Raw genomic sequence first — 72,089 nt, forward strand, 5'->3', positions numbered from 1 at the left:
TTGGTTAATTAGAGAAAAAAAACATGACATCATGATTATTTGTTTCTGTAGATCTTTTAGTTTTCTTCAGAGAAATAACAACAGTGAATAACTTTTAAATATTCCAGAATCATCCATTAGGATCCAGACTCATAAAAATGTAACTGTAACATAACTTTATATCAACACTCACAGATGTTTAATTAGGTGCACCTTGGTAGTATCAGGTTGGACCCCCTCTTTCCGTCAGATCTGCTTTAATTCTTCATGACACAGATTCAACTAGTGCTGGAAACATTCCTCAGAGATTTTGGTCGATGCTGATGTGACAACATCACACAAATGTTGCAGATTTGTCGGCTGCACATCCATCTGTTCCACCAAATCCTAGAGGTGCTCTATTGGATTGAGATCTGGTGACTGTGGAGGCCATTTGAGTACAGTGAACTCTTTGCCATGTTGAAGAAACCAGTTTGAGATGACATGGTGAGTTATCCTGCTGCAAGCAGCCATCAGATAATGCCATCAGATATTGGTACACTGTGGTCATAAAGGAATGGACATGGCCGGTGAAAACAGAGAACTGCTCAAACGCAGCCTCAGTGGCCTAATGGATAAGGCACTGGCCTTCTAAGCCAGGGATTGTGGGTTCGAGTCCCACCTGGGGTGTCCCAATGCATTACAGCCACTATCTGTTAGATCTTTTAGATAGCCACTTGTAATTGCAGGTTAAGAGTTTAAATTTCAGCTTGTCCAGCTAGCTTTAAAGCACTGCTCCAGTATGTGAGGAGTTCGCACAGGTCTAGAATCTGGTTGGTGACAAATGTGTTTTCAGGTGCTGGTTGTGAAAGTAGTTGTAGAAAGTTGCTTGCTGTGGATATTTGAAACTAGTTACAAAGAAACATATAGTGCTGCACCAAAAACATCCTTGCAAGTGATTCGGTCACTAGCAGAGTGGGTCACAGTTGACTGTAGTTTCTACAGAAAGCACCAAGTTTTTGCAAACTCTTACCGATCACTTGCTAAACAATTGTGAAGCTATGATGGAGGCAAACAAAACCAGAAATGGAAACCATTCACCTTCAGTTTAAAAGCTGCAGCTTTTCAAATGTGTTGGTTTCAATGGTAAGGCAAAACTTTTACTTTGAAGTGTAGAATGACATCAGTTTCAGTCAAACATTGCTATACCACCATTTGTCACTCTGTGATCCTATAATTTAATATTGGCATTTAGATGTCTTCAGACCAGGACTGTTATCAAATAGAGGTTGGAGCAGATTGGACAATGTTTTTTCGTGTCACATCAAAACACTGAAGTTGGCTTTGGCACCACCATCGTGTTGTTCAATGAAAACTCAAACTTTCAGAATACTTTGGTCACCCAGACTAAATGAGATGTTTTGATGATGGCATGAATTACAATAGAACTTGAAGAGAAGAACTTAGCAAAAAACTGATTAAATCCAAAGTGCCAGTACCACTGACAAATATGTATTAAATTTTGGTATCACCAACATAAGTAAGCAGCTTTTTTTTTTTAAACTGACACCATCTAAACAATTTGTTCAAATTAATCCAGTTAATTAATAAAGTTTGCAGAAGTCGTAAGAGTTCATTTAACTCACAGTTTTAATGTGGTTCAGGAACTTTTGAGTGTTTATTAGCTCCTTCTTGGCTTCTTTTGTGATTAGTTTGTGCCCTTTCTGCAGTCACGTTGTTAAAGTCAGCTCTTCTACTGCATCAAACTCCCACTGCTGAGTCACCAACTGACAGCTTTCAAGTCGGACTGTCACTGGGATTTAAACCATGTTGGTACTAATCCGGGTAATCCATGAATCTTCTTCTCTCTGTTTTGACCCTCCGCCTCTTTCATAACAGCATCTCTTTCCACTTTTTAAGTTCATAAATCTGAAAAGGGATGGTTTGACAGGCAATTTAGCTCTTCTGGGGTAACAGGGAGATGCTTGTAGACACTCATTCATATCATTGAGAAAAACAATTGTACCATATTTTAGTGTTTTGTTTTTGTTCTTTTTACTGTAAATGATTTTAAATACTGTTTTCATTGTTCCGTGATATTGTTAGTGAGGAACATGTTGCAAAATTTCCTCAACTACAAATGAATTAATTTTAGTCTGGACCACTACAGTCAACATTCATTCCTATTAATGGGTTGCAAAGTGGCTTGCAGAGGCAGCAGCAATCATGGGGAGACTAAAGCAGCCTAAATAACCAGTCTTAAATTAGACCTGCACATTGGATGTGTAGAAGGGTGTCAGTGGAGCTTTCAGATAAGATGATCTGCCACGACTGTCTTGAGCTGGACTTCACAGCCTGACTGAACTAACATTGTAGTGTGAGAGCAGATGTTGATTACATGATGATCTCACGCACAGAAGCTCTGGCTCCGAGCACAGAAGCCACACCCACTTAGTGTTCCAACCTTTAGAGATGCAACCAATCAGAAGAAAGTTGGCTTCAGGGACGTGTGGGTTTGTAGGGGGAGGAGCTACAATGACTTTAAATAGACAGTAGATGACTGATGACTGAGGGTAAAGGCCCAGTATAAGATTTTTTTAAAAGGGTCATTTTAAACTGTGAACCATCCAAACCTGCTCTAGCATACGATTTGATCCCAAGTGACTTGAATACCTTTGTCACTCTTCCAAGGTAGAAGCATTATTTCATGTGAACATTAAATTTCATGACCTTTATCAACTTCTCGGACTTTGTCAGGGTAGCTCATGGTTTGGAAAACTTTCTCGGCATATGCTGAGCAGCGTTCAAATCAGGTGCCAACATGTAAATCAACATCCACGGGGCCTCTTGTCCTTAATGCATCCGTGGCATTTTAACGTAGTCAGTGATATTTACAGAAACAAGTTCAAACATCTGCTGCGGACGCGTACAAACAGGATTTTAATGCCAGCTGTGATTTATACCTGCACAATATCAACAGAATTAAAATGTCACAGGTGCTGAAACCAACAGAGGTCACTGACGTACGTTCCTGTCTCACGTTCAGCTGGAAACTATCAGGTACTGAAGCCTTCAAATCACATTTACTTTCTGTGCAGTTTGAACGGCTGAATTGATCTAAAATTAACTGACTCATAAGCTTGGCTGACTCAGATTAATTCCCACCTTACACTAATGGAGTAAAGAACTGTGTGGTTATGAACATAAATTATGGATTACAATTAGGAGCTCATCACTCCCCCATTAACTCTTTTATCTTTACTTCTTCCCAGCCTCTTAAACTCTCAAGTGATACAGTTGGAAAGCTTTGGTTGCCATGGGAAGCCTGTGGACAGAGAGGGTTGTGGGTAATTGGTGTTGAACTCAAGTGGACACCGCTGAGGTTTCGGAGATAATGAGTTTACAAAGGAGGCCCCACAGAGAGGAGATGTGAGCGGGTCCAGCTCTATAGTGCTGATTTACATTACCGAGGTGGACTCTCTGGCCGAGCTCTGATTGATCGCAGAGTGAAGCCCCACATGAGATTTAGCCCCCAGCTGTAAAGTGTCTGCTTTTGCACTGAGGTAAGCGCCTCAGACCGCAGAGGAGCACACAGTCGAAGACAAATATTACCTTTTAAAAAGAAATGCAATCTTTAAAGCTGCAGTCATTTTCCCTTTGACATTTTTCAGCCCAGAATCTTCACATAAAGACTCACAAATCAATTTGAAACTTCATTTGGCGGCTGCTGGTAAAGAGAGTTTTATGTCTGTATTAAGTTAAACATGTATTTCATCTTTGAAAGCTAAAAGCAGAAATATTTGCTGGGTTATTATTTTGATCTGAATAGATGGGTAACTGTTTTTAATACTTGGATTAAGTCCTTGATTGCCTGAAGTCGAGAACCCATGAACATCACCACACCTCTCTTTAGATCCTCATCCATTCCTTTACCACAGCTGCCTTCAGTTGCTATTAACCCTCTATATTTCTATTCATGAAGCCATCTCTTGTAGACCTTGGCAATGATACCCTTTTCTCGTCCAGAGTGGCTTGGTTAGATGGGAAGTTCTCAATCATGGAGATAATTCTGTCATCATCAATTTTAGGTTTCTTCTCCGGACTTTCCTTCATTTTGCACCAACATGTGAGAGTTCCAGTGAAAAACTATGAAATGCATATTCAACACTTGGAATGAACTCCTGAATCAACCAAGATTAATTTAACAAATAAATCTAAAATGTTAGCAGTTATATAACGAGGTTCATTGACTATCCACTTGTTAAGTGATGACATATAAACCGTGCATCCGGTTCCAAATTACACTGTGTTCATTAAGGCTGTTGCCTTTTTAACATGTTTAATGCTTTGATTTGAACAAGCCCCTAAAAATAGTATATTTTACTACATATACACTATATATACAGTATATTAATGACTAACCTCATGTCGGGGATGGATTATCTCAGGTGTTCTCCTCACTGAAGTTATGTTTGTTTTCAGCATCTTGTTCCTGCCATGCAATTGCATGTGTCCCTGACCATTGGGAACCCTCATGTTAACTTTTATTGCAGGTGGGAAAAGTTAGTATTCATCCTCCAACTTTACTATGCTAATGTAAGTATATGTTTTTTTAATATACTTTAATATACTTTAATGTACTTATATACTTATAATATAGTTATATTTCATGTAACTCTAGAGTAAGCATATAACACAAGTAGTCAATATAAAAGTATTTTTCTATTAATGGAATCAGTTATATCCATGCAGTCCTTACTCTCTGTGACGAGATTCAGTCCCATGTGTCTTTAAGATTAGATTACAAAAATAAATGGATTTATTGGAACTTGTTAGGAACATGTAGCACTGGCAAAGGAAAAAGAAAGTAGGAAATACGTCTAGTGTAAGTGCATGTACTTATAAAGTTATGGCCTTTCTGAGCTAAAGTGATAGGACATGTAAAGGTTGATTTAGCGTCCAAATAATCAGCAGCACCTAATGAATTGATTAAAATGAAAGACAGGAACAGTTTTTATCCTTGAAACATTGAAAAGGTTGTTTATAAAGCATAAATAGCACCTCACCAGTCTGAGCCACAGTCTGTGTAAACCTCATCACACACGGACTCTATTCAGACCTATTTAAACTTTAAAATATCAAAATAGACACATTTTCTTCGGTTTTACAGAAATCTGCTAGTGTTATTTTGTCGGTCAGCTGATATGAAGAAAGGTGTTTCTTGAGCCCAAACAACTTTAGCAAGCCTTTCTTACAGCCTCTTAACCTTTAAATGAAACAAACAGGAATTAATCTGAATCTTCACTCGACTGCAGGAACATTGATAAATCTGTCAAACAAATACTTAAACATAGCTCTCTCTTATAAATGGGCATTTACAAGGTTATTCTATCTATTTACAGGGGATGCTTCAAAATGAATGGTGAGCTTTAGCTTGAACTGAGCAAGCTGCAAATGATCTGACACATTCAATAACAGCCATCCCTCATTTTCATTTTCCGAGATGAATCTGCATCTCTTGAAGCTGCTGCCAAAGGAGTATGCATCCATTTATGTGGGAAAAACATCATTACCCTCTGTTGCTCATGTTGCATCTTGACTGAGTGTCCTTGAGCGAAAATCCAAATCCCTTCCTGCTCGCTCTCTTTGTAAGTTCCTCTGCATAACAGCACCACAAAATGTGAAACGTGGTTGATGCAGAGGATCTAGGGAGAGAAATGGTAATCATTTACTAACCAGGGATTTGTGGATTTAAAGATTCAAAGGCTTCCCTTTCAACGTGGCATCATTTCATCATGTTGACAGAGTGGGTTTTGTCTGTATTTAAAATTGCAGATGGAGCTTTCAGTTTGCAATTGGATCAAAAGCAGGAGCACTTAAAAAAACTGAAAAACAATAGATATTTGTGGGGGGAGGAGGGGTTTCCAAATCTGGGTAGTGTCCAAACCTCAAAGGGATTGTTGAAATGCTTTATGGTTTGCTTAAATGCAAATTTACTACCGAGGAATTATTAGTAAATCCTGAAAAATGCTGCCTAAGGACAGAAGAAGCTACATCCACATTTCAGGTGTGTATTTATGTGTTTGCCTGAAGATACAGGCCTTTAATCCACGGCCTTTCCATAGCTTCAACGGAGGAAATGATGAATAAGTAATTTCCTGTGAACAGGTTGTGCAGCCTCAAGTGTGGAGTCATCGTAAACGGACAGCTGGAAGCAAGAGAAACAGAAATGGGTTGTGAAAAAGAAGAAAGGAAGGGAACGTAATAGAACGAAGACAGCCGGAAGATGAATTATCTTGATGTCTCTGCAAAAAGTTTTATACAGCTGTAAAGAATTCCAGTGCATTTACAAGGCATCTGTTTGCATAGATAATAGAGTTTACTTTGTCTTTATTGTACCATGTGTCTACTATCGCCTCCTCTCAGGAATAATTAAACAACTTCTACAAACTAAACAAGGAAGCTTAACTGACCTCCAGACCTTATTTTTTCAAATGGCAATAGTTAACTTTATCATGAAGGGAAATTAGTTGGGATTGAATATTTCATATAAAAACTGTGAATTTTGCAGACCAATCTATCAACCAAGATCTCCTCCAAGAGATGTTGAGTCTTTTCCATTCAGAGATCTGAGTATAATTGTAGGGAGCACAGAGATCTGCACAATATGAGGAAACCCAGCCAACACACAGTGGAGAGCTAAGAGAGGAAGTGAGGAACACAAAGACGGGACTCCGGCCACGAGCTAAAACGTAGCTAAAACGTAGCTAAAATGTAGCTAATGTGCAAGTTCAAAAAAGAAAACCAGTAATCAGTCATCTGCCTGTTTTTCTGTTCTCTTCCTCACTACCTTTTCCTCACGCTGTCAATCTCAATACTGTCATCATTACTCTAGTCCAACTATCTTCTTGCCTGCCTTCTTTGGACAAATCAGCCTCCACTTTGCATCGTTTAAATCTGTGGTCTCTCTCCCTTTCAGACTCTCCTTTGTGCAACCCACCTCCTCCCCATCTCCACCTCACAGACACCTCAGTCAGAGCTACATCTTTAGTGTCTAGATTCTGGGGGGGCTGTCCTAAATCCTATCTGGTTCCATTTAGCTAAAAAGGGTCATCAGAGTCTAATCACCAAATACCAAATACATTAATTTCTCTATCTTATTCTCAAGGAATAAGACTGGATATTTCAATGTCCATGATGGAAAGTCACAAATTCATTAGTTTTGTACCAAAATGACCTGCAGTGCAAAAGCACTAAGATTAAATTTTTTTATAACAACTGATAAACCCTGCTTATTAACTACCTAAATAACAAATAAACATCCACCGCAGACTGTTTTGTGGTTTTATGTTTATTATGTAGTTTATTCGCGCACCGGGAACTGTTGAGTCATATTAGTGAACCGACACAAAGTGAGTCCAGACACTCCATTTACATTTAACCAAACCACAAGACTTCGTTACAATAACCAAAGCAGTGCTTGCTGCCTAAAACAGAAGCAGGAGCTTGGTTCTGTGAGCCCTCCATCGACCCCGACCACCAAGTCCAATGCAGTTCATAGATGTTGAACTTAGCAATTATGTAATTGCGTAAAGGAAATGCAAAAAAAATATTTTAGCTGGATGTCCATTAAAGAGAGCTAAAGTCGTGGAACAACATCTTGCATGTACTCTTTTCCACGAGCTTCTGTAGCTTGATTTAATCACTAATTCAGTGATTGTTATTTGTCATGCTGTGGGAAAAGTAAGCCTGTGTCCAGGGGTTTTCCACAGTCCATTCATTTTCATGACCCTATATATGCTCATTCATTCATAAAATTAGCTAGGTATATTTCCCTATGATTCTAATGTTGTAGTATTTTTTCATCCATCAGAGTATGAATGAATTTGAATGTTAGATAGGAAGCATGTAGAAAAAAAAGTGCTGGCTTGAATGTATAAAGTGCTTTGAGTGCTCAGAGTAGGAAAGAACCAGCTATATAAGAACCAGTCCATTTTACATTTTAAAAATTTTCAGTAATTAAAAAAAAAAACTATTTTTCTATATTTATACATACAGAATTACAACATCTCTGACTATTTGGGAACACAACTAATCTTAAGAGAAGCTCTGCTGCCTTTTCTTTTTCTACTTTAAGCTCCTGCTTACTACATTTTTTCCAGGCATTCCTGTTTTTGCATGTGGCATGTGAAAAAACCAAATTCCTGGTGTTCCTTCCCATAACCAACCTGGCTGACAAGCAAACGCTCAGTTATTCTGATGCAAAGTGAGCCATGCTGATAGTGAAGCTCCTCGATAAAGCCATGAATAGAAGCCTCCTTTTCACGTCCCACAGTTCCCATTCAACCCACATGAATAGACGCGTCCAATCCAGCCTCGGTCTCTAATAAGTGCTGAACTACAGGGCAGCAACGGCTGCTCTGAGCGTGTCGTGTCCAGAAAACATTTACCTCTTCATGCAACTCCCAGCGTTCAGGGCCAGATTTCTCAGGGGTCGTCTCCTGTGTGGGAAAAAAACCCTCAGTGTTTAATTTTTGCCTTTAATGTTCTTGAAATGTGCAAAACAAACTGCGCTTTTAAAATTCCATTAAATAATATCTTGCACTGCAATCAGCAACCTTTGCAGAAAAACATGAGGTGCTTTTACTGCCTCCCAAGACAGAAAATAATCTTCAAGAGAAATATTTACCCTGCTGCAATATATTTATACAAATTAAACGATAGACATCAGCAGACCTCATGGTTGCCTGTTGTTTTTTGTTTTGCTTTTTATTTTTGCTGAGGAGTTTTACCTTTATCTATATTTAACATCCCTGCTGGAAAAATTTGCTTCTAGTCATGACTACAATGATTGCAAAGGTAGATTATCCATCCATCCATCCATCCATCCATCCATCTATTCTTATCCAGTTCAGGGTCACGGATCCTCTAGTGCAAGGGTGGGGAACTCCAGGCCTCAAGAGCTGGTGTCCTGCAGGATTTAGATCAGGAGTGGGAAACTCCAGGCCTCGAGGGCCGGTGTCCCTGCAGGTTTTAGATGTGTCCTTGAACCAACACAGCTGATTTAAATGGCTAAATTACCTCCTCAACGGCTGTGTCCCAATTCAGGGTCTGCAGCCTTAAAGGCCGCATTTTAAGGCCGATTACGTCACCGCGACGCGACGAAGGCTGTCCCAATTCGAAGGCTGCTCGAAATGCGGCCCTCAAATGCGTCCTTAATTCCCCTGAATTTTAAGAACGTGGCGGTGTAGACTTCATGGCCCAACATATCCCAGAATGCATAGCGCGGCGGTGGGTGTGGATAATTTTGCCGAAAAAAAACGGCGGATGAGGGGCGCCCGAAGAGTAAACTTTAAATACTGAATATTATGTCACTTATTTATGTGCAAATGTTTAATAACGAAGAACATTAAAACATTACTGTTGGCCACATGTCGGCAAAGTTATGTGACATTAGTGACGTTTGTACTAACTTGGTTTTAAAGCCTTTACTTTAAAATATACGCCGTTCAATAGCTGAGCTTAATCTTACAGAGAATGATCAAAGCTCATGTAGAAAGAAACCAACAAATGAACAAAAGATTTTCTCCTTCATTTCTGTCAAACAAAGCTGTATGACACGTTTCCAGCTGTTAGTATCATGGTTGCTAGGCAACCTTTGCAGCGCAACGGAGGCTAGACCGTCCCATTTCACAAGCCTCGCACTTCCAGCCTTAGCGGTCTTTAAGTACGCGGCCCTTGAGGATCGTTGAGGCTGCGTACTTTAAGGCTGAAGACCCTGAATTGGGATACAGCCAACATGTCTTGAGGTTCTCCAGAGGCCTGGTAATGAACTAATCATTTGATTCAGGTGTGTTGACCCATGGTTATATGTAAAACCTGCAGGAAACTGGCCCTTGAGACCTGGAGTTCCCCAGAGCATCTCCCAGTTTTCACAGGGTGAGAAGCGACATATACCTTGGGCAGGTCAAAAGTCTATCACAGGGCTAAAACAGAGAGACAGAAAATCATTAAGATCTACAACCAATTTAAAATCACCATTTGACCTAACGTGAATGGTTTGGATGATAGCAGGAAGCCGCAGTACCCGGAGAGAACCCAGATAGACACAGGGAGAACACAGAATTCCACACAGAAAGGTCCCAGTCTGTATTCAAACCCAGATTACAGCGTTTTATTGGTAGAGGCTTCTACTTAAGTGAAGCAAATTACTATCATTTATTTTTTAAAGTTTTTCTACTGTAATTTTTCCCCAGGAAAATACTGTAAAAATCTCATGATGTTGTTTTTATTTTTACAGTATTTTTACAGTAATAGTGCAATTTTCCTCTATATAACCAGTAATTTGTGTCGTTTCTTTTGTGAAGAAAAATACTTCATCATATCTAAGAGATGACTGCCAATTGCACGAAACACTTCTAGTTAGCTGAAATCCTACAATGCATTGGTAAATTTGACATTTACACTATAGTACATTTGATCTAATTAGCTGATGTGGGCTCCCAGAATAAATTGCTGTTAAAAGAACTTGCAAAGAATATACAACCAACACCATGTGATTTTTACAGCGATGAGTTACAGCACATGCATGTTGGTAAAACGGCCATAGGTCTGAATAGTTGCTGTCTCTCTCTCTCTTTGTCTTAGCCCTGCAACAGAGACTGTCTGCAGGGTGTACCCTCTCCCCTCTTGCTCGAACAAGCTCCATTACCACCACATGGCCTGTTCTCATGCTGTCCTACCATGGAAGCATAGCATGAGTAGGGGTCTCTTTTTTTCCTCTTGTACTTTCCCCATTGTAGTGTACATTTCAATGTTTTTTCTCTGATTCTACCAATCTCCGACCTGTATCCCCATGTAATGTTTGTGCTATATGTGTAAGGGGGGGGGGGGGGGGGGGGGTCCCATTTCACTGCAGGGCAACCTGCATGTGACGAATAAAGCTTTGATTGGTATTGGTATTGATTGGATGGATGGTCCTTGGTGCTTCCTTGATGACATGCAATTCAATGAAACACCAAAAGCTATGATTGGCCAAGGAGTTTGTCCAAGTCACTGCAAAAATCTTAGGAATCCAATCCAACATCTCTTACTGTACAAAAACTCTGTGTAGTTCAACTTCTATGTATGTTAGGACCCAAAAGAAACAAGCAACCAAAATAAGATCAATGTCGATCTGATTTATTCCATGTAAATAGCTAAAGTGTGTTTGCTTTGAAATAGATAGATCTGTGCCGCCATTTAAAGTGTTTCCCAAGGTGATGCACATGGAGAAAGTTTGCCTGGTCAATGTCAAAACTAGTACATAAAAAGAAACAAAACAGAAACATAACTCTAAATTCAAGGTCATCTTTCAATGCAAATTTCTCACTTTCTAAATCTTTTGGAGCATACATTTAAATAAAAAAGAAAACACACACACACAAACAAAGATAAATGTGAATAATTCATTGTTCAAAAAACAGTTCAGATTCAGTTTCCTGTAGTGCATCATGTGTTTTGTCATGTGGAAAAAAATGAAAACTTCAGCCTGTATGATTTAACTGCAGTCTGAGACACTGAAAATGTTTTTTAGAAATGCTTTTTGAAATGTGAGGGTCCAAGGTGACTTCAGCCCGCTTTATGGATATCAGCATTGCATTGATCTCCAGTCACTTCATAGCTCGCCTTACAGATATCCATCGCACCCCCGTCGGCCCCTGACAGAGCAGAGTGAGAAAGCATGCGATGTTTGGTCAGATAAATCACAGCGCTTTCATGTTTCTGAAGCTGCTGCAGCATTCATCATGCACAGAGCGATGCTTTCTAAAGTCCTGCCGGTTGTTTCTTTTTCTTTTTTGGGGGGATGTGACCAAACTGTGAAATAAGACGTGAATGCGAGAACTGAATAAGATAAAGAACTCGTGAATAAAACGTAATGATTCATCCTATCTTCGTGTTCACATGTGAAATGGATTCACACAATTAGCATGGCGTGCAAAGGTACAAATATGACGCTTTGAGGTTTGAGTGATAAACTAAAGGCAGTGGATACAAATCTGATGGGGGTTTTTTCTGAGATTAATTGGGGCATTGCATTTTAATTTCCTCCCTTTCTCCTTCTCCAGCTGTTGATCTAATTAGCGGGCTTGTTGGAGACTTTGGGTGCTGCCTTTAAAAGCTCCCTCAGGCATGACTGCAGGGGGAGCAGAGAGGCAACAGGATACCTCACTGCAGCATGTGGGCGTTTATCTCTTCCACTCATCTCCTCTGTTCATAAAGAGCTCTGAGAGTCCAGTTTGCTCAGCTTTTTGATCAAAGTCAGATCTTTTTGTGTTTTTTTCCTCAGTCCACTTTATATTCAGACTGGTAAAGGTGTTTGATTTGATCTTTTGTGTGTGATGGTGGACTTAGTCTTAAAAGTAGTCAGTCAGTGGGCTTTGGAATAGTTTAATTTATGACTGGTTAATTTGCTTGCTGGCTGACTAGCTAACAGTATCTCAACTACTGAGGTTTGGGATACAGAATAAATGCTATATATCACTATATAGCATTTATTCTGAACTAACTAAAGCACAGTTCATTTTTTTCTGACTTTTCTGAATGTTGATCGCAATGTCATCCAGACCCCAGCAGCCACAGAGGGATTTTAGCTCGCTTACAATATTCAGTCACCAAACCATCTATGAATCGTGGCTCATTAGCAGAGGACCATCCTGCTCTATGAGTCATTAACCCATCAGCTTTATTTATAGACAGCCTCAGTCAGTGCTGATCATTACTGACTCCTGGGACAGTTTTATTGTGTTTATTGACATTTTATTCTCTATTTATGGAAATAACAACAGGTTCATTTTGTTTACTGAAAATTGAAACATGTGTTGGAACTAAATAGATGAAACTTGGCTTCCTTTTATGTCACATGTATCATGGACATGGTAAGGGTTAGTCAAGTGGCATGCCACATTTATTTATATATTTATATTTAATAATTCTGATTCATTTCATGATTATATTTATTATACTTTTTTTTAAAATGTTTTTAAATTTTATTCATTCTATTACTAATTTTCTTTTTTGCATTTTCTTTGGAATTTCTGTTTAATAAGATAAACTTTTTATTTATTATTTTTTAAAACATATTATGTTTTATTTTCTTTGTGCTTTATCATTTCTCTTCATCAGTTCTGTTTATCTTCTATTTTTTACAATTTAGAATTCATTTTACTACATTTAAGCTTTTTGAGGGTTTTATTATCACAAATTTGCCTCTTTTTCTTTTGATTCATTTTATCTAATAATTTATGTGTTTTGTTCCTTTTTACCTCTTAATTTTTTACTTTTGCCTAATTTTGATTAATTTCATTTTATGTTTAGTATACACTCTGCACATTCTAACTTTAAAGTTAAATGTAACTTTTTATTTAATAATATTTACTTTTTTAATTTCTAAATGTAATATTTATTTGTAGTTTATAGTTTATAATTTATAATTATTTATAAATATTAGCTTTTATTTAAGATTTTTCCATTATATTTAAGTTTTTACTTTGTATTTTATTATTTTACTTTTTTTATTTTTAACTATTATTGATACTTTGATTACTTTATTCTATTTCTTCTACTATTGTTTGACAGTTGTTATTTTCATAATCTATTTTTTAATTCAATTTCTTAATTTTTGTTTCAAACTTTTACCTTGTATTTTTTATTCCATTTTTAATTTCATTTTAGTTGTGAACTTTACATTTCTGTTTGAATATGTGACAAATCAGACGAAAACAATTTTCATAAGACTGCTTCAGTAAAGTAATAGATTACTTTAGTGTAGCCATCCAATGTGCGCATGTATGTGCATGTGTTATGGCCCCGCCCCTCGTCCTGACGTCACCACTCCTCTCCAGCGTCTGTCCCCAGTCCTCCGGCAGAGCGGAGCAGAGACGGACGGTTCAAGGGAGTTGAGATCGCCTGTAATCGTTAAAAACTTCTCGGACTAGAAACAAGCTCTTACTTTTTCTTCTCACTAATTTACCGTTTATAAAAACAAAAAATTGTTTTTTTTAAGGCAAATGTCGCTGGAAAAAAGGGGGAAAAGCAGAAGAAGAACCGTCGCGCGGCTCTCCATCAGCTCCACTCTTCACCTTCACTCGGACCGTTCTCTGAGCGCACGGGAATTCCAGCCAGCCGGGAGGTCAGTTCACATTACAACCAATTTTAGAATTACAGCCTCTGACTCTGTTTCAAAGTACTTAACCGCTCAGTTTAGTGGCTACCTCAGCAGAACTGTGCATGGAGACAAATTCGGCTTTACTCACATGATGATACACGTTATATATATTTATTCAGTTGCGCTGCTTCACACTGACTTTTTATCCCCCATAATGACTTTCTATAGTGTTTTACTAATATTTAATAGCATTTTCTCTGATAAGTTGTTTTAATGGTGTATAGTGTATATTGTTATTTTATTTCCTCCAACATTTTCATGTTTTCCTTCGTGACCTTTTTGTCTTATTATTTTATATACTGTCTTTAAAGCGGTGGTTCAAAAGGAGAAGTTCAGCAGCAGCACAGTAAAAAGTGACTGGAAATGGCAATTTGGCGATTAGAGCTTATTGTCACGCGTGCACACGCTGTTATGCGCGTGCACGGCCCTCTCCAGCACCTCTTTAGCCCTGCAAGTAAGGTCATCTGATAAGCTCAAAATCCTCTCCCTCTCAGCTTCAAGGTTTAACAGGAGTGTTTTCCATGTTAAACACTTCTGCAAGAGACCTTTTGTCCTGTTTTCACCTATTCCTCTTCATCTGCTTGTCCTCCTCCTCTCTTTTTGCCTCAGCATCCTTCTGACACATCTTCCTCCTTTTGCACTTTTTCCCTGACTCTTCTCTTGCTGCATTCTCCCTTTTCCCCCTTTCTTTTCCCTCTGGTATTCTCCCCCTCCTGTTCCTTCCCAGTCCTGCTGCATCCTTTTTCCCTGCTCTCTTCTCCCACTTGATTTTGACTGCCTACTCTTGATCCATCTCTTTACTCCCTCAAGTCCTCTTTCTCTTCTCCTCCCTATCCTCTTTTGTCCTTTTATTCACCTCTGTCTTATAAACCTTCACTCCCCCTTTGTATCCTCCTCCTCTGTCCTTTCCCTTTCCTTCATTATTTCCTGTCTTTTCCTCCCTCTCATTTTCCTCCTCTTCCCAGCCTCCTCCACTGAATCTCAGTTAACACACCTTGCCACACGAACCAATCACAATTAAACTGACATCACGTTCATGCTTCCCACACCATAAAACATGGCATACTTAGTTTTTATAGTCTGCAAATTGGTCATCATGACCTCGTGGAACGGGTTGCTGCCTTGAAGTTAGATAATCGCGTTTTTACACCTGAAGCTCTTCGGGTTGGTGAGGAAAAAAGTCCAAAAGCAACCAATTATATTCTCATTATCTCCTTCCTTTTAAAAATGGAGCTCTGTCACATTAGCACATCCTCTATTATCACTTTAAAATGAGCTAAACTCCTTCATGGAATTATAAATGCTGCTAATGTCACCATTAGCTCCTTTTGCATTTTCCCTGAATAATAACTTTTCCCCATCACTCAACTCTTAATGCTTTGTAAAGCACCGCTTGGCTGTTTTCCTGCTGGAAATCGAGACATCGGAAGTGAGTTATAGCAATCAAAACACAAATTTAAGCGATTTGCCGCCCCGAAGCTGACCGGTTGACGTGTGCAAAGTGCCACTTCTTCTTAAACAGCCGTTTGCTGAAGAACCTCCTTCAGCGCGGAGGAGGAAGTGACACTAAAACTGAACACTTAGCGGGCCTCGTTTACCTGGAAATTCATCCCGAGGGGGCGAGAGAGTGGCGATTGTAATATTTTATGGATGAATTTCTCCGGTGATGAACGGCGGCATTTGAGGGCAGAGCATTTCTGCAGACTAATGTACTTGACCACATGCCAAGAGGAAGGCTTTTTTATTTATTACTTTATTTCTGCGGGGCAGAAATGAGCAGGTTGGCGGAACGTGGTGCTTCTCTGTGTGCAGACTTAAAGAAAAGACATTTTAAATGTTTTCTACAAAACAGAAGAAGTCCCAGTATTATGGTTGCCCATAATACTCCTTTATTTGCCTCGTCATCATATTATTTGGAGATTTTTCAATAAAGAGTTGAGCCTTTAATTTGATCATTGATGTTGTGCTGGCTCATTTTAAGCTAAGAGAAGATTAATTTAGGTAAATAAAAGATCCCTTTAATGTATTTAGCACACCGTGATATAACAATCAACTGTAGCCGTCGGTCTCATTGGTAGTTCAATCACTCGCCTTGAAGTTCAGAAAAGCTTACATTGGGATCCGCCCACTTTGCTTAAGGTTGCTGAAGATCATTGACTTATTTTCCTGTGTGGATGCCCCCTGATCCATCTAGGGTTAGGGGTAGATTTAGCATTGTCATGTTTGGGAAAAAATTGATTATTTAAAATGTGGTTAAATTACAAGATAATCCTACTCTTAAACAGGTGGTTAGAAGTGACTCAGGTAGATGGACAGGTAGGTAAGAAGACTGTTTGGCAGACAGGCTGATAGACCGATAGGTGGGTAGATAGTCAGATGGATAGGCAGGTAGGTATGCAGAAAGAGTGATAAACAGGTAACTAGGCAGTTAGGTAGACAGATGAACATACAGATAGGTTTGCATATAGGTAGGTAGGTTGGTCGACAGATTGATAGATGGGTAGGTAGGTAGAAAAATCACACACATACCATAAAAAGTAAACAGATTAAATACGCAATTAGTTGCATATATATATATATATATATATATATATATATACAGGATCGAGGGATTACTGTAAATGGACTGACAGGGACATTTCCACTTACACTGGTGGATCAACAACTCAGCATCCAGAGTATCTTAATTATTCCCAGTAATAGAATCAGAATCAGTAAAAACAGAAAATAAATGGATGCCTTGCAAGTGTGATTCACTTCCACATTGGCTTCACTTTATACAGTCTTTACGATCAGCATGTTTTGGGGGCAGTTTAATTCCCTGTCCTTTCAGGCTCCTAGAAACATCTACGGTGGCCCACAGAGACCAATCATTAAACTCCTGTCCAATCAAACCAACTGAAAGAGAAGGTGAAACCACTAATTAGTGGTGACCGTTATCCTCATTCATTTTTAATTTCATTTGGCAGCATGCAAACTTCCAAGGACATCTTTGCCCCGGAGTTCTTGCTTCATTTCGACCACATCGCAGGTGTAAACACACGTCCCCTGGTGCATGCTGGGGGCAAAGCTGCATCGCCTCGGGCAGGCCTGGTCGCCACTTGACTCAACTCGACCTAATGTGTTTGCGTCTCGAGGTTGGCACTGAATTAAACCCGAGAGCCTGTTCTCAGTTTCCTGCAGAACAGATGAAAGAGCTGACATTTAGTGGAGCTTAAAGTCGAATCAGACTGGCTTTTTGATGGCTCCAGCTTCACTCTTTTGCCGAAAGAGGTGTTTATTTTTCACATTAATGGAATGTGGAGGTTTTATCTCATGTTTACTGTTTGAAGATTTAGCTAACAAGCCTATAAAGGTGTTTTTATTTCATCTTACTAAACTGATCTCCGAGAATTACAGCACAAGAGGAAGTGAGGAGCTTTCTTTGGGGTGCTTGATCTTGATTTAGGAGACTTTTAGTCCTGCATTGATCTGACATTGCTGCCTACAAAAGATATTGTAGGTTAAGTTTAAGGCTTTGTTTTCCTGCCAGCAGATGTGTGCTGCCCATCAGAAACACCGATGATGGAAAAATGATAAAGTCTCCATGAGCATATGGCTGCTGGAAATAGTCATTACAGTTACATTCATCCACAGGGATTTGGACCGGCCCACTCTCGGCTAATTAAACTTTCGACTCCCCGATGTGCTCGCCGCTCCTGCGCTCCATCAGCCTGACCGAAATGTGTGGATAACTCGTAAACATTTTGACAACTCGCATGTGAATGCAATGCAAAGGCTGGCCAAGAAGCGCGCCGGCAGCTCACTGCAAAGCCTCTAAAAGATGCTGTTTTGGCATTTTCACTGCCTCTGAATTGGAAATTTATCTGCAAACATGAAGTAGAACACAAGTGGGAGAGATCATTTTGCTCTCTGTAGTTGGAGTTATTATTTCTGTATCTCCTCGGTTCTCAGAGGCGATCAAACAAGCTTGTTTCTCTCTTGTCCTTTTAATGACTTGTGTCATTTTCCTCATCAGATCCTAGATGGGGGTTTTTCTTCCCTGACAAAAGTTTGAGCTTCTAGCACTCCATTTTTCTCAGAGCTGAACCTCCTGCAGTGAACTCCCCCTCCCTCACCTGTATCTGTCAGAGCCATCCTCACCTCCCGCAGCATTTAGCACTGATCGTCGTGGCATTATATCAAAGAGAGGACACGGTATTTTTGTCTGCTGGCTTGTTATTGATAGCAGCCGAGCCGGCTCGCTGAGTGCTCATTTTTGAACAGGAAGGAGGGGTTTTATCGATGAGCCGCACGCTCAGGAAAATTAAATGTCACCTCAAAGGAGTTTGACCGGCTTTCAGCGGGAGCTTCCAGGTGAACATTTGCAGCCATTAAGCAATTCCCCCACTTTCTCTTCCCTGCACACTCCACATCTGAGAGTCCACCTCCGCTGCAGTTTTGTTTAATCTCCAGAGAGGCAGATGTGAAAATATCAGCAGGTTTGCAACGGAGCAGCTGAAAAACTCAAGGATAATAAACACACGCATGAACCAAAAGACTAGAGGAAGTTTTGGGTTTTTTTTTTTCAGCTTTAATGGAGATAAAATAATTGTTCATTAAGGTAGAGTACTTAGTGTTTGAGCCACTGTAGTAGAGCTGAGCACAAAAAGAATAACCAGAGAACATTTCAACCTTGACAGTGGCGAGGATGCAAGAAGCCCTGCTGCTCAATATGCTACTGCCCAGATAGATAGGAGACAATATGCACCCCCCTCCCTCCATCACCACCTTCAGAAACCATGGTGGGTATTGGCAGCCTCAAAGAATACAATAGGACGATCAGACTATTGAAATCACCCAACCCTACACTGCAATATCTTTTGTTCGCTCGTTCCTCTCCTTACATTCATCCTTCTTACTGGCACTAATCACTGACTTGGTTTCATCAGTTTATACTGTACTCTAGTATTCAATTGGGTTTTTGTCCCTTATTCCCAGTGAAATGCTGGCGTGTCTTAGTCCACCCCAAGAGTTTAGCTTTGTTTTCTCTCCTGAGAATCAGGCTAGAGATGCTTTTTTATCCTCTGAGATTACTAGGCAGTCTTCTTCTTGTTATAGTTTTGCTTTTCTGTCTTAGTGCAGAGTTTTTAAAACTTTTTTGTGCCTAAGGCCCATTTTCACAATTTCAAGACTTGCTTGTATTCATATCTGCACAAAATATCCTCAGATCACATCAGGTTTCAGGGAGAATACTGGAGCCTCTTTTTCACTGGAACCTATTCAGTTCGGCTCAACTCGACTTGGTTTCAGTCATTTTCCATTACAATTGTGTGTGATGTTTGATGATTGAGAGTCTGGCAGATCCTATGTGAAAAAGGTAGGTTATTCAAAACATTAGGAGCCGCACCTGTAAAACCTCTGTCATCTCTGCTTTTGAGCCTGGATCTTCTGTTGTCTTATGAAGGCATCTTTGACTGCCCTTTTGCCAGATCTGGATCCAGCAAGATGCCTTGTCGCCAGTCTACTAGCATTTACCTTGCCTCCATCACCTTATCCAACACTTTCGCACTGTTCGCAAATGGCATATCTGCCTCTGGAGTGGGATCTAGCGCTCTTTAAAATACATTTTTCCACACGGGGATTTTTACTTTGCAAGTGCCTTTTCAGCTTGTTTGGCGACTTCCTCCATGGTCTGAGAGCTGCTGATGTCACGAGACAGAAGTTGCATCGCCCTCTGCTACCAGTTTTTCTCCTTGCTTTAGGTGGTGGGACTTGTGCACTGGTGGTTAGTCGTGGTTTACTCCACAGAAGTGTTCATTACTCCTCACTGTCAATCAGCGGCATTGATGTGTCACACTTTAATAAGTCCTACCATGCTGTAACTGCAAACAGTCTGGGTTTAGCTGGACTTCCCCTAGAAAGGATTTTTAAAATACTAGAAACTGGTTGCTTCCTTGCCTTTTTTTGCAGTGTTATATCAAAATTGGTTGAGGCAGGACACTCAGACACAGCTGCATTTGGCTCAAAGCACACCATTTGGGAGATCCTTATCATAGGGTGTAGTTGGTAATGGCTGGTTCCCCCCTTGTGCTTTAGAGCGCCTCACAGTCCCTGATTTAGAAACTAGTCATAATCTGAGGCTGAAAACACCCCTCTTTGCTTAGAATAATATTCTGAATTCTGACTCATTCTCTTAATTCTGATGCTTCCTGCTATCAAATTACTGCTTAGTCAGCAGTGTTCGGCGAAAAACTGACACACAGCCATGTTTCTGACAGGTGAACAATGGCTGTAGGTTGATTTAGTCGAACAAGCCCCTGATGAGTCCATCAAATCCACCTCAGCTTCATCTGAATACTTCCTCAGTGGAAGGTTATACAATAACGGCATGTAACAATAATCGTCAATGCCAGACATTGTTCAAAGAGAGCTGAGATTTTCACATAGTTGAAAATACAATAATTTCAAAAGGAGTAGGGACCTTAGACAAAGTACTCAGTGTGCACAGATACACTGAAGTTGTGAATATCACAATTTTACACTGAGGATTAACCTCCAACCCAGATGAAGCTCAGTTTTTGATGCTTTGCTTTTGGTTTTCTTTCAGTTTGCAAGCTTTGATGCTGCGTGATGAGAGGGAAGACAGTTTTTAGAAGAAGTTTTATGTTTTAAACCAACAATTTTGTCCTCCAAAACTAGTATTGAGCCCTCTCAGGAACCTCTTCCAATAGTCTTTTTGGTTGAGCAGCTGCTCAGAGGAAGCAAAAAGCTGGTGTACTCTCAATAATGCATGTCAGTAGCTACTAATAATACTGCAGCTAATTTGCTGTGTTGTCTTTAGTTGTGCGTGAAAGCTGCAAAGCATTACTTTATGAAAATGAGCTGCATGGAAATCCACCTGCACACATTACAGCTCTAATAATGACAATCAGTGAAAGGCATTTTCATGGCGCCTCCTGCAGTCTGTGTTGCTTTAATCAGATTAAAATGGCATCATTAGTGTGCAAATGCAAATGTCCCCACTGTCGCCGCTCGCCACGTCCTGCCGGAATAATAAAGTCTCGTGGGACGTTTTTGCTGCAAAACAATTTCTTGCCGCCCCTCTAATCAGATTATAGTCCTCTGTTGCCTGTGTGTGTTTTTCAAATTTAATCACAGCTCATTTCTGACAAGGAAGTTGGTAACTTGCTTGATGTGGTCTGAGATATAAAATAAGCACTGTGTGCAAACAGCCTCTGAGATTGGCCCGCAATTTTTTGCATTTCTGTATGTGTATGTTCAAAAATGCTACATGTCCTGAAGTATGTGAACAGAACTGTCCAAATATTTGATAATTAAATCAGTCGTTGTAGTTTTTCTGCATTTTTGTGGTTTTGTCTCAGAACAGGATTGAATGCAGGTATATTTTAGATATTCTCAATACTAAATGATGCCACCAGTACATAACAGACGCTTCAGTTTACAATTTTGTTTTGTTATCATCCATCCATTCTGTACCGCTTATGCATTTAAAGGTCGCGGGGGGTCGCATCGATTTAATCAGAGGTTTTGTAATGTTGGATTGCAATGTGAATATGGACCTGAAGCTGCATTAGTTTGGTGTAGAAAAACTCAACCACTACCTTTAGCCCACTCACACAACATAAGCTGTAGTTTCTGGCTAGTGTGATGACTACAGTTTCTTGGACGCTGAGTACTAGCTAGTTGTGAAACTCTTCCATCCATATTCTACCACTTATTGATGTCCAGGTCACGTGGGTAGCTGTCTAAGCAAAGAGGCCCAGCCTTTCCTCTCCCTGGCCTCCTTTAGTCCAATACACTTTTTAGTGTATTGGAGTAAGGACTCTACTCTGAGCCCTCTCAAACGGTTGAGCTCCTCACCGTATCTCTGAGGGAAAGCTTGAAGGAAGCTAATATTGCCACTTATATCTGTGAAGTATCATTGAGCTCATTCTTTTGATTGTGGCTGTATGACCGGTCAGCAAGACTCCTGATATACAGTAACAGATCGATTTAATTTTTTTCCGTAAATCCTACGTCTAAAGGACTCCAGATGAAATTATACACATGCACACTTGGTATTAGTATTCTCTATAGTCATTTCAATTGTATAAATGTGCATTACACCATTTCAGTTTTTTAGATTACTTGTTCTTTTTGTGCGTGTGTTATTTTTAAGAGACTCCTTATTTCTTTAAATGTATTTAACTCTCTGTTAAATGAATATGTTACAACACTACAACGCTTCATGAAGCACTTCAGTCAGTCCACACTAAGTTTCCTCTTTTACCAGCTCACTGAGCTCATCCATGTTATTGTCCAAACACCTCCCATTCCGCATGATGATCGCTGGAACAGCTCCAACTCTGAAACCTTGTTGTTTCCTTCTTAGCTTTTGAGGATTGTGTCTCATTTCATTTAATAAAGATGGGCAGGGGAAACATATCTCCAAGCTAGTCAGTGAGCCTGTTGAGTTAGTTGCTAAGGGGACAATAAGTTTGCAGTGTCTTTTCAAAATGTTGCGCCATCTGTTTGTGTCTTGTAAAGGGTCTAGATTTAAATCTGGGTTGGAAAAGGTTTTTACATCCATGGTTTTGAGCAATCAGCTATCACATAAAGGATATCTAAATACTCTTTGTCTTTGGATTTGTGTGTTCTTTTTGTAGTTTGACTCGCTTTTTAGAAATATCTACTGTTTCATGCTGCAAAGTTTTGAGGATTTGGAAGCGATAGAGGTGGTATAGCATGCAAAGAGTTTTCTACACTCTGTTATTCCTGCGAAGAAATAAAAGTGAGGTTCCCTTGTTCTTTACAATATGTTCCTGACCTTCCTCACTGCCACTGTGACTCAGAACTTAAATCTGTTTTGGATTTATTTCTTTATTGCTTTTCAATTGTTCTCATGAATCACATCTCTTTTTCTCCCCGACTTCAACACACTTGCTCTTTGCATTGATTCAGAAAAACACTCCCTGTTCATGCTGGGGCTCATTTCTTTGCCAGCCTTATTTTCTGCTCCTGCAGCTTTGACCTTTGACTATGCTACTGATGTAGAAAATTAGCATTGCTTCTGGAAGTTGCACCAGATTTACTTGAATGCCTAAGTGAGTGTTCTTGAATGTTTATAATTGGCTGGGTGCTCCCATCCAGTCCCTAAATCCTTTATGTTTGTTTCCCATTCAGTTGAAAAGCTGCCGATGAGCCAACATTTTTTTTAAGTACCGGCCATGGCTGCCCATCGAATCATCAGAGTGACTAACAACAACCACATCCTGCCTCGATGTAAGTCTGAGGGGACGCTCATCGACCTCAGTGAAGGGGTGTCCGGGGCCAGTCTCAGCGATGTCAAAGGTCAGTGTCCAACTGCAGCCACGCCACTTTTGTGCAGTTGCAACGCGTTTGTTGCCCTTTGAGGTCCAAACCCATGATTCGTTTAAAAAAACGTTTCATTAAATTTCACTTGAAATCTGGAATTTAAATAATTTGTTTTAATTTTTATGCTTTTCATCTTTTTGCAGTTAAATTATTCAGCTAAAAATAGGTTTATTCATTTCCGAGTTCTTTCACTTCACTGGTTTCATCTCATTACAGCTTTGTTTACATGCTCCATATACGCTAATGAGGTGATCTAAATATAGTAAATTATGCAGTAAATTATGCGCTTCATCTGATCATACACACCTGAGAAAATATAGTTGGATTCAGATTATTAGAGACAAGCTTTTGGTTGTTCTGTGGGTACTGTGGCTATCTTATGATCTGTTTTTACTGAACCACTGACCCATTTGGATACAAGTCTCTCAGGGAGATCCAAAGTACGACTACCTAATTAGCTCAACTGGTTCATTATATCTGTCTCTGATTATGAGACAAGCACTGTTAACTACAGCACAGTGATTAAGTGCACTTACCTAAAGTAGGGCCAAACCAGTTACAAAACTCTTTGCAATCAGGACAACTACAGTGTAATCTCTTTTCCTTTTCAGTGCCTTCTCCGAGTGCCTTAAGGCTGGACACTTCAGCCTCCTATGGAGCTGCACAGGAAGTTGTTGCCATAAAGGATTATTGCCCGAGCAGCTTTACCACTCTCAAATTCTCCAAAGGTGATCGTCTGTATGTGCTGGACACATCAGGGGGAGAATGGTGGTATGCCCACAACAACACAGAAATGGGATACATCCCAGCCGCATATGTCCAGCCGGTCAGCTTCAGGAACTCTTCGCTGAGCGACAGTGGGATGATTGACAGTGCTGGGGAGGGGTATGAGGATGGACTAAAGGAATCTGGAGGTCTCGGAGAGTGGACAGCAGTGAGCCTAAGGCCCTCTCCAATTTACAACAACAGCCACTTTTCTGCAAACCCCTTTATCTGTCCCTTAGATCAAAACTGCAAAGAGGCAGATGTGAGACACTCCGCAGATCTCAATTTCTTTGATGCTCTGGCATCACCATCGACATGCTCCACCTTTAGTACTAGTACAATCGTGAACAATGGGTTTCACAGCTATAATTTTAACGGTACTAACCCTATCAGCCCCATCCAAGAGATTACACCTAACCTCCACAGGGATAATCCATTTTTCAGGAGTAAGCGTTCCCACAGTCTGTCTGAACTGTCCGTGCTACAAGCACAATCAAATGCAACCTTACCTTCTTCTGGATTCTTCACGGGCCTTAAGGCTCCGTCACCGGAGCAGTTTCAGAGCAGGGAGGACTTCAGGACTGCATGGCTAAACCACAGAAAACTAGCCAGGTCTTGCCATGACCTTGACTCTCTTGGTCAGAGTCCAGGATGGGGGCAGACACAGCCGGTGGAGACCAACATAGTGTGCAGGTTGGACTGTAATGGAGGGGTTGTTCAGCTTCCAGACACCCACATAAGCGTGCACATTCCAGAGGGACACGTTAGCCATGGAGACCACCAGCAGATCTCCTTGAAAGCCTTACTAGACCCTCCTCTGGAACTAAATAATGATCACTGCTCTACCATAAGCCCTGTGGTGGAACTCAAGCTCAGCAACATGGAGACCAAGTCTTTCATCACGCTGGAGATGAAGGTATCAGTAACTGTGAAGAGAGAGAGCTGTCACACTGCTGAAGTGGTTTGTGTTCGTAGTGATTTTAAAGAAGGGCCTTATACACCAATCCCTAATGCTTACATATACAAGGATACAGTGCAGGTACAGCTGGATAGTCTCGAGCCCTGCATATACGTGGCTGTTGTGGTTCAGTCACAGTACCTCAGCCACAATACAACTGTTTGGGACCACGTGCAGAAGAAGGTAACTTTGGGTGTATATGGACCCAAGCACATTCACCCATCCTTCAAGACAGTTGTGGCCATGTTTGGGCATGACTGTGCTCCTAAAACCTTGCTGGTAAATGAAGTCGGCCGGCAGTCTAGCTCAACTCCGCCAGTGGCCCTCCAGCTGTGGGGGAAGCACCAGTTTGTTTTGGGATACCCTCAGGACCTCAAGGTTGGTTTGTACTCCAACATGTCCAACTACCAGGTAAAGGCAAGCGAGGGCGCTGGCATGATTCGTGGATTTCAGGTAAAACTGGGGAAAGTGAGCAGACTCCTGTACATGATCACATCGCACAACCCCAGCAGTATCTCAGACTTTACTCTCAGGGTCCAAGTCAAAGATGCCCTCGATTGTATCCTGACTCAGTTCTGCGTCCAAACCCCACAGCCACCGCCAAAGACAGGCGCAAGGATTACAGGCCAGAGGAGGTTCTTGAAAAAAAAAGAGGTGGATAAGATTGTCCTCTCACCTTTAGCTGTCACCTCAAAATACCCCAAATTTCAGGAGCGGTGCATTACAAACCTGAAATTTGGGAAACTGATAAAAACAGTTATCAGACAGCACAAAAGTACCTATTTGTTGGAGTACAAGAAGGGGGATGTTATTGCCTTGCTCAGTGAGGAGAAAATCAAACTACGAGGGCAGCTGCGGACCAAAGAATGGTACATTGGATACTATCAGGGGAAGGTGGGGCTTGTCCACGCCAAAAACGTTTTGGTTCTGGGTAAGGTCAAGCCCATTTATTGGTGTGGACCGGACTTAACGACCACAATGCTGCTGGAGCAGATCCTGAAGCCTTGCAAATTTCTTACTTATATTTATGCGACTGTGAGGACGGTTTTAATGGAGAACGTTGGTAGCTGGAGGGCATTTGTGGATGCACTTGGATATGGGAATTTGCCATTGAATTATTTTTGTCGGACTGAGTTGGACAATGAACCAGAGAAGGTGGCATCAGTTCTGGAGAAACTCAAAGAGGAATGTACCAATATGGAGAATAAGGAGAGGAAGTCCTTCCAAAGGGAACTCATGATGGTAAGACAGAGTCATGGAAGTTTTGGTATTAATGTTACAGTATAACGATATAATGGATGATATTCTTGTTTGTCTATTGATAGATGGCTTAGACCAATCTTGGTGAAGCTAAATAGCTTAAAGGATTTTGTGACAGTTGGTGGAATATAACTTTATTTCTTTGTTTTCTGTAAACTGATTGAAACCTGAAATTTCCATAACTTACGTTGTTTTTGTAGTCCTTTATGTGTTGCATTTTTCAAGAACACAGACCGGTCATTTCCCACTCATAAACCTAGCTTGATTGATCTGCCTCACATAAGTATATCTGATTTTTATTGGCTTCATAATATAGACATTTGCATAATAAGCAAAAGATCCCTGATTTAATGCCAGGAGAAGACAAAGATTGTGGCTATCAGGGTGCTATTAAGGGTATCCAGTTTTTTAAAAATCTGCTAACCTGATAACCAGCTAACGAAAGCCCTTCCTGTCTCATGAATTACTACTTTTGTGGCAGTCCTCATTAGGGCTGCTGAATTATGGCAAAAATGCTAATCACGATTATTTTCACTGAAATTGAGATCTCGATTATTTGACGATATTTATTTAACAATAACAATGTATTGAATAATGACTTTAAAGATTGTCAAAAAATAATATAAAATAGTGTGCAAATACCGATAACAGTGCAAATGTTTGCAATATAAATGAAATGAAAAATGTAAACATTAATGTTTAGTGAACTTTGCAGTGTTGCTCTGTGGTGCAGCTACGACACTGTAGCTTACACACTATGTCTAATTGATCCACGTCTGACTCCCCCAACCCATAATGTTTCCACACCACTGAAGGTTTTTTTACCTCTCTTTTCAACAACGGCAGTCACTCTCCTCTCCAAATAACTTCTGCTTAGCTTTCCGAGCTTCCCTCGGGTCCTCTTAATCAACGGTTCCCAACCCCCGGGCCTCGGACCAGTACCGGTCCGTGAGTTGTTTGGTACCGGGCCGCGAGAGTTAAGGCTCAGGTGTGAAATGTATAGTTTTCAGGGTTTTTATCGGTTTTCAGCGTTATTTTGTTATCGTTTTGATCGTTAACTCGGTTTTCCTGGGTCTTTTCACGTGTGTTATGAATAAATTTCATTTTTTTCGGTACCGGTACTAGTTTTATTTTGTTGCATTTATCCGCGACACCTTAAAGGCCGGTGCATGAAAATATTGTCGGGCATAAACTGGTCCGTGGCGCAAAAAAGGTTGGGGACCGCTGCTCTTAATTGTTGTGACACGTGTTCGAAATGCAAAGAGGTGCGCTCGATTTGCCACACGGAGCAGCGTGAGAGTAAAGCACGAGGGAGGGGCTAATAATCGGCTCAGTCATTTTTAATGATCGTTGAAAGCCCAGATCGTAATCGTGATTAAAATTCGATTAATTGAGCAGCCCTAGTCCTCATCCTGCTGCTTCTCCAGTGAGTCTGTCATCCAGTTTCACATCCAGTTTCACTATCTTGCTAGTGTTGGTCCTTGTTGGTCTGGAGATCTTGAGGAACCTCCAGCAGATGGAGGACTGGTTCATAGTCAGCTACTTCAAGTTTACTGAGGCTGCAGAGCAAAAACAGGATGTCCAACTGCAACAACAGTGCTAATGGATTTGGAGTTTTGGACACTTGAATACCTGCCTAGGTATTCTGTTTGGCCAAAAAAAAAAAAGACTTGCAGGGAATGTTTGAAAATGCTCTTTTCTCAGGCACTGCCTTTGAGTGCAAGACATTTAAACTTGAGTGCCTCCCATTTTCACCAACGTACCATGGCCTCATTCTCCAGGACTGTGCACTCAACAGTTGTGAAACTCCATCCTTTTTGTCTACAAAAGGTGAGCTTAAAAAACAAAAATCTTACACTGTCTATTAGAGAATGAGGTCTTGTCCACAATGGGAAAGTCATTTAGCTACAAACGTATTCAGAAATAGTAATAATGCTGATGACAAGTTTTGGAGCTCAAGGTGACATCTTGAAAAAAAAGCAGCAAATTCTCACATTTAAGTTGGAGGAAAAATGGACACTTCGCTGCATAATCCCTTTGGAATAATGCAAGTTCACAATCGATACATTTTCCGTTATCAGAGCTATAACATAAAGGCGTGAAATGAGTGCCATTCCTCTAATCCTCCAACAGTTATAGACTATTGAAGAATATATTCAAGCTCAGCAATTCATGCACTTCATTAACATATCAATAAGTATGGGCTTTTATTCTGAAATGTGGCATATTACAAAGTGTGAGAGGGCTGTCAGTTGATTGCTGCATCATTAGGTTTGTCCCTCTTCCCCGCTGTTTTTCTTTCCCTTTCTTTCTCCCCTTTCTTTCCCCAGTCAAGTCTGTCCCGTATTTAACAAGTGAAAATAAAATAAAATAAACAATAAAAGGTGAATCAAATAGACCATTACGGCAAGGCTGGGGTGGTCCATTTGGTAAAGTAAATCCGTAAGCCAAACGGGACAGGCAAAAAAAAAAAAAAAGGTTTGCTCTGTGGTGGCAAAAAGAATCATGTCTCTCAGCCAATCAGAAGAAGTCGCCATTTGATTTATTGCTTCTTTGCTGGAACAGCCATCAACATTATGTCTATGCACTACTGTAGTAGCCCACAGTGTGACACAGTCTTGGTGTGAACTGGAAGGATTTGAGAGTGCGTGCTCACGCACATGAATGGTAAACAACTCATCTTAGAGCCTGAGGTGGGCTCACAGTGGAAACGGCCATCACATGAAAAATGAAGGCGAAAATAAGGAAGAAAATCCTGTAAAGGGAAAGCACTGAAATGAACCTTAACATCTGCAGTTTGGGGTAGGAACGGCTCTGTGATGCACATGCAGGGCGGCCTTGATGTGTTTTTCTTCTCCAACATTGCTGGCACCCTGGGGGAAGCAAAAGTAGTCCTGAGACATTTCCATCACCAAACGGCATTATTCTGAAAGTACTTCTGCGACTGCTGCTTATCTGAGCAGAGTTGATGAAGCGTGCACGCGCTGTTGCTACAGCTCGGTGCGACTGCAGGTCACGGCCGCCAGAGCAGGTTGAGGTGAAACGCCTTCCTAAATGGGATTTAGAAGTGTAGCTGTTGCTCATTTTCTCCTGATGCATTCTCCCTCACTGTTTTGTTTTGGGTTTTTTTTCCAGGGTAACTTGATTGTAGCTGTATGGCTGTAAGTCATATCATCAGCCCCATAATCAGCCATCCTGCAGAGGAGGAGCGCTCTTTTATGTTTCATAAAAGGCTTTTATTCTGGTGAATACCTTCAGCCCCTGTTTAGAGCTGGGCGATATAAGATTTTTTCATATCACGATATGTTTTTTTTTTCATTTCAGGCGATAACGATATCTATCACGATATAAGCCAAATAACTATATTTGTAAGATTTAAATGTGCCGTTGCTCACAAGTAAAATGTGAAATAATCAGCAGCTTGTTTTTATTTAAATATTTATTTCCCATAATAAGTTCAACAGGGTAGATGTACTTAAGGAACATGAGACTTTTTCAGATAAATAAAGGCAAATATTGCAAACTACACAAAAGGCAGCCGCTAAAGCGTTTAAGTTTCAAAATAGAACAAACAAATGGTAAATGGCCTGTATTTATATAGCGCTTTACTAGTCCCTAAGGACCCCAAAGCGCTTTACATATCCAGTCATCCACCCATTCACACACACATTCACACACTGGTGATGGCAAGCTACATTGTAGCCACAGCCACCCTGGGGCACACTGACAGAGGCGAGGCTGCCGGACACTGGCGCCACCGGGCCCTCTGACCACCACCAGTAGGCAACGGGTGAAGTGTCTTGCCCAAGGACACAACGACCGAGACTGTCCAAGCCGGGGCTCAAACCGGCAACCTTCCGATTACAAGGCGAACTCCCAACTCTTGAGCCACGATCGCCCCACAGACTAAATTGTCAATTCCACTTAGAAACAAAATATTAATTCTAAAAATAAATCTTAGTTTGTTTTACAGAAGAACAGACAAAACTGACTAACTTTTGTCAATATCAAATAAACTGAGAACTAAAAGGAAATTCTCAATCTCTCCTTGTTGTATAGCTGAGCTTTTCAAACAGTTTTAACAGTTACTTTAGTCTGACAAAAGCCGAATGACGAATTAGCGCTTCCAGTCAGAGACTGAGGCTACGTCCACACGTACACGGGTATTTTTGAAAACTGAGATTTTCCGTTTTCGTTTTAAAAAATAATCCCGTCCACACATAAAGGCAGAAATGAAGGAAAACGCTGCTATGAACATGCCAAAGCAGCAGGTGGAGCTAGATTCCTAACCGTGAAGAAATGTTGGCCAATCAGAAGTCTAGAAGCCTCGGTGGGAAAAAGTAAACAAAGCTGGGGCATAGAAGCAGAACCGAGTCGTATGTGTGGACGGACAGTAACTGTGTGTATATGTAAGCATTTAAACACTGCAGAGAGTAGAATTAACAGTAACAGTATTGTAGAAATTCATTTCACCGAAACAATAACGTGGCGCACAGTGTGACGCATGCACCAGTTTATTGTATTTCCAGACTTGCTTTCGGCACAATTTACAGTGCACGCTACTCTGTTTTTTGTCAGACTTGAAATAGCCGAAATACCTTCACACTACGGAACTTCTATGGCTCTTCCGTTCGACAATCTCTCCGGCGTTGGAACCATCATCTGTTTTCTCTTCGGTCACACTCGGTTGATTTTTCTCACACTCATTTCCTCCATTACCCGGGTGGTACGGTGGCTGGCTGCTTCCCAAACAAATACACATGTGCGGCTTGGCACTTGTGCTGTACGTAACAAGTCACGTGACGTGAAGCTGCAGCTGTGATTGGTTCGGCTCTGCGCTACGTAATTTGGATTGGCTGGGTTTTTTTTTTTTGGTTTGGTTTTTTTTAAGAGGACAAGAGCGGCGAGGTCTATCGCGATAGTTTAATTTTTCTATCGAGAAAAGGTTATATCGCGATACATATCGTTATCGTTCTATCGCCCAGCTCTACCCCTGTTGAAGCTTTCCAGTTTGCTGTGTGGACAAAGTGTGTCTTGGCTTTCTTATCTCTGAGCCAGACTTCATCCTTGACTCCACTAAACTTTTTTTTTTTTTTTTTTTTTAAATCTTCGCAGAAAAATGAAACAAATACACGCACGTCTGTCACTGAAGTCCAGCAATTTCCTTTCATCACCAAGGACAGTTAGAAATGTGTCCCGCTGACCTCAATAGAAAGATTTGTCCACATGGTTTACAGAGTTAGACTGATGTATTATAAGGGTTGTTTTGTTTTTTCTGTGTGATCTAGCTGAATGCTGCTGCAGAAAAACAGCCTTTGACCTGTTTTGACCAACAACAACCTAAAAATGTCTGATTGCTAAGCTCTTTGAACTGAATTACACTTAAAGTCTCTTTGAAAACTGAAATCTCATAAAACTAGCCTGTGTCTCAGGCCTAAAAGCTCACTTTAAAAACATATTTAAAGATTTAAATAATACACTACCGTGCAAAAGTATTGAGCCAGCCTTGAGCTATTGTCTTGAGCAATAGTTTTTGGCTTTCTGAAGGTGTTTCAAGGTTTTTTGGGGACATTGGTTACTTTTTCACTAATTTCCAGTCCAGTCGTTGTACTTGCACATTGTTTGTTTAAGCCACTTAACAATTTAAAAAAAATATGACAGGGGTGACATAGTGTTGTGTTTACACATAAAAGACAACTTGGCAAAGAACCTTTTTTAAAATTGTATCTTTAGGCACTTTGTCAATAGCAGCCTGTCACAAAAGCACAATTTTCACGTTTCCCAAGTAGCTGTTACTAAACAAGGCAAACAGGGGGGAGCTGAGGTATCCCAAATTACACAAGAACTGGAGTGAAAATCTGTGGCAACAGGTCTGATGGAGTGATGAATAAACATTTGATGTTTTTGGTACAGATCATCTTCAATATGTACAGAGGAGGTGAGGATCTAAAAACAGTGATCCCAAACACACTGCCAATGCAGTAAAATCATACCTGGATAGAAAAACACACAGTGGAGCACTATCAGTCATGGATCGGCCTCCCTGAGCCCGGACCTCAACATTATTGAAGCAGTGTTGGGTCATCTTGAACAGAACAAAAGGCAGAAACATCCAAAGAAGAGCTCTGAATGCCCGTCAAGAAGCCTGCAGAACTATTCCTGAAGACGACTTAAAGACGTGACAAGAAAGCTGCCTAAGAGAGTTTATGATGGTGCAAAGAAATTTAAAGAACATTTATACCTTTTAAGTACTCATTCATACTCTAGGTCAGTCTGATATTTAAATTTTGACTGTAACTTTTTGTGTTCCTCACTAGAAGAGGTTAAAGTCTTTAAGTTTCAATTTTCCTCTCTGTAAATTTTACTGCCTCTTTTTGCCCTCCACAGTGGATTTAAAGCATGGGCTTCTTTATAGTTTGATAATTCACAGGGAGCTGGTTGATGTTAATATGAGGTTAAGTATTGCTGAAAACAGCTGGCGGCAGTTGCAGCAGCTGGTGATGAACTGTGAAAACCAGGATAAATTAGGTTTATGTGGCAGAGAAACAGAAAACCCATCTCACAGATCCAAAATAATAGTAAATATTCCTCGTTTACATGCTTCAAATAATTTGTGTTTATGTATCAAAGAGTTTTTTTCTTCTCCTCTCGCTTAAACCAAAACATGTTGTTGACTAACTCTGCATTTGGATGATGGTAGCGTTGAAAAACACGAGTCTGATCTCAGTCCAAGCATAGAAACTGCAGATCGTCTTAGTGCCGGTGTTGGTATGCTTGACACCCTCATCTTTCATCAAATAAATAACCAAAGAGATACTTTATCTGAGTGAATACAACTTTGAAAGTTTAAAAATTTACAGATGATAAAAGGTGATGAAGTCAAAATATATGTTATTGCAGTACTCATCATATCACAAAATGCTAAAAACTACAGTAATATCGTATCGTGGGTGAAATATTGCGATAGTATTGTATTGTGGTGTGCCTGGTGATTTCTGCTTCTATTGCCATCAGTGATTCCAGTGAGGAAAACATTAGATGGGCTACACAATATGGAAGATAACCTGGAAGTTTGAATCTTTCTTGGCAGGCAGGTTTTTATATATATATCAATGAATGGACAGATTTCCAATATCCAAAATGTCTTTTCTTGTTTTGGACTTCAGGTAATCATAGCTTCTGTGGGTTTGGATAAGGTTTGGCTGCACAACAAGATGGCTCAATGAGTAGATATTTCAGTATTTAACCAGCTGCCTGAAGTGGTGCTTAATTTTTTATGTGCATTATACCGCTAGTCATTATCTTTTATCTTCCAGAACAAAGGCGTTTGACTTTGGTACTAAATTTACATCTTTTATGGTTTTGCCTCATAGCATTGGTTTTTTTTATTGGACAAATGAGACTGAGTATTATGATGCTGTCACCATTTGTTTGCCTAATTTGTCTGTTCAGTTGATGAGGTTTTATGGTGTATTTGTCATCATACCCTGAACACAGCTCATGGACTCCTTAAAACTATCTCTGGGCTTTATGTCCAGACTCATCTGGACCTTATTGCCTCCTGTTGTGAAAAATTCCTGCTGCAAGGTTTTCCCCAGAGAGCGGTGAATTGTGTTAATCAAGCTGCAGGAACAAAAGACCTGAGGCTTGAATTACCAGATCTTCTCCTCAAAGGAAAAAATTGCTCGTCTTATGTAATTGTTACTCAACAAAACACTGAATGAGAACCAGCGGCTTCAAAATCCTCGATTAACAAACAAGGCATTCATTGTTTTCTCTGGCTTTTACTTTAGCTGGACGAGATCTGCAGGAAAGAATGCCAGATCCACAGTAATCGGTGTGTCCGAATCAGGATACAACCAGCAACACAGGGATTATATGACTAAATATGTTGTGGGTTTCCTATAATCAAATTTAGGTCATACTAAAGGTCACTTGTGTATGTTAATGACTTCCTTGGACAGATGTGTGAGGAAAGCAGGATGAACAAAGACGGGTTAAAGATTGATGATCGATGATGGGTACAAACTCTGGAAGTAAGTATCTACATCTTGATGGGATGTCATTGGTTCATTGTGCTGCCCTGTGGTTTCTGTTATAAGAGAGGAGGATGGAAATTATCCTTTGAGGGAACAGTGTGAGAGCTGATAAAGTGAAGAAGAAGAATTTTAGACATGAGTTGGTAAGAACAGGTTCCTTAAGTGGAACAAGTAAATTTAAAGTTCCAAATGATCTGATTTTTGATAATAGCATTTGAAATAACCCTTCTGAAATGTCACATTAACATGATTCCTCTTTATAACTGAAAAAGAAAAACACTCCACGTAGCTGGTACGAGGGGTAGTGGAGGCTCAAAAAAAACACCTGACAGTTTGGAAAAAAGTACATCTTTTTACTCTGTGGTTGGTTAGGCATCAAAAGCATTGCGGTTAGGGTTATATTTCAGCGTAAAAAAGAAGATTCTCCTCGACATCAAATGTTTATTAAAAGTTCTAACTCGTGTAAAGGTGACAATACTGGTGCACGTTTTACATACCCTAAAGCTTGCTTGACTTTGAAATGTAACTATAGGCTGCAACAGCTTGCACAAACAAGTGGGACTGCTTTCTGCTTCACTGATTGATGCCTCTCGTGTCTGTCAGTAGATAAGTGGTGAGGCTTTTAGCTTAACCTTTAAAGAGCCAGCCTGGCAAATTATAGCACACAGGTATTCCAAGTCCTTTTATAAAATTAAACATAAGCAGCAGCCAGGTGCTGCTAATCAAATGCACTTGATTAAGTGTGAGCACCTCTATGAAAGCAGAAGGTTTGGCAGTTTGCTGGTCTGAAGCATCCAGGAATGGACGTCCCAGCAGACCGTCAGACTGTGCAGTGCCCAGAGAAAGTGCAAAAATACAAGAGCTACATCTTAGACTCTACAGACCTCAGTTAGCATGTTAAATGTTAAAGTTCACGACAGCTTGTTTAGGAAAAAGACTGAACAAGTATGACTTGTTTGGAAGGAGAAAGGTTCATCTTGGTAAAAAGAACATGGGAGCACAGCTTAGGTTTGCAAAGTACAGACAGAAAACAAAGTGGAGATGTTTGGCTACAGTACACAAACCCAACTCAGCTTATCAGCACAAACACCTCATACCAGCTGTCAGCACGGTGGTGGAGGGGTCATGATTTGCGTCAGACTATGAAGTCCTCTGTATACCAAAGTATTCTAGGATCATATGCGAGGCCATGTGTCTGAATGCCCAGACCAAAATGGGTCACGCAACAGGATAATGATCCAAAGCACAGCACCAAATATACAACAAAATGAATGAAAAAGAAAATAATCAGAGTGCCTCAGTGCCCCAGGCAAAGTCCAGACCTCAACCAGATTGAAAGGCTGTTGCGGCACATACAGCACCTCTCATCCTGTGACAGCTTGTATAGGCTTCAGTCTAAATGCAAACCTAACCAGGAAGTGAAAGACAAACTAAAAAATCTATTTGTCTGAAAACAAAGTGCCAAACAAAACTACTGAATCATGGAGTCCAAATCACAGACTCCAGGCTGTTGCTAATTTGAATTAATGCCATTAAACACAGTGTTCATTTTGTAAATTATATTCCCTTTTAAGGTGAATACCTAGTGACTGACTATTAGGCATGTAGCTTTTCTTCAGTTTGTGACTCATCATGCCTGGTTTCAAAAATCAAAATGCAGAAATTCAAGATGAGAATTTGCTAAGCAATGTTTAATGTCACACTGGCTGGAATTATCTTTTAAATTAAGTCACAAGATTGTTCAAAGAAAGAGCGTGTGCTTAGCTCCCATAATTCTCCTCTCACTCCTAATTAAGGTGCCATAATTGTTCCACCAACATTTTCTTTTAATCCATTTTTTTGGATCTATTACTACTTATTTCTCTTCCTGGCTCCCTCACTCTCTTTATTTTCTTTGTGAGCCCACACAGCAGCAGAGTTGAAAAGATTTCTCAGGATTTTTTTTCCCTTTTCGCTCTTATTTCTGTTGCTTTTTCTCCACAGCAGCAGTCATTACAGGAGGTCTGAGATGCAGCAGGAGGTCGAAACAAGAAAGAAAGAGTGAGGGGGGCAAAATATAAAAGGAGGAACAGAAAAAAGTAGTAGTTTATGAACTATCCCCCAAACTCCCTTTGCGTTAAATTGCTCAGACCGCTGCGCAGTTTATCATTTTAGCCATGTGCACTGGAACAACTTTTCATTTCTCTATGGCATTGTGTGAACGTAGAAGGTTCCCCCCCCTTTTTTTTTCTCCAACTGCTGTGTCCAGGGTATGTTGCCAAATAAACGCATCATAATGCACTTCTCAGTCACAGGGGCACATTTGCACCAAGGCAAGACATAAGCAGTTTCAGGCGTGCTGGCACAGCTGGATTTTTTTTCCTGTATGACACGATCACAGTAAAAATCTTTTGATGATGTGCACAAACTGCAGTAAGAGCCTCCTACTACTGCTCTGCAAATATCCCGCTGTCTGCAGCTTTCTCTTGAGTTCCTGCTCTGCAATACTTAAAGCTGAACTGCTTATGTAATCGCTTAAAATATATCCAAATCTTTTTATTATCTTAGACAGTTTTCATTGAACAATAGCTGCACAAACAAAGCCCCGCTAATCTTGCCGTCTTTAGTCTCCAGCATGACCGCACATGTGTTCAAGTAATCAGTTTAATGCAAGACAGGGAGAAAATTACACCAGAGAAGCAACAAGCTGCAAACTAAAAGGGGGGAATATGGCAAAAAAACACTAGAACTTTTTGTCTTTAAGAAAGTCAGAGATTTCTGCTCTAATTTCCCAGCTCCCTAAAAAGGGAGAATATTCCTGCAGAATAAGCACTCTTGGTTCAGGATTTACAGCAGCCCTCTCCTCCACTGGCCGACAGGTGTTCCCATGTGAAATGCGAGCACAGGCATTGATCAGGATGGAGCTGGAGGGCTTGGGAGCACCTGACACCAACCCGGCAGATCTTTTTAACGCCCTGTATCGAGTTGCAAAGGCAAAGGACGATATGAGAAAGCCGCCCCTTATTCTTGTCAGCAGGGCAGAGTAGCTCAAAGGCCAGGAGGCCGTCTTTTAATAATAGATCCGTGCATGGAGGCGGGGAGAATCACTCCAGAAGGGGACGTAATCAATCCTCCGAACTGAAACCAAGGCCATTAAACTAAAGAGCAATGGCACCACAGCTCAGAAAAATTAGGCTTCTTCATACATGCACATTCTCTTCCTTCCCCTGTGACAGCCAGTAAAAATCAGCATGTTAATTAAGCGATGAATATTTGAACAGACTGATTAACCAGAACAGGCTGCAGCAGGTTTGTTGGACCTCAAAAGAGAAATGTGTTTGAGAAACCTTAGATCCTCTGCAGCTAAGAACCTCACCTCCACACAAACAAAGAGTGTTTTTTTCCAAATAAATCCTGGCCAGTTTGTGCTAAGAACCCTGCAAAGAGAAAAGATCCAAGTTCTTGATGAGTCTAATAAAGTAACTTTAATTCCTGTTGGGGAATCAGCTAGAGGCTTCTTCTTCAACCTCTTAACACCCACAGGGTTTCTTGAGAACTACGCAGAGGTAGCCAAGCTTTAGGACTCAGTGGCACAATCCCAGGGATTGGTCATTCATCCCCTGGCAAGTTGCCAGGTGATAGCAATTGCTGGTATTTCATTTGTTTTAATTTGCCATTTTATCTCTCACACAAGGTGTGCTTTGTCAGTGTTAGATCTTACGATATAATGGTCTGTTTTTTTCGTTTTGAGCCCACATTAATAGGTTGAAGGGTTGGTACTGTATGTAGTAGACCAAGTGAACTTTGTAAGTTAGGATACCTCAGTTCATGTCTCGGTTAGGAGCTTCTTGTTTTACTTTCAGGTTTGGCACCAAGAGCTGTTCACCTAACTTTAAGAAAAGATTGTGATTTGGGTTAATTTGAAACCTCTTAATCACATCAGCCCTGTATATAAAAAATTACTCATTGATTTAAAGTATGATGCCCAGGGGGCCTCATCTGTAATGTTGATAAGAGTTAGGCCAGCCACTTTGACATACTGGGATTATATGACCAAAGTGATAAATTAAAATATATAAAATATTGAGAAATGTCATGAAACAAGTTTATCAGTTCAGTTTTAATTTTTGTGTTTTAAACAGAAACTAATTTCTCAGTTCACATTTAAAAATTAAACCTAACCTTCTATTCAGGGTAAAGCTCACTATTGATCATAAAGTAATCTTTGTGTTGGCAAAAGCTGCTTTTGCTCTTTTAATATGAGGACATTTAATGGTTTTGGCTGAATGTTTATTAAATTTAATGTCATTTTATGATAAAAATGACAAAATTGGGCAAAAAACAACATTTGTCTGTTTGCTCATCTGTCTGAGATACTGTTGTCCTTCAGCTTTTTCTGTTTGTATTTCTGTTCTCATCTGCCTGCCTTGTATTCATTTTCTCTGTCTGGCTCTCTTTGCTACCTGTCAGTATTATCATCCGCCCTGCTCGTGCTCACCCCCTCTTTCCCTGCCGCTCTCCTGTCAAAGCTTTTGGAAGTGGAGCTCATTTATCTGACAGCCGCTCGGTCAGCTGTCAGCTCCGTCTGTCCGTCTGCTCCGGGGTCTTCCTGCAGCCCGCTACCATCTCCTACAGTTTTAGTGCTTCAGTCACTCGTGGAGCAGAACGTTTTCTATTTTTGGTTCATAAACACGTTGTTAGTTAATAAGCTGGAAAAACCAAGCTCGACATTGGAATTGGATGAAGGAATGATGCATCAGTTATTTTGTAGCTTTGTAGACTTTGCTGCTGTTTTGCTATCAGTAGTGGAGTTCCTCAAGGATCCAGTCGTGGTCCTCTAATTTTTATGTTATCAGTACCATGAAATGGTACAATTCCTCAGATGTAATTTTACCAAAATGTTTAAACTTAATATTGGTATTGTGCATATTTTAGTTTGTAAACGTCATACAAGGTAGGTGTTGGGTCTAAACTCAGACCCCGCTGTATCCAAGACTTATTCCCATGAAAGAAAAACAAGGCAACAGTGTTCAATCGTTTTCTTGCGCAAGGGAGGCCCCCTCATCTGTGTCCAGCACGACAATGAACCCCGATGATGGCCTCCTCTCGCTGCCTTTTATTGACAAACTTCAAACAATAGTTTACAAAACACCTCCCCCTGCAACCCCCTTTGGTTACAAAGACAAGGCACTGTATGTAAGTGTGTGTGTGTGGGTGTTATGTGAGAATGTGTGTGTGTGTGTGTGTGTGTGTGTGTTGATCAAAAGGGTCATAAAACCTAAAAGCAGGAACAACATCCTTGGTCATAAAGAGGGTAGTCTTCCCCCACACCCAATGTATGGTTTACCAAAGATAACACAGTGAAACCATACAAAGGGTAGGAAGCTCTACCAAACATCAAACAGATCTTCAAAAGGACGTCCCTGTGATAAAACACTTCAACCTCCCACCCAGAACCTCGAGAATCTGGGGATGGGAGGAAAGAAAGAATTCCTTTCACAGAGTTAAAAACAATGGACAAATGGTACATATAAAAATGACAAATGTTTAACTATTTAATCTAACAGTAGGCTCTTTAAATACTGTATGACTTCCTTCCTGCTTTTATGATTTTAGTTGTTTTTATTAACTGACATAGCTGTATCAGTCAAAGTAGTACATTAAAACTGATGTTTTTCTTTATTATAGGCATTTTTATTAGCGATAAAATAAAAATACAAAGCAGCATTATTTAGTAGAATTAAGTCCAGAAAACAAAAAATGTCCCCAAAGACAAAATAGAGAAGGTAGTGAAATGTAAATGACTCCAGCTGGTGCTGAAACAACAGCTGACAGTGTCCTTGAGCAAGACACTGACCCCTCACCTCCATCTGGTGCACACTGAGCATGTGGTACATATCTGAGAGTTGGATGACTATTATCTCTTTCCAGAAACCAAAAAAATCCAGGACTGCCTAATTCCTTTTAAGATGCCTGTTGCACTCACTGGTTTCCCAGTTTTCTTATGATCTCATGAACCACCAGGTCCTTCCTGCTTTAATCCTTTCTGGCTTAAAATAACACACCTCTCCTACATTTGTAGGAGCTCCAGCCTTGCATTCAAACACATCATGCCATTTCTAGACAGCACCTGACATGTTTGGATAGCCTGGCCTGACCGGCACTATATTTAGGCTGAGACCTGCGTGAAGCCTGAGTCAGCAGATGGAGGATGTCACAGTGAAAGGCCAAAGTACTCATCAGGCAGGTGTTAGAGAGAAAATAAATTAACATCTCAGTTTGGTTTGAAAAGACTGACCTGAACATTGTAGGTGATTCAGGTTAATTAATCTTATGGCAGGCCTGTAATCTGCATTAGGAAAGACGGAGGAGGTAAAGAAGTTTAACCTCCTAGGACCTGACGTCCACATATGTGGACATCACATTTTGGGATGTCTAGACGAAAATACTTAATTTTTCTCTACAAAGGCCACTTACGAGGACATTATACTGCCACCGTTCTATCAAAATTTAAAAACAATGTCCTCATACGTGGATCTCCTTTGACTCCGAAACAAAAATTAGGTAAAAAGAAAAAATTTGGTAATTCTTTGTTTTTACATTCCTCAGGTCCCAATCAACCCAAATAGCAAAGAAAAATTTAAAATGCATGCCATGAAAGAGTTCAGGTCTTAGGAGGTTAAACTAGGTTATTGTAATTACTGGAAGTTACATGGTTCTGGAATTATAAGGTTAAAGGATTAAGTATTTTGGTTTTGCACAAGCTGTAAAATAAATCAGATGGATTATTATAGTAAACAAAAACAAGGCTTTTTCTGGGTTCACCAAATTAAATCAAGGACTTTGGTATTTGTTATATTTAACTGCTTTCTTAAAGGTTAAACCAGCAGGGAGAATTAGACCTGCAGTTATTTCTAAAGGGCATGAATTTTATTAACCTTTATGCTCACATTTTTGCAGCTGTTTACAACAATAATTTCCAACAAGAACAATAATAGTGGCTCAATAGTGGCTCAAGAGTTGGGAGTTCGCCTTGTAATTAGAAGGTTACCGGTTCGAGCCCCGGCTTGGACAGTCTCGGTGGTTGTGTCCTTGGGCAAGACACTTCACCCGTTGCCTACTGGTGGTGGTCAGAGGGCCCGGTGGCGCCAGTGTCCGGCAGCCTCACCTCTGTCAGTGCGCCCCAGGGTGGCTGTGGTTACAATGTAGCTTGCCATCACCAGTGTGTGAATGGGTGGATGACATGTTGTGTATAGCGCTTTGGGGTCCTTAGGGACTAGAAAAGCGCTATACAAATACAGGCAACCTCTGTAGAGTCCAAGTATGACATCATGTTACAAGTAGTGACACTGACCCTACACTGCTATAGGCTCAGTGTCGCTGCTATAAAGTGTTCCTTTTATTTATTTAATTTTTGAGCAGTGCATTTATATGGAAACTTTATTGTCCATCAAAGCTAAACCACATCTAAGTGTAATATTTCAAATATCTTTCTCTCAGCAACAATTTATTGATGTGTTCACTGGGAAGCTGAGATGTGTAATAAGCTGTTGGTATATATCTTATGCACAAGGACTCGTTTGTTGGAAGTGATCATAACCCCAAACTGTCATTTATCAATACGGATGGTTATTCAGTTATATTTTAACCTAAACAATCATCTTTTTCTAAACACAATGAAGCACCTTTTAGTTCCAAAATTTAACCAAGTAGTTGTTGCTGCAGTCAATTAGTTTTAGTAGCTGTTGCCTAAACCTGTCATAGAGTGTAGATAATGGACCCAAATGGAGACTCTTGAGACTAACAAAGCAAAAGAATCTTTATTTTGGTATAGAGGAAATCCAAAAAAGCTAAATAAAACAAAGCCCACCAACATAAATAGAAGTTATACTGTGGATAAAAACAGGAAGAGTTAAAGACATCACAATAAAAGACAAGGCGAAAACTGAGGCCAGACATACAGCCAAGTTGATAAGGGAAATTAGGAGCAGGTGGGTAAACAAGCAAGCATAACTCAAGTGACACAAGGTACAGGAAGTAAAACTAAACACAAAGCATAAGCGACAAAAGACTATCAAAATAAAACAGGAAGTAACAAAACAGCCCAGGTCCACAAACAGAAATTTGACAATAAGATGCAGGGAACACAGGGAAGAGATGATAACTATAACCTATAACTGTCAACAGGAAAAACACTTCCCAAGTAGTTTATCGTACCTAAACTTCACTGGGGTGTTTTTAGAGCCCAACCCTGACCCTGACCAAGAGCTTGTTACCACCTAAACCTAACTGAGGCTTTTCAGTGGCTAAACCCAATCGATTCATTGTTGGTCCTTAATGTTAAACAGTGGGTGAAAGCAAACATAAAAGCGAAAACTAAACTAAACAGTGAGTGAAAAGGTTAAACAAAGTGCAAAACACAGAGGTCCAAATGGAAAATGAACCATGGCTGAAGAAGCTCATTTTGGCTGCTGGTATTCCCAGTCTCATTCTTTCGGTCATTACCCAGAGCTCATGACCATCGGGGTGAGATGGAGTGTGCCACAACCAGTAGAGCTGACTCTTGTTGCACCATGAAGTAGTAGGAAGTGCACAAATAAAAACTGTTTATATATCTATAGTAAAAAACATCTCGTCTTTCATGTTAGCTCCGTATCATTAAATGTCAGAAATTGCAGAAAGCTATAAGACCTGTAAAATGAAGCCTCTGGGCTGTCTTCTAGCATTTGATATCAATTATTAATCAATTACTGGTAAGAAATGAATAATGAATTAGTTCAGTGGTTTTCAATGGAAACCACTTTCCAGTAGCAGCACAGTGAGAGGTTTTACTTTACCCTGATTACATGTCGGAGGTTTGGTTTCATCTGAGCTGAAGTGAAGCTCCTGCAGTTCCTCATCTCATCATTTCCCCTGTTTTTCACTCCCTGACCCTCTGAAATACCCGATTTATGAAACAGAACTGACAGTTTTTATCCGCAGTTAGAAATGCACAAATTAAATGCTATATGCATGCTCATATATTGAATTAAAAACCAATAGCAGCACATTTGATTTTTTGGGTTGGGGTGTGTGTGTGCGTGGGGGGGGGGGGGGGGGGGGCTAGTTGTCTAGAGACTACAACCCTTCTCTTTTGGCTAAGGTATTAAGATGCTTAGACTTCAAAGGCTTTGATCTGATATCAGTACACAGATATACAAAGGATGGTCATTTCTTGGGGTAAAAACAGGCAGCTGATGTGTTGTATTTCATTTAAAATGTTATTTAAATGGCTGACTTGTACATCTAATTAGTTTTGGTGGTGTAAGTAACAGTGTTTGTACTCCACAGCTAAAAGTTGTTTTCATTTCTGATCAATCATTTAATTTCTATAATATAAATATCCAGCAGACGTGAAAAATCAGTGTCACACTGTTTCCTCCAATGAAAGAAGTATTTTATAATTGCAGTTGAAAAGCAAGAGCACGTTTGATTGGTAATCTAGGTGGCTATTCAGTGTCAGTGATCAAATACCCACCAAGCTGCAACCTCAGCTCTTCTAGTGGCCACTTGAGGCTGGTATTTTTATAAGTCATCCATTTGGATACAGGAGTTAGCCAAAACCAGTGGATATTTTATATACAGTCCCTGAGGAGAACATTATTAGTATTACCAGACGTCCTATTAAATTTCCAGATACTGTATTTGTTACATTATTTGCATGCATGTAAATTTGGATTCACTGTGTTATGTGGTGAACTTACTTGCCTGGACTGTAACATTCATCCTCTCTCTCCCCCTTTGCTGTCATAAAACTCCAGTTTAACTTTTCTTCCTTTATTTTGATAGAACTGCTCCCCAGTTGTTAGACCTGGTGGTGCAGTAGTTAGCACTGACACCTCACAGCAAGAAGGTCCTGGGTTCAAATCCCTTGGTATTCTGTGACTGTAGTTTGCATATGTCTGTGAAGGATCGTAGTCTAGGGAGCTTGGAAAGAAAAGCATCTGGACTTTTTTTTTTTTTTTAAGTTGCTTGAAAACATCTTCAAGCAACTTAAAGAAGTCCAGCTGCTTTTCTTTCCAAGCTCCTTAGACTGTAGTTTGCATCCTTACTCTGTGCTTCCATGCGATTTCTCTAGAAACTCTAGCTTCTTCCAAAAGACATGCAGTGTGGTTACTTGGTGATTCTGCATTGGCACATCTTCATGTGTCAGCCAATATTGCAGCACCAAAACACATGTGATGGTCCGGTGTGAGAACCACACGGCCAACCACAGGTTTACACAGTTCTCCAAATGATCCGATTTTTACAAAAACCTTTGAAAACCAGGTACGCAATGTGTTGTATGTGTTGTTTTTAATGTGACCGTCAGTAAATGGGAAAGAAACTGCACAACCTCTCACTCCTGTCATGTTGTTTTGGTAGTTTATTGTGTATCACATAAAGTCAATGCTTTAGTGTTACAGCAGAGTGAGTGCAAGTCAGATAATGTGGCAGCAGGCTGTTGCTTATCTTGAATCTGAATGCGAGCGACAGGGAGAGAATGAGAGAAAGAAATTTGATCTTTTTGATTCAGATTAGAGTGTTTTGGTGGCTGGAGACTGTGTGTGTGTGTGTGTGTGTGTGTGTGTGTGTGTGTGTGTGTGTGTGTGTGTGTGTGTGTGTGTGTGTGTGTGTGTGTGTGTGTAAAGCTTTGAAGCTGCAGCTGACTGACAGGCAGGCAGTAGAGAAAGCTTTATCAAATTTTGTGATGCTCTTGTGTTCGAGGTTTTCTCCTAACAAACTGAAATAATTATTTTTTTTTGGCTGGATAGTTCTCAATTACAAAGCTCTTTTCTTTGAAACGGCTTGCATAACAGCACAAAACTTGAAATCACTTTACAATATGAGGCACAGATATGATAACAGATGTCGTAGAAAAGGTATCAAAATGGTTTTATTCAAGATAGTGGGTCAAGAATCTTTTTAAAATGTACAAATGATGTTCAAAATCTGATATTGTTTACATTTAAAGTAAAGATTGAGCATAAATTAAAAACAGATTTGTTTGAATAATAAAGTTTTATTTGGGTTACATGCTTTTATTATCAAAGGTACTTTTGTATTTACTATTTGTAGCATGTAATAATATTAGATGTATATTATTAAATATACATTAATAACAAGGTAGCAATGTTTTAAGTAAGTAAAATGTATTTACTTATTTGGCATTTTTCACAGATTAAACACAGGAAATAAAAGTATAGCATATCATTGTAATGTAATACAACAATAAAATACAACATAAAGCAAGAAGTTAACAGAAAAAAGTTTTAAAAGTGCATGCTTCTGTTTAACTTTAATATTTCCTTTTAGCTAATCCCATTTGATTAATGAGCCCCATATTTTACAGTTCATTTCCTAAAAACATTTCCCAGTGAAGTTCCTGTTAAATAAATGGTTATTACTTAGGTAATAGTTAAAAAGTTATCATAGATAGTAACCTGGGTGGCACATATTTTAACGTTAGCTGTTTAGCTACTAGCAATTACCACATTAGCCATCTTATTATTATTCGGGTTGTGGCATAGGCACTATAGCAGATGTTCGTAGCTACGCTGGTTTCTGAAGTCTTGTTTTGAACCCTCAAGTTGGGCGTTTTTTGTCAGGATGGCGAGCTGCTTTCCTATAGACTTCTTGAGGACTGTAAGTGTTTTTGCAGCCACAGCTGTTGCCATCTGGTGGCCTTCATTTTTATGACTTGTCCATGTTTTATGTCATCTGTGGATACCAGCTGCCACCTAGAGCTAATAATAGACTTATAACATTAATTTTGTGGAGTTAGGCAGCAACCATTATCACTCCTGGCTTTTTTAAAGAAGATAATAATTATTTGTGTGTATAAAGTGTTTCTCTTAAAGTCCCAGATTGAACCTGAGAAAATACCAGAAATGTCATGGTGCGGGGTCGTTGACCCAGCATTTTGTGTTTTATAATTATTTTCCTCTGTTCTAGTTATTCTGATTTTGGTATTCTGTGTCCTCCCCCCTTGTGTCCGGTTCGTGTTCTAGATTTCCTGTTTTATTCTGAAGGTCTCTGTCTGTTGTCACTGTGTTCAGCTTGTGTCCTCCAGTCATCATGTGTATTAGGATCAGCTGTTCTTCCCTTCTGTGTGTGATTACCCGATTACCTTGTGTGTGTATATTTAGTGGGTGTCGTTCTGTGTTCGTTGCCGGCTCGTCTGCGTTCGTCTGCATTTCTCTGTGTTCCATGGTGTTTCGTTCCTGTCTCTGCGTCGCTCTGCCCCGCACCCCTTTTGTATGCTCTCAGGTTTGTTATTTAGTTCTCCCAGTTTAGGTTTCTTCAGTTATTTTGCTTGCTTGCCACTATCCCACCTTGTAAATAAACGTCACACTCTTCATCAGTCAGCTGCCTGCATTTTGGGTCCTTTTCATTCCACAACACGACTGCTGCCCCAGCCGTGACAAGAAACTAGTCTACCAAACACATTGGTTGCCTACCTTACCAATTCTTATTTCATTAGCAATGACATGTGGTGCCAAGTCACCAGAATCACAGCACTGCCTCAGGCAGCCTAAAAATATTTTCTTTTTTGGGCTTTTTAGCGCTATCTAAGATTATATATATATATATATATATATATATATATATATATATATATATATATATAGCGTACAGCCTCAGCACCCTGAGGCTGTACGCTAAGCGGAAGGAAGGGGGCCGGGGACTGGTGAGTGTCAGCACCACAGTCCAGGATGAGACAACGAACATCCAAGAATACATTGGGAAGATGGCCCCAACTGACCGAGTGCTCAGTGAATACCTCAGGCAGCAGAAACCCAAGAAAGAGGAGGGAGACGAGGAACCATCATGGAAGGACAGGCCCCTGCACGGTATGTACCACCGGCAGATAGAGGAGGTGGCTGATATCCAGAAATCCTACCAGTGGCTGGACAAAGCTGGACTGAAAGACAGCACAGAGGCACTAATCATGGCAGCACAAGAACAAGCTCTGAGCACAAGATCCATAGAGGCTGGGGTCTATCACACCAGGCAAGACCCCAGGTGCAGGCTGTGTAAAGATGCCCCAGAGACAATCCAGCACATAACAGCAGGGTGCAAGATGCTAGCAGGCAAGGCATACATGGAACGCCATAACCAAGTGGCCGGCATAGTGTACAGGAACATCTGTGCCGAGTATAACCTGGAAGTCCCGAGGTCAAAATGGGAGATGCCCCCAAGGGTGGTGGAGAATGACCGAGCTAAGATCCTGTGGGACTTCCAGATACAGACGGACAAAATGGTGGTGGCTAACCAACCGGACATAGTGGTGGTAGACAAACAGAAGAAGACGGCCGTAGTGATCGATGTAGCGGTTCCGAATGACAGCAATATCAGGAAGAAGGAACACGAGAAGCTGGAGAAATACCAAGGGCTCAGAGAAGAGCTCGAGAGGATGTGGAGGGTGAAGGTAACGGTGGTCCCCGTGGTAATCGGAGCACTAGGTGCGGTGACTCCCAAGCTAGGCGAGTGGCTCCAGCAGATCCCGGGAACAACATCGGAGATCTCTGTCCAGAAGAGCGCAGTCCTGGGAACAGCTAAGATACTGCGCAGGACCCTCAAGCTCCCAGGCCTCTGGTAGAGGACCCGAGCTTGAAGGATAAACCGCCCGCAGGGGCGTGCTGGGTGTTTATATATATATATATATATATATATATATATATATATAGATATATATATATATATATATATATATATATATATATATATATATAGATATATATATATATACACACACACACACACACACACACACACACACACACACACACACACTAGGGGTGCAACAATACATGTATCTGTATTGAACCGTTCGATACAGTGCTTTTGGTTCGGTACACATATGTATTGAACGATAGAGCAGGGCGATATGACCAAAAATATTTATCACGATATACATTTGAAAATTTGCGATAACGATATAACTGACGATATAATTGACGCTAGACAAAATACTTTACAACTCCACAACTTTATTAGTGCAAAAAACCCCATCAATGTATTTTCACTTAAACAAGCAGCTGTTTTTTATGTGCATTAAAGTTATATAAAAACGTAACAGTGCAAATTCCTTGCTGACAGTCTAACCAAAAGGCATTTCCAGTGGAAAATGGCCAACATATCCTCAGCATAACCATGTATAATATCCACAAAACTTAAAGAGCTTATACACACACAATACGGTAATATTATGTTGAAGCGCAGTACGTATCACTCCACGAGGCGCCTGCCTACGATAACCGTAGTGCTCTGACAAGCCATCAAGCGGTGCGGCTTTGTAGCTTAGCAAAGTCGTACTCAAACATTTTTGACAGATTTTTGAGCAGGGTACCACATAAAATCGGTTCGAGGTCAGTAAGCACAACCAGAATTCATACATAAGGCGCACCAGGATATGAGGGGCACTGTCGATTTTCAGAAAAATCTGTGTATCTGACCGACCAAAGCTAAACCAGTTCCACACCACTGAAGTTGCAGCATTTTTACAAACCAATTCTGGTTCATCCGTTACATTCAACGAACCGCTTTCGCTCTTCTCATCCTGTGTCGTAAACATCCTGTATGTAAACAAAGGCACTGCGCATGCGATATTTCATTTTCCTATCGTTGCCCAAAATTACACCGGTATTACCGTGAACGGTATGATATAGCCCAGCCCTATTGAACGATACAAAATTTTTAATTTATTTGATCAACTTTTCTCCTGACGATGCTGTCTGTGTTGAGAACTCAGTGGATCTGCGCTCGACAATGCAGCCAAGGCGGAGTAATCGAAGTATGAGTGCCGCCCATATGCATTCACTCAAGTTAGCATGGCAACTGCCTCAACGCTACCCAAAATTGAACCTCATCCACCGTACTTCAGATCTGGTGTTTGGAACTATTTTTGTTTTCATGTGAAGTATGACCCTACTTAAGCGCGTCATGGACAAAAGTACAACAGTATGTCGGATGTGCCACGCAATGCTCAGTTATATCGGTCGGAGCCATTTCTCTGTAATAAACTCTCTTTTCCACAGATTAGTGATTTCTCCATCAGATACATTTCTTTTTTAAATTATTTGATTGTTTCAGCAACATTTAATTTAAAAACTGTACTTTTGAGTTAAAAGAAATATTTGTAATTTTAATAGCTTAAAAAAGGCATGAACATTTTTTTGTATCGAAAAATATCAAACCGTGACACCAAAGTATCGAAACGAACTGAACCGTGAATTTTGTGTATCGTTGCACCACCTGGCGCTATGTCATCATTAGTAATAATGTTGTCCTAAATGATATTGTTACATTCTTAAAAATATTTTGAAATTTTAATAATCTTTAATGATTTTCTTTCCCTTGTTGTTGAAAATAATTTTGAGTATTTTCTGCACTGAGTTTGAAATTCTAGTATTGTGACAACCCCCCGGTGGTGCTTCCGTTTAAATAATAACTGCACGTTCCCATGAATGCTTGTATGGCAGCTTTCAAGGAGTAGTTCACATTAAATTCTTTTTGAACTAAAATGTATCTTTATGCACGGAAATATCTTCATGTGAAAATCCTAAAGATGTGTGCATTACATTCCTGCTGTTACTCATTAAAGTCATAGCGGAAAACACAAAACCGTAAATACCTCCACACATTTCCACTAGGTTGTTCTTTTTCTGGCGCTCCCAGCAAAGGAGAAAAAATAAAACTTCCTACAAAGAACCTGAAAGGTATCACCACGGGACAGTGCCTCACTTTGATGCCCGGAGCTTTGTCTTGAAATAAACACACATTCAAATTCAAATTCAAATTCAAATTTTATTTGTCACGTACACAGTCATACACAGTACGATATGTAGTGAAATGCTTGGACAACTGCTCGTGACCTAAAGAGAACAAAAAAGGAAAAGGCTATGAATAAGATAGGAAATAAATATGAAAAATTAAAAAGGGTAAATTTAACTAAGAAGGAATAAAATATAAATTAAGGTTAAAAATGAAATAACTGTACAACACAAATTAGAATGAAGGGTAAATTTAACTGGGAAGAATAAGATAAAATATATAAATTAAAGTTGAAAATAAAATAACTGTACAACAAAATACACAATATAGAACTATATAAGAATGTATGAAGAAATCTAAATATAAATAAATATATACACAATAACAGCAGCTGTACAAGTATTAACCGGAAATGAAGAATATAGTGACCAGTGTTGTGCAAAACCAAAGTCCAGAAAGTCCAGTGTGTGTGTAAGAACTGTATGTGTGGGTCAGTACTGTGTGGTGGTGTGATTGAGAGACCGTATCGCCTGCGGGAAGAAGCTCCTCCTCAGTCTCTCTGTGTTGGTCTTCAGGGAGCGGAATCGCTTTCCTGACCTCAGCAGAGAGAACAGTCTGTTGTTGGGATGGCTGAGGTCCTTCACGATCTTCCTGGCCTTGGTCCGGCACCGCCTGCTGTAGATTGAGTGCAGGTCAGGGAGCTCGGAGCGGATGGTGCGCTCAGCTGACCGCACAACCCTCTGTAGAGCTCGTCTGTCCTGCATGGTGCTGTTCCCGAACCAGGTTAAGATGTTTCCCGTCAGGATGCTCTCTATGGTGCACACACTGCTGGGTTTTTTTTGGGTGTGTGTCATTAAAACAGAAATAGTCTTTTTGGCTATTGTGCCTCTTTTCAGGAAACAAAAAGAAAATCTCCCCTGGAGCAAATTTTCCAGTCAGCTGCGTTCATTAAAACTCAATACATTTTAACCCTCATTTAACTGGGTTAGCTGAGTTAGAATGTATTTACAGCAGCAGGAGCCCTCAGGGACAGGATTACTAAGAGGATGGTAACAGATTATATTTATACAGAAAGCCCTGTAACTATTTTCAGCTTTTGTTTTTACTCTTCAGCTCACAAATCTTAAAAAACAACAACAAAAAAAACCTTATTTGTTCTACATATTCCTGACTTCTGTTATCTTTCCCTCTTTTCCCATGACACAATGGATTCACCGCTTTAGTCCTCTACAATCTAATTTGTTTGAGGTCTTGAAGACTGAAAAATACTTTTAAATGGAGAACAAAGAATGCAGTCTAACGCAACAGCCCTGCAATAAATCACACCTCCTGAAGGTTAAATCTTAGTTAGTATTACAGAAACACCTCTCTATAAATTGCATTACCTTTCAGCAGCCTCCAAAAGGATCAGAGTTACATCAATACCTCTCTAAAACATTGTGGAAAACAAGTCTGAGTGTAGATATGTATTGTTCCAAAGGGAAAAAAAAGGAGATTCTGTGTTGGAAAGGGAAAAGGAAATGGATAGGATGTCTGCAAAACTATGACGATAATAAAGATCATTATAGACCTTGACAGTTTCTAAAACAAGTCAACTGAAGACACATTGGCTTTGGGTAGGTTTTCCACATAGATTGTGTAAAAAAGATGGATCTGAAGCCAATGTGGAAGTGCCTTGAACCTCAAAGTTTGATGTCCACTGCAGAAAACACTGTCCTGATGATCTGATTATGGTCTTAATTGCTTGTTTCAAGTCTTATTTAATACAGTGTTTTAATACTCGTTTTGGAAAGTCATTTTCCAGAGGGACGTGCAGCTTACAAGCCATAAGCATACATGCATATCTCCCTCTCCTCGCCCCCAACCGGTCACACTAGATGGCTGCCCCTTCCCAAGACTGGGTCTGCCGGAGGTTTCTTCCTCTTAAAAGAGTTTTTCCTTCCCAATGTCGCCAAAGTGCTTGCTCATAGGGGGTCGTCTGATTGTTGGGGTTTTATTGTAGGGTGTTTACCTTACAATATTAATCTCCTTGAGGTAACTGTTGCTGTGATTTGGCACTATATAAATAAAACTGAATTGAGTTGAATTTCTCTCAGTTTTTCAGCCATAACTTGTGACATTCTGGTTTCAGAAATGGTGCCACTGAAAACTTTCCTAATCAGTGGGCCACGACATGGTACCTATGGCTTGCTTTTATGCATGATCTATGGCTTTTCACAGGTTTTTTAAAGGTGTTATCCAAATTTTTAGACCTATTCTATCACTTATCTAGAGTTGGGCCTTTATAGCAGCACACTACACAAATAGTCCAGATGTCCTTTTACCGGTTTGTTCTCCATCTGCTCCTCGAGATTATCTCAGGATAGATTAGATAATCTCTACAGAATATCTCTTGCCGATTGGATGTGTCCAGAACACCTCCAGTGGAATAAACCCGACATGTGTCCTCTAACCTTGAAATTTTAAACCATGTTTATGCTCGAACTACAAGTGGAACTATGTAGTGTGGTTGTGTTTATCCAGTAATGACTGATCTTGAAAATGGTTACCCTGCCAACAGGGTCCTTGAATATGGAAAACACTATGAAATGTCGCTTGATTTGACAGATGTTGCTGTTTCACAGGACAGAGCCAAGTCTCAAATTTCTTTCAATCGGTGAAACAATACTGAAGTGGTTAAGTGATTTGTGCTGTGAATGTATTATTACCAGAACACTTTCACGATTTACATAAATATGGATATAAATTCTCATTCCTATTCTTTCTCCATATAAATTTTGCATACATAGTGATTTTAAATTGATGCATTCCTTCCAATCTCATCCAAGTCAACATGCAGATATTTCTTTCTTTGCTCGTTGCTCATGCTGACTGACCATTTCTTTAACCCATCAGGCATTGCTGAAGATGGACTGCCAGGGTCTGGTTGCCAGGTTGGTCCTGGATTTTGTCTTGTTGACTACAGCAGTAGAGGTGGCATCCCGGTGGAGGGAGCTTGCTGAGAAGCTGGCCCGAGTCTCCAAACAGCAAATGGAGGCTTATGAGGCTCCACATCGAGACAAGAATGGTCTATTGGATAACGAGGTGAGAGGCCTTTAGTCAGTGTTACTATTTACCGGACAACTGGACACTGTCAATGCTGTGGATCACGTCATGAAGTCAATAAGTTAACACATGTACTACAACCAGTTTTTTTGTGTTTTGGGCAAAGCATTAAAAGCTTGCTGAATTAGAATTTAGGAGTTTTGACTTGACGTATACCTGGATGTACCAACAACAATACATGAATTACTTTAACACCAAAGATAACTTTTAAGTTTGTTTCTTATTTCTTTGATTTATCAAATGTATTATTAGCTTTTATTCACAATTTACATGCTGTATGAGTTAAACTGTGTCTAAAAATTTGCATGTCATGTTTGTACACTTGAATTTTAAGTTATATGACTTATATACAAGATGTTTTAAGGTTTATGGTACAGTAATTATCACTATGCATCTCATGGCCTCTAGCTCCTGACCATATTTATTCTACACTCACATCACTTAAATATATATATAAACTATTTTATATTAAATGTCTTTATATCAAACTGCCCTGTGATCCACAAACAGTATATTTGTCCGAGTTACTGTGCTTGGGTAGAAACTCTTCAAGAAAACACAATACTACTCAAAACATTTCAGAATTTCAGGAGAATTAGGTCAAAATGCTAACAAGTAGCTCACGGCAGCCTTCGAAATACTATACTAGGTGTGGTTTATGGAAAGGAGTAACATAGATCATCTTTAACCTGTCAGCTCTTTAGTACAAAGACCTGCTAAAGTTCAGTCTAAATGGGTTTGAGATTTCCGTCCCTACATGAACCTCTTTTGTGTAAGTCTTTGGCAAACTCTTGCCTTTTGTTCTTAAAAAGACATTTTCTTTCACTTCCCATGATCCCCACCCTGAACCCTTTAGTCTATGTGGAAACCAGCCTATGACTTCCTGCTGACGTGGGCTGCCCATGTTGGGGATAGCTACCGAGATGTGATCCAGGAGCTCCACCTTGGCCTGGACAAGATGAGGAACCCCATCACCAAGAGGTGGAAGCACCTAACGGGCACACTTATACTTGTCAACTGCCTCGATACCCTTCGCAGTGCGGCCTTCTGTCCTACAGGATATGGAGATTTTGCTGTGTGAAATGTGTGACAGAAGATTTGATGGCTGGTATAGTAACTAAAGCTCAATTCTGGGATTTGTGTCCAGAGTTTTGTTGACTCGTGAACGGAAGTTGTCGAAAGAATGGTACTCACAACATGTCTGGAGTGGATATTTTCTTTGAAAGAAAAAGAAAACGTGTAGTTTTAGGGCAGTGTGAAGAATCTAGACCATCAGGTCTACTGTGCACATCCTGCTGTCTTGTCTGGACTCTCGCATCCACATCATAGCAGCACTGATTGGTTTTTGATTAGTTACACACCAGAAGTAGCAACGCCACTTTCTGGCTCAAAATACATTGTGAAAATAGATAATCTGGCTCTTTGTGTTTTTTAAGCATCATGTTGTCCCTTTCTATCCCTTTCTTGTGGTCTCTACCTCTTATGTTGTTTCCGCTTTTCTTTCCTATATTCTTCTTAATCTCTTTTCTACCTCACACTTTGTCCTTTCAACTACGTTTTGATGGCTTTCAGAATTACATGCTGCTTTTTTCTGTGTTCCTCTCAGCTTCCCCTTATGCTTCAGTAAATGGCATTTTCAGGCTTCTGTCCTAATGTTTTTCTGTCACTGTGTATTTCCTTGCTTGACCCTCAGAACAGCATTTGTTCATTTGACTGTATCTCACAAGCATTTTTAATTATAAAAAAAGTTCTTTAATCAAAATAAATGAGAAAAACTTTCATATATTAAAACAGTACAAGAATTGCCAGTGATTAGCTTGCCAAAAACTATTAGCTTGCTGACAGGGACTGTCTATGTAGTAAAGCTGCAGTACATCTGTTAATGCAAGTAATTTTTATACTTACATAAACATTTGTTTTTCTTAGTTTGTATTTATTCTTGGTGGACTCCACTTACATAACAAACTAAAGATTTAGTTGCTCAATATCCCTAGATGAAATTGATCCCAAAGAGCATACTGTACAAAAAACTCCTTGAAATTGCTTTGGTCACTACAGCAGTCACCTGTAGTTTGCATGGAAGACATCTACCTGTCTGCAAACACTTCCCAAAGTAAAAGATTTACTGAGCAAGCCAACATATTACAAAGGTCTCTATTTCTAGTTTGTATGATACTTTTCACAGTTTTGCTGGCACTTGTCGAGTAAAGACAATCCAATATCTTCCATCCAAACTAGACAAAGACACAACAGTAGTTGTGTACAACAGCTAGTAACCAAAGCAATGACAAGGAGATTTTTTGGTGAAGCACTGTTTACATCTTTGTAGCTAATTTCACCTAATGATTGCCGGCAACCTCCAGCAATCATTCGCCAATACAGTTAGCTAACAATGTTAGCATGCTGCATGTTGACAAAGGGATCCATTATTAATTTTGAATTCCAAAACCAAATTGCAATGTTTCAGTGTTAAAATCCAGTCAATTGGGAAACAGTATCTGTTTGTTTACTCTCACATCACCAGCTATTTTTTGGTCAGCTATTTTTTGGTCCAAATGCTTAAGCAGCATTGAGAGTTAAAGACATCCAATTACTTTCAGCTCCAGTACTCAGTGGGACTGTTTTCCCATGTGTGGTAGTTAGGTTTTCATTACTAGGCATCCATGAAGAAGATGCAAAGTTTACTGGAACTGGAAGATATAAGAGAAAGTTAGCTAGCTGGCTAGTTGCTATCTGGAGACGTTATATCATGTTCTGACTGAAGTATTTCTTTTAAAAAACTGAACTGCTATGGCTATTGACCTTAACAATAAAAGAAAACTAAATACCAGAAATGTTTGGAGGGTTAGTAAAGTTTGGCTAGTTGACAGAATTATATGTTACTTACAGAGCCAACGTTAAGCTAATTTACCACAGGGACGATGCAAGATGAAACTTACACTGTTCTCTAACTTAAACACTACTAACACTACTACAAGTACACTAATTGAAAAAGAAAAAGGCTTAGGGGCCAAGAATGACAGCTGAATTTTGTTTTGGAGCTCTAGTCATTTCAGCAGATAGCATTAGTTTGCTTGCTAGCTAGCATAGATTAGCAAATTCAGTTTTCAACATGTAACATGGCTGCAAATACAAATAGTTTCATTAATTGAGACTTGAAAATAAAGTGAAATGCATTTTCCTTTATTTGTTAACCTTACTGAAATCCAGAATACTTATATGTATTTTCAAAATGTATGCTTTTTTTTTCAGATGGCTGAAAATGTTTCAGTGCATTCTCACGTCCTAACCCCATACTCTTTATTAGTTACACAAAAATGTCAAATGTGTTTGTTTTCATTAAAAGAACTAGACAAACTAAACCATCAGAAATATCTTTTTAAAGCTTTTATTTAGTTTTTGTTAGTTTTTTTTGTCTTTTCAGATGTTCTTGATTCTGTGACTTTCAGCACGAATAATCAATCCACTTTGATGCTTTTTGGCGGGGTTTTGTGCTTTTGTTGTTTATCTCCATTATGTTTTTGTGACCGCTGCAATGTTTAGAATATGAACGTTTTCCGAGCAGAAAATTTGCAAGTTTATATATTTGTACCAAACACCGACTGAGTATTGACACATTTGTAAGTGATGCTTTATAACATGTGAGAATTTGCAGATCTGTTCAGTGTTTCTGTTCAGTATCAATAAAACCAAAAAACATATGAAAGTCTTATACGCTTACAGTTATTCTACTTACACTTATATTCATGTGTGCACAAATGATTTCTGCAAGACTGAAAACAGCATTTAGACATAACTAAAGTTCGCTCTTTAGGCTTGAGGTTTGGACTTTTACTGGGCTATTGCAGCACCTTGATTGTTTATCATTCATTTTGTTGCAGATTTGCTGCTGTGCTTGGGATTGCATGACCCAGTTTGGGCCAAGCTTTAGCTGTCAGACAGATTACCTCAGACTTAGACTCTAGAATACTTTGGTTTACAAAGGAGTTCCTGGTGGACTCAATGACTGCAAAACCAGGAACTCCTCTGTAACTGCAAACTCATCACCCCTCCACCACTGTCCTGACAGTTGGTATGAATATATTTATGCTGATATCCTGTGGTCCTTTGGATTATGGACAAACATTTCCACTTTGGTTTTTTATATTTCCAAAGGACATTGTTTCAGAAGTCAAAACAAGTTCAAAAGAAGCCACATGTGAACAGTCTTTTTCTAATTGTACTGTCAACTTTTTTTTGCTAATTGAGTGTATGCAGTGTTCAGTAGATACTTCTCAATCACGAAGATTGTGGCTTTGTGTTAACACACCTGAAACTTCCAAAATATCTGCTTTTATAGATGTGGCCACTGTTATGGATCTCAATCACATCAACAAGCTCTATAAACTGCACGTCAAGTGCATTTTTTCTTATTCCAGAGTTAAGATAATTTGTTTGTCGCATAACTAGAAGATTTTGAATGTTATGGCAGCAAAGAGATGTGTAGCAACCTAGCAATATAAAAAAGACATACCTAAATAGAAAAAGATCATAATAACCAGTAAAAAAATATTTAAAACAAGGAAAAACCTAAAAAACATTAAAGATAGACAGAAAGACTGTTTAATAATGGCTAACACTGCTTACAAGGGCGACCGTGGCTCAGGGGGTTGGGAATCGCATCTGTAACCGGAAGGTCGCCGGTTCGATCCCTGGGCTCTCTGTCCTGGTCGTTGTGTCCTTGGGCAAGACACTTTACCCTACTTGCCTACTGGTGTTGGCCAGAGGGGCCGATGGCGCGATATGGCAGCCTCGCTTCCCAGGGCAGCTGTGGCTACAACTGTAGCTGCCTCCACCAGTGTATGAATGTGAGAGTGAATGAATAGTGGCATTGTAAAGCGCTTTGGGTGCCTTGAAAAGCGCTATATAAATCCAATCCATTATTATTACATGAGGTGGTAGTTATTTCACAGTATAAGACATATTATTTCACAAGTGCAGTTATGTCAGTGTTTTATTGTTTGATTTACTGAGAGCAGTTTTGACCAGAACAAGAATGAAGGACCTAGATCTCTACTTCAGACACAGCAGTGAAGGATCTGCCCAGTGATATCACTGTGCCATCAATAGGGTAGGAAGTGGTGTCGATCAGAGTTGATTGCCTTTATTTGTTATTTTGTTACTTTATGAGTGTTGAGTGTTATTCTGTGCTGTACCTTTCAGTAGGCGTGTAGTCCTCTAACTTCTCTAGTTCTTTTAGCTCCTGTCTCTGTAAGGCTTCCCTACCTAACAGCCCACTTTCCTCTGATTCATCACTTTCTGGAAGCCAGCTGAGGGGCAGCACCTAGTGCTTGTGAGTTGTCTCGACATTGTGGGATTTCTGTGGCTGTAGCAGGTGACGGTGAGAAGAAGAATCTTTGGAAACTGAATATTCACGGCAGTCTGAAGCCTGAGCTTATGGCTCACGCTGATTGACACATAAGGCTGAAAAATAGAAAAAGACAGTATAATACTCTATTTTTATCTCTTAAATACACATACATACATACACATACAGAGAAGACATGATTTCAAAACATGGGCAGATTTAGGGCTGTCAGACCTCGTGCTTTTCTCTCTTTCCATGACATTAAACACACGCAAGACCCAACATTTATTTTCTTTTCCAACTTTTTTCCCAAAATACTTCAATATACCTTTAATGTGAGATTCTGTAGCGATGCACCAAAGAATTCATGAATTTCTGCACCCGGCCCCAATTGGGATTCTCTCTGCGCATGAGCTCTCATTGCAATGCAAAGTTTATTGTGTTGAGTGTTGCGTGACGCTGTCATCATGAAGCCCACAAAGACAATGCAGCAGATTACAGCGTGTAAACACACACACACACACAGAAAAACACATTCAGATATCACACATGGATGCACACGCTGGATGCATGCATGCTCAAGCACTGCACGTCTTTCTGAGCACGCTCTTTTAACCCACCCAAGCATAATCCGCCTTAGACACACACACAGACACACACAGTTTAATGTACTTAATTAAAGCAGATAATTATTCTCCCTCAGAGGACCGGCCACCTTGACAGTCTCGTCCTTTGCCTCTCACTGACTCACCCTTCACATTCCTACCCGTCTCCTGGATACAAGTCGAAACTCACAACAAGGCCATGAATATGTGTGTGTACATGTGTGCGCTTTTTGTCCTGTTTTATCTAAGAATAAAAAATAAAAAGTTTAATTAGTTTTTCATGGTGGATCAAAATCTGAAAGTACCACAGGAGAGAAGAATAGACTGTAAAATGCTCTTGCTGTGTGTTTTAGGGAAAACACACAGCAATGCATTTTTGCCTGCAAGGAAATCCACTTTTATTGCAATGCTGCTGTCATCTGATTGGCTCACAGGTTGTCTGCTAGTTGTTACAACATCTGGCTCTTATGTGCTGGAGTAGTAGGAAGTAACCTAGGATTCATTTGGCATTATAGGGACTATTTTGTGTTATTTGTTTTATTTGAAACCAACCAAATCTTTTTAATTAAAATTTGAGCTTTTTACTCACTCAGCAGTTTTCCTTAATCTGCATTGGTTTAATTAACCACGCAATGAGCCTAAATCTTGATGTTTACTTTTTTCTGAAGATAGATGGTGTTAAAAACACTATATAAGCAACCCTCTTGGGCCTGATGTTATGCCAGAGGAGTTTTGAAGCTGTGCAGTTACTGAGTCAGCAGAGCATTGGTGACTTTAATACACCTCAGCTCTCAGCAGTCTGTAACTTTATGTGACTGAGTTGCTGTGGTTCGTAAAGACTTCCACTTTGCAGTAAAACCACTCTGATGGTACTTTTCTAGCAGGCAAAAAATTTAACAAACTGACTTGCTGTAATAGTGTCGTCCCATTATAGTACAACCATTGAACTTCAGTGAGGTTTTTAAAGCGACCCATCCTTTTACAAGTGTTTGTGAAGGCCGACTGCATGGGTAGCGGCTTGATTTTATACACCTGTAGCCATGAGACTAAAGACGCCTGAATTCAATGATTAAGAGGTGTGGGCCAGTACCTTTGTCCATTTGTGCATTGTATCTCAATCTGATATGGAAATCATCATACAATAATGTGCATAAGGCTTCTTGAAGGACATTCAAAGCTCGTCTTTGGATGTTTCTGCCTTCTGTTCTCTGTCAGCATGATCCCACACTGCTTCAATAATGTTGATGCCCTGTTGAGGATTGGGGAGGCCAATCCATGACTGATACTGCTCCACTGTGTGTTTTTCTATACAGGTATGATTTTGCTGCATTGGCAGTGTGTTTGGGATCATTGTTGATGAAAGATGAAGTTATTGCCAACCAGATGCTTTCCAGATATTTCATGGTGGATCAAAATCTGATAGTACTTTTCTGTGTTGAACAATGTCCGGTCCAATACCACTGGCTGAAATGCAGCACCAAACCATTGCAGAGGTCCAGATGGATCTCTTAGGTCCTGTGTCAGGTCTTTGCGGGATTTGTTCCTGTTTCTTTAGGTCATAACTTTTAGATAATGCCCTGCACTTGTCCAGTTTCCTTAGTTTTTTTTAAGGACAAACTACACACCATGCTGAGATATGGTGAGTTTTTAGCTAATATCTCTTTGGGAATCCCCTTATTAGTGTAAATATATTATTTTATGTCTGTCAAACTGTGCTATATTTGGTATTTTTCACAGATTCAACTAAAGAAATTGGAGCAAATTATTTATTTTTGCAACAGGCTGCTAATACCAAAGTGGCTAATTTAAAAACTGTTCTTTGCTAAGTTGTCTGTTGCTACCTTGAAAAAGAAGCTTAATACCCACCTGGGTAAGTTAGCTTTTAGTTAGCTTTAAACTTCATTTAAACTGTTTTAATTGTTGTCTTTTTGCCTTTTAATTTATTTTATATTTACATATATTTTGTGACTTTTGTACTGGAAAATTACTTTGTAAATACACTTTCCTTCCTGTGTTTTTGGTTTCCACTAAACTTCTAAAGGAAATATCAACTTCTTTAGGTTTCCTATACTTACTAGCTAGTCCCTCACGATATCAATTTGCTGCTGAGCAAATGTATGTGGTGGCATTTTGCAAGATTTTGTCTCTCAGTTGCAGGCAGCTGTGGACAAAAATGACATAAAGCAGTACAACTGTTGCTGGGCAACCAAAGAAATGTATTAAAATGATATATAAATGTCTGTAAGGATCAGAGATGCTGCAGATGTAGCTAATAATTCTATTTAGAGTACATGAATAATTGATACAGTGGTATTAGAAAAGTTAAGACTCTTATCCTGTTGTGTGTGTGTGCACACACCCAGACACACAGACTCTCACACACACACATGCACGCACACACGCGCACACACACACATATATATATATATATATATATATATATATATATATATATATATATATATGTGTGTGTGTGTGTGTGTGTGTGTGTGTGTGTGTGTGTGTGTGTGTGTGTGAGTGTGCTAAATGTATATACTGTATATACATTTAGCATCACTTGTTGCCCCTCTGCAGGCTGCTGAAATTTGTCTAATCAAAAGAAAGTGGGCTTTTGGGGAGGGCTCCTTAAAGAGACAGAATCTAAGATACGTAATGGTTGAACTGGAAGGCTGCATACAAGGCACAGTACAAGATAAGTAATGCTCTAGTGACTAACCTTATTTATGCAGCACACTGTTCATGCCCTGAATCCATGTGCTCGTACCATGTACAGTCTGAACTGCTTATTAAAAAGTGCAAATTTAACCTGAATCTGTGCGATAATGTTTCTACATCGCCTTTGTACAAAGACACGTTTGGAGGGAGATAAGCTTAAATGTAAAAACTTAATCTTCTTCAAGGAAATGAATGCAGATCAGAGTGTTTCTATCACCTGAAACATATCCTAAACAATAATCTGCCATCATCCTGAGAGGTTTAGAAGCCGGTGTTATTGCCCTGGTCTGGAAAAACAGAGGAACAGAGATGTACGCAGTAAGCAAGAGATCTTCTCTTCCCTTTGTTAATTCCAGACAAATTGGCCTGCTTGGAGCAGCTTTTGAAAATGCAGAACAGGTGGCGAGATGAAAAGCTCAGGGACGAGCCGCCGCTCTGTTTCATCTGCCGTTCCTTTTCGGAGGTTTCTGGAGGATGTGGGGAAACAGGCCAGGCTGGTTTCACCTCGTGGGCCTGACAAACATAAAGAGCCCTTGAAAGATAAAGAGAAACGCAAAGCAAAACTCCCTTCATCTGCTCTTTCTCACGTCTTGGGCCTTTGGCTGCATGCTGGATGCAGGGGAGCTGCAGATGTAGAAGCCTCGGCGGTGATCATCAGAGTTTCAGTGTCTCTGATGTGCTGCTAGCTGTAAGAACTTATCAAGCTAAAGATAAACAGAGCTGTGCCCCTTCTTTTCTTTCAGGCTGAAGCAAAGAGTAAAAAGGGGCCTTCCTCTTTATCAAAGTAGCAGATGAAAATCTTGATTGCATGTACATTTTGGCACCTGGGTGCTGAAAACTAGAGCAGCTCGACTCCTTTCTATAAACACAAACTCACAGGACTTCACTTTTAAGGAAGTGCACACATGTTTGTAAGGTGGACCCTCTACACCTGAGAGACAGAATAATAAGGAACTATAATTTATAATTTACAAGGTTAAGTGTAATTATTGTAGATAAGAAAAATCTGCTACAAAGAATACGTCTGAAAAATCCATCTACTAGCTGCTTATCTCCATATACATGTCAATTTTACATGTCATGGTCTTTTTTGGGGGGAGTGGTTTTGCCGTAGCTACCTGCTTTAAAGCCTGTAACCTACCACCTTATCCACTTCATACAGCAAAAACAGGTACCTTTTTTCCTCTGAGTGAAGAGGAGATGAAAGCAGCAGTGGTCAGCAGCAACAGCTCCATGTTATTTTATGTGAAGGAAAATAAGGCTTGGTAGGAAAGAGGAAAGATGTCTTTTTACTGACTATAACAGCTCCCTTTTGTCCTTTAAAATTACCAGATTTTACTCCTGGTGAGGATATTATCTACCAGCTCATTTGTCGAATATGTAAACAAAACTATAAGAGGGTATCTGTAAAAGCAAACGTTTTGGCAGTGTGCTGCTCTGGAGCATTTAGGTGTCTGTTAACACAATATCACAATCTTCCCCGGAGTGGACATCACAGAAAACTCACCCTCAGAAAAACTGCAGACTCTACAGGCCTGAGTTAGCATGTTACATGTTAAAGTTCATGACATCACAATTAAATGTGGACTGAACAAGTTTGGCTTGTTTGAAAGGGTGGCAGGAGAAAGCCGCTTCTATTTAAAAAGAACACGGCAGCTCGGTTTGTAATGCTGCATCTGAACAAAACACAAGACATCAGGAATGATGTCCTTTGGACAGACGAGACCAAAGTGGAGATGTTTGGTCATCATGGAAAACCAAACTCAACATATCAGCACAAACACCTCGTACCAGCTGTCAGCACAGTGGTGGAGAGCTCATGATTTGGGCACCTTGAGGTCACTGAGTCAACCATGAACTCCTCTGTATACCAAAGTATTCTAGAGTCAAATGTGAGGACATCTGTCTGACTTGTAAAGCTTGGCCTGGGCATGAAACAGAACAATGACCCAGTCAAAGTCCAGACCTGAACCTGACTATTGCTGTGGTAGGACCTTAAGAGAGCTGTGAATAAATGAATGCCCGCTAACCTCGATGAACTCAAGTAACCCATTCTTTCACATATGTTCCTAAAAGCGATCTGCATGCCTTAAGTGCTTCATTTCATACACCTGTGGCCATGGAAGTGATTGCAACACCTGAATTCAATCTTTCAGGTGTGTGACTGAATACTTTGGGCAGTATAGTGTAGAGATGGCACGATACCACTTTTTTATGTCTGATACCGATACCGATATCATAAATTTGGATATCTGCCGATACCGATATGAATCCGATATAGTGTTTTTTAATCAACAAAACTGTTTTTTTTTAATATCTTGCTGCATTTTGTATAAGTTCATACTCAAGTTTAAAACAACAACTACACTAAAGCTATTCTGTTATACCTGTATGCAAAAAAAAAAATTTCATAGTTCAGCAATACTGATCAATCTAATAAACTTAAACCTACACCATCCTCCCTATTCTGGTATTTTAAAGAGTACTTAGCATAAATATTAAGCAACCTAACTAATAGGGTTCCAACTCCCAGCAACAACAAAAATAAATAAATAAAAAATAGGGAACCACCCCTCACGCTCCACCTCATGATGCTTAATCGACGTAACCAACCTTAATTTGATGCAGTGTGAAAAAAAAATGCACAGAAATCAATTATTTTTCAAGAAATATTAAATAGATTCAACATCTTTCTTCAACAAAATTGCAGACTGCACAGATGGTACCTTCCCAAAGGAAAAAGTACTATAGCTTACTAGGGTATATATATTAGACTTAATAGTTACTATATACAGTAATGGACTTCTATTTATTTTGCATCAAATTAAAACTTTGGGTGTCAGATAATTATTTATTAAAAGCTAGACATTTTAAACGAGAATAAGAAAGAAAAGTATGTCTTTGTGCCCCCTTTTCCCTGTTAATGCCCTATCGGCCCCCCTGGCTAAACTTTGCTAGATCCGCCCCTGCACAGTTACCAGCGTCAGCTACGTAGAAAAAGATCCTCGAGTAGAAAGTAATAATAAATAAATTCTAACAACAGCTGATCAAGCTTAAACGTGCTGCTGTTGTTCAGCCGCTGGTTTCCTCTTTCTGGTGCAAAGTGGGCCAAAAGCAAACTAGAGACACGGACTCACGACAGAAAAGCCGATCAGCTGATCGTTAAGCAGTTTCATGATTGAAGTAGCAGCAAGAAGAGGCAGTCGCTTGTTAAGCTTAATGCAGGAATGCTTTACAAACATTCAGAGATGGACTTACACACTTGCTTTACTTCTCTCGGGATAACTTTGTCGGAGATGAAATGCCGGGTTGCTAGCGAAGCTCCAAATGCTATCCAGACCACCGACAGGTCCCGCATGCCACAGCCGCTCTATCACGTGATGCATACTGCTCCGACGTGCTAACGTTCTGAGGTGAGTTACGGCGTGTTGCAAGTTTTGTGAGGTGCTTTCGTGATATTTAATGGATCGGATTACATTTTTTATTTTTCTCCGATATCCGATCCAGTAATTTAGGTCAGTATCGGACCGATACCGATAGTAATATCGGATCGGTCCATCTCTAGTATAGTGTAAGTGGTTTACATCATTTGAGTTGGCAGTCCTACAGTGTGGTCAGGGCCACGTTCACACTGCTGGGTCATGGGTAACCTAAAAGCCTCCCAGTGCAGCCTAAAGAGATCAGGTTTGATGTGCCCACAATGCATCCTAGTTTTATCATGTTTACATATTTTACCTTGGTAGTACTTTAATTTGGTGGTACTTTTTTAAGGAAATCTTTTTTGCAAGGACTCAAAATCCTCTGAGATGTAGATCACTTCAGCCTATGTATCTAATTAATTTTACATCATCTGAGTTATAGATGTGTTTTTTCTCTTTTTCTTCTGAAAGTTGGCAGTTGATAGTTAAACAGCTTGTCTGAGGCTCTCTCAGCATCTGTCTGCAGCTCGTCATCTGTTACCTGTGGAACATGGAGGAGACGGTGGAATAAATGAGAAGTAAATCAGAGAGGGAGACTTTTGTTTTATGGATGAGAAGGCGGCGTGGGCGGTGGGCGAGAGACATCCAGCCTAGTTAGAGAGAGGAAGAGAGAGAGGAGCGCAATTAGAGTGAGTTGTGGTCTTATAAAGTTAAGCTGTGTGCATGTGTGTGTGCGCACGCGGGCGTGTCCACACCCTGTTTATAATTCGTTTTATTGATCTTGAATGCAGTAATAAAAGGGAAATCAATAAAGGAGGAGGACAGCGAGGACAATTAGTCGGGTCTTGATGACTCAGGTTGTGTTGTCGTTTAGGGACTGGCTTTCTTTCCCCTCTGCTAACACTGCTGCTGCACACACACACTTGCTTTCACTTCTTCTGGCTAATTAGATGAATTATTTGTGCCCGGGGGGGGTGGAATTTAATGAAGGCTCACAATGAGAGCTGTTATCAGATCATATCCGATCAGCAGCAGGTACGACAGGTGCTGTAAAGATGCAATGTGAGCGATTGTTGTTGCAGTCAAACTGAAGAATGAGTGTCAGTCATGACAAAGCAAACGTATAGTCATTTATATCTGGAGGGATGCTGTGCTATGCTGTGCTCTCGTATAGATAGATAGATAGATAGATAGATAGATAGATAGATAGATAGATAGATAGATAGATAGATAGATAGATAGATAGATAGATAGATAGATAGATGATCCCGATGTAGTTCTCCCTCATCCTGGATGTAGGTTTGGACTCATCATAATCCATGTTTGTACTGTTCTGACGGCCACTCCTTGTGCTTCTTGGACTCCCTCTGTAGTTGTTCCTTGGCTGCAGTTGGCTACCATGAAGGCCTGATTCACACCGTCTCCTCCTAACAGCAGCAGAAAATGGGCACATGGACCGATGGATGGATCTTGAGAGCTATCTGCTGCTTGAACTCTGGGCTTCGATGTGGACTCTAATCTTAGATGCTGTTAGTCGGGGATTGATGATGGTGATTTTCTGAAGCTGGTAACTCTGATGAACTCCAGTTCTTGATGCTCTTTTCCGGAGGCGGCCCTCTGAGGGAGCCACTTTCATCAGAGCGTTCGATGGCTTTTCCAGCTGCACTCGAGGAAGCTTTTAATTTACCCAAACAAATTAACCTTTACATCTTAAAGTAACAATGGACTGTTAATGCTTCTTATTTAGTCGAGTTGAGTCCATCACATATAGGGCTGTCACAATACTGACCATGATACGTAAAAACTTTAGACTATGAAAATTAAGATCAACAAGTTTGGGGACTCTTTTTGAGCTTTGAAAAGATGCGTCACTAGCACGATGTCAGTCTGAGTGAGTGTTTGTTAGAAGCTTTGAATGGAGGATAAGATTTTTTTATGTGAATTAACTTTGCTAAGTTTACATCTTTTTCCTGAAAAAAAGCAGCTTAGATTTGGACTGATCGTGAAGAAAAAGAACAGCAGTTTGATTTTTTTGTGTGTGTGTGTGTGTTTGCAAACTTTTCCTCTGACTACAGAAAACTGCTGGTACTCCAAGGAGAAACTCTGCCGCCATCTAGTGGTACACATGTTAAATGATCACATGCCTTATACTTTTAACACCAGCAACACATGTATGTAACAAAGTTTATGGGAACAATGGGTTTATTCTATAGCATAAAAAAGCCAAAATGTAATGATCTCCATATGAAATGAAGACAGGAGAATATTAAAGGAGCATTAATTCTGGATTATTGTTGCTTAAAAGGCACATTATTATTTTCTGTTATCCTGAGATGACTTTTAATGTTCATTTAGTTTTACAGATGAATTAAAGACAGCATAGATCAGTTAGATCATTAGTGTAAACCAATCAGGTGTCAGTTCTGTTACAGATCCCAGACCTGGGCCCTATTTCAGGAAGCCGGTTTAGTGGAAAAACTGAGTAAGTATACCCTGAGTTAACGAAAACTCTGGGTTTTCGGTTTCACAAAGCGAGTTCAGCTGCAGCCTGAGTGAGTCACTATGACGACACACTCCGTGAAGCTAACCTGCCCCCTAGCAGGTTTACTACAACTAACCCTGACTGTCTCCGCCCCTTTGTCGGAAACCTGACAGTAGGAAGTGTCGGACATGGCGTGCCACTTCCTTGAAGAGCCAGTAGATCGTGAAGCCCAAATTCTCCGCAGAGCTCTCCGCCGGGAGAGAGTGATCAGAGCGCGTTTGGACATTTTATCATTTCCTGATGATTTTCTGTGCGAACGTTACCGTTTCTCAGCACAATCTATAATTTATTTGGATAACATCCTCAGGCCATATATTACGCATGTGACACATCGCGGACATGCTCTCAGTTCATTGCATATTATTTGTATTGCACTTCGGTTTCTTGCAAACGGGAGCTTTCTGTATAATATTGGTGACGCTGAGCACGTTTCCAAGGCTACCGTCTGTCGGGCAGTCAGGAATGTTACAGTTGCACTGAAACGTCTCCTGTACTCGTTTGTGGTGTTCCCCGGTCACAGACCCACAAGATTTATCAAAGAGGGATGCCACAAAATTGCAGGTATCAGGATGACCAAAACTTAATGTATGATGTGGTGATACTTGGACTACTACTTAAATTGCACATTTATTTTCAGGGTTCCCAGGCGTGATTGGCTGTACAGATGGCACTCACATTCCAATCATTGCTCCTTCAGTAAATGAAGGAGACTATGTGAACAGGAAGTCTTTCCACAGCATTAATGTACAGGTACATAGTTCCCTGTAGCATGTCAAACTAACAAATTATTTCATTATAGTAATGGATGCTAATTTGTGTTCTCTGCACTGTGAAGATCATATGTGATGCTGCCAACATTATCACAAATGTGGAAGCCAAGTGGCCAGGCTCTGTCCATGACTCACAAATATTCCGTGAATGTACACTGAGCACAAAATTTGGACATGGTGAGTTGAGAATACTTTAAAATATATAAAGACCAATTGCTTCAGGGACATTTGAACTGAAGTGTATCCTTCTGTCTTAGGAGAGTTCACTGGCTACTTGCTTGGTGATAGGGGGTATCCATGTTTACCCTATTTGCTTACCCCTTACCCTGACCCTGAACCGGGCCCACAGCAGCGATATAATCTGGCTAATTGCAGGACAAGAGCCAGAATTGAAATGACTATCGGAATGCTTAAGGCCCGGTTCCAGTGCCTGCAAAGACTCAGGGTCACCCCAGAAAGGGCATGTGACATTATTGTGGCATGTGTGATTCTTCACAACATTGCCACAATTAGAGGAGAACACTGTCCTTCTGAACCAAACATCAGCAGTGATCCAAACCATGAACATCCTGACCCTCCCACGGACATACAAGATGGAAGAGCAGTCAGAGACACCATATGTCACAATCATTTCCTTTGACCCATCACCTCAACATGTTGAAAGAAGAATAAACAGATTTTTTGTTCAACTGGCTTTATTGGTCGCCTGTATTTCCTGTACACAAAGTATTAAAAGATGTAAACCTCATAAAGTGTCTCTGTTGCTTCCTCCTCTGTAACAGCTGTCAATGTTTCTTCATTATTTTCCTGTAGTAAAGAAATAGACAACATTGCTGTTCTACTGTAAACTCATATAATCTGTGGAGTATTACTCACAACTGCATGTTGGTCTGGCTCAACAGGAGGCTGCACCAGATGCAGTACACCATCACCATCAACTGATAGAATATGAGGTTTATACAGGTCACTTATAACTTACAAGGGACCAAATGGCAATTAACAAACATACCAAGCACCTTACACTTCATTGTCATTATGCTCTCAAAGACAACCAAGGCTGAGGGAAGGCAAAATCAGTCGGAAAATAACTTCACTACAAAATAATTCATTATGGTAAAGAGTTTATCAAATGAATGTGTCGCACTGCAAAGGTGACTGTGAAGAAAGGATGTATGCACATCATGTATTATTTTGAATTTACCCCTTATGTAGGCACTTGTGTCTTGCGGGGTTATTGACTCAGAGGATGTCCCCGCAGAGATGCCTTCGGCCACAGGGCGCCCACTGTTTTGGCTGAGGGCCAACTGCTCAGCCTCTGTGAGTGGTGGTGGTGGAGGACCCCCACCTGTTTTTCGGGCCTCCGCTTTTTTTCTGTTGGCTATAACGGGCCACATTTGAGCATACAGAGTAAGCAAATATGTACTTGTAATGTGCTCAGATAATTTCAATAAGTGCTTACAGAAAGAAAATTAATGTAGCCTCTAACTGCAATTGATTTACATGGGACAAACAGACCAAGCACTATGGCTCATAATACAATTACACCTTACCTGTTTGGACTATATTTTTATATTTCATTTTTACTTGCTGCCAGGCACGTTTGGGGCCTGTTGGGTTGCACCTGCGCTCACATCACATCACAAAATAAAATGTATAAAATAACAAATAAAATAACATATGATAAAATAACGTGTTAAATGGGTGGAAATCCCTCGATCAATGTTTAAATTAACACTCACGCATTGACTCTGTCGGCTATGTTTTGCCATGCATGCTTTTGCAGCTGTGGCTGTGTTACTTTTTTCCGCGGAATTTGCATGTTATCGGCATATGCTGCCATCAGAATTTCGGCCTCAAGCGCTGTGAAATACATTGACCGCGCCTTCTTTCCCTCCGTCTCCATGGTGACTCGCTTAATCTGTGCTCCGCTTATCAGGGCTTTATGTATCCTCGTGCGCGCGCTTCACTTGGGGTTAAAGCAACTCCGCGTTGACTGAACTAATTGTTATCAGCCTTTCTGAAACGGAATATTCCGAGTTGGACAGTTCGGGGTTACTCAACCGTGAGTGTCGTTTTTCACTCTGAGTTTTCCAAACCGGCTTCCTGAAACAGGGCCCTGCTCCAAACCAGAATCTGAGTCAGAGTCTGCATTCCCTCCAACATGAACAATGTAAAAATAATTTTACCTGCAAACCACAAAAATTTCAGAATCGTGTTAAGCAATCTGACAAGGCATGTTTATGTTGTTTGATGAGGTGCGTCTTGTATTTTCTTATGGAATACCAAAGCTGCCAAAATTGAAAAATGTAAACAGTTAAATAAACAAGGAACTAAACAAATAAATCACTCAGAATTAATAAATGAAACAATCAATACAGACGCAGATAAAAGAAAGAAAGAAAACAGAGACATATAGAATAACTCTTGTTTACAGTTATTTTATTTTTATTTTTTTATTTTAATGCATTTAATAGCATTGATTCTTTGTTTTTTATTATTATTAATATTATTTTGGCAGTTTTCAACCTCTATATTTTTAAGACGCCAGAACATGCAGTGCAGTGTTCACGTTTGGATTTCCAATATTTAAATGGTAAATGGCCTGTATTTATATAGCGCTTTACTAGTCCCTAAGGACCCCAAAGCGCTTTACATATCCAGTCATCCACCCATTCACACACACATTCACACACTGGTGATGGCAAGCTACATTGTAGCCACAGCCACCCTGGGGCGCACTGACAGAGGCGAGGCTGCCGGACACTGGCGCCACCGGGCCCTCTGACCACCACCAGTAGGCAACGGGTGAAGTGTCTTGCCCAAGGACACAACGACCGAGACTGTCCAAGCCGGGGCTCGAACCGGCAACCTTCCGATTACAAGGTGAACTCCTAACTCTTGAGCCACGATCGCCCCAATCTGAGAAAAAACCTTATCAACGTCCCAATATTCTTTGCAATGATTGATGATTTTATTTTGCGTAGTAACGTGTATAAAGAAAATTACATCTAAATGATGAAATTACATTAATTTTGCTTTTAGTTGTTTTGTTTTTTTATTAAACCATAGTTTATGATTTAGTTAACAGTTGATATACATAAACAAAAAGAGAGAGGAAACTGTTTTGGAACATTTTTGGTGAATTTTTCCTTCCATAACTATAACTCTATATTGAACACTACACATCTGTATGTCACTCAGCATTTCAACAAAAAATAATCAATGAAACTTTGGATTTATTTATTGGAAAATTTGTGCATAGAGTAAAA

General features: G+C 40.1%; 1 protein-coding gene, 1 long non-coding RNA gene and 1 other non-coding gene across 3 annotated transcripts; all 3 read left to right on the plus strand.

Moving 5' to 3' along the window:
- The first annotated feature begins 575 nt into the window (after positions 1-575).
- Positions 576-648, plus strand: trnar-ucu (transfer RNA arginine (anticodon UCU)). The gene has a single exon. It is a non-coding gene; the product is annotated as a tRNA-Arg (tRNA).
- A 13,200-nt stretch (positions 649-13,848) lies between these two features.
- LOC147302016 (SH3 domain-binding protein 4-A-like) lies at positions 13,849-57,141 on the plus strand. The gene is made up of 6 exons (XM_086281687.1): positions 13,849-13,907; positions 14,003-14,128; positions 23,330-23,497; positions 24,133-26,486; positions 53,213-53,401; positions 54,279-57,141. Exons 3-6 carry the CDS (start codon positions 23,374-23,376, stop codon positions 54,501-54,503), a joined length of 2,892 nt encoding a protein of 963 aa, XP_086137813.1. The 5' UTR covers positions 13,849-13,907; positions 14,003-14,128; positions 23,330-23,373; the 3' UTR covers positions 54,504-57,141.
- Positions 57,142-68,054: 10,913 nt separating this feature from the next.
- LOC147302017 (uncharacterized) lies at positions 68,055-70,935 on the plus strand. Its single transcript, XR_015127153.1, has 3 exons — positions 68,055-68,800; positions 68,886-68,997; positions 69,078-70,935. It is a non-coding gene; the product is annotated as an uncharacterized LOC147302017 (long non-coding RNA).
- Positions 70,936-72,089: the final 1,154 nt, after the last annotated feature.

This window comes from Aulonocara sp. 'chitande type north' Nkhata Bay, linkage group LG23 (assembly GCF_057382095.1).
Source record: "Aulonocara sp. 'chitande type north' Nkhata Bay isolate Kocher_YH1m ecotype deep benthic linkage group LG23, A_spYH_male_GT1.1, whole genome shotgun sequence".
Taxonomy (NCBI): domain Eukaryota; kingdom Metazoa; phylum Chordata; class Actinopteri; order Cichliformes; family Cichlidae; genus Aulonocara; species Aulonocara sp. 'chitande type north' Nkhata Bay.

Excerpts from the sequence above, each read along its gene's own strand:
- LOC147302016 (XM_086281687.1), top strand. The coding sequence starts at position 23,374 with ATGGCTGCCCATCGAATCATCAGAGTGACTAACAACAACCACATCCTG. Across the intron at positions 26,487-53,212 it reads TCCAAAGGGAACTCATGATG|GCATTGCTGAAGATGGACTG; the intron begins GTAAGACAGAGT and ends TTAACCCATCAG. Across the intron at positions 53,402-54,278 it reads ATGGTCTATTGGATAACGAG|TCTATGTGGAAACCAGCCTA; the intron begins GTGAGAGGCCTT and ends TGAACCCTTTAG.